At 35.2% G+C, this 72,089-nt stretch overlaps 2 protein-coding genes and 2 long non-coding RNA genes across 14 annotated transcripts; 2 read left to right on the forward strand and 2 right to left on the reverse strand.

Annotated features, from left to right (window-relative positions):
• Positions 1-8,990: 8,990 nt before the first annotated feature.
• On the reverse strand, positions 8,991-12,132 carry LOC119072152 (regucalcin-like). 11 transcript variants are annotated; one of them, XM_037177296.1, is made up of 5 exons: positions 11,943-12,132; positions 11,268-11,444; positions 9,537-10,122; positions 9,337-9,475; positions 8,991-9,275 (listed from the first exon to the last, which is right to left on the reverse strand). In XM_037177296.1, exons 2-5 carry the CDS (start codon positions 11,382-11,384, stop codon positions 9,080-9,082), a joined length of 1,038 nt encoding a protein of 345 aa, XP_037033191.1. In that variant the 5' UTR covers positions 11,385-11,444; positions 11,943-12,132; the 3' UTR covers positions 8,991-9,079. The 11 variants fall into 11 exon arrangements, with proteins under 11 accessions (XP_037033191.1, XP_037033194.1, XP_037033192.1 ...); XM_037177299.1 differs by having other exon boundaries at positions 9,537-10,119; positions 11,663-12,131; XM_037177297.1 differs by having other exon boundaries at positions 11,268-11,387; positions 11,990-12,123.
• A 20,484-nt stretch (positions 12,133-32,616) lies between these two features.
• Positions 32,617-51,485, reverse strand: LOC119072150. Its single transcript, XR_005086796.1, has 3 exons — positions 51,322-51,485; positions 39,136-39,145; positions 32,617-32,627 (listed from the first exon to the last, which is right to left on the reverse strand). It is a non-coding gene; the product is annotated as an uncharacterized LOC119072150 (long non-coding RNA).
• LOC119072149 lies at positions 35,568-36,069 on the forward strand. The gene is made up of 3 exons (XR_005086795.1): positions 35,568-35,657; positions 35,715-35,950; positions 36,007-36,069. It is a non-coding gene; the product is annotated as an uncharacterized LOC119072149 (long non-coding RNA).
• Positions 51,486-54,300: 2,815 nt separating the features above from the next.
• Positions 54,301-55,294, forward strand: LOC119072155. Its single transcript, XM_037177307.1, has 3 exons — positions 54,301-54,451; positions 54,604-54,801; positions 54,858-55,294. The coding sequence occupies exons 1-3, from the start codon at positions 54,413-54,415 to the stop codon at positions 55,146-55,148; spliced, it is 528 nt and encodes a 175-aa protein (XP_037033202.1). The 5' UTR covers positions 54,301-54,412; the 3' UTR covers positions 55,149-55,294.
• Positions 55,295-72,089: the final 16,795 nt, after the last annotated feature.

Genomic DNA, 72,089 nt, shown 5'->3' on the forward strand with positions numbered 1-72,089 from the left:
AAATTTAACTGGTCTTGAGAGCAATACAGTGTAAAAAGAGTGTGAAAGAGAGAAAAATGACCAGTTGCTCAACTGGTTGCGATGAGTGATACATCAAAATTTGTATGTAAAAGTCCAATTAACTAGGAAACCAGTTAATTTAACTGAGCTCGATGGGTGAACACTCTTTTTGACATTCTCTTTTAACACTATACTGTTATGATTAGAGCGAGTATTATTATCCAAGACCAGTTAAGTATATCTTGCTTTGGGATGTTTGTCATTGACTATTTCCATATAAATTTTTGTCATATTCCCCAAAGCAATTAAAAATAACTGATCCGAATTATATTTCCATTTCTCTCATCATAAAAGTCTATGTTTTTCTTCTGTCATTTTGACCCTAGAGGCCAGTTAGATTTAACTGAGTCGCAATCTCTCTCTCTATCTGTTAACACAGTATAGGTTATAATCGTGAGCTAACTGGCTAGGATTGTTGATGAGGCCACCACTAATATGAATTTAATTATCAACATTCTCTGCGAAACGAATATGAAAGTTGTAGCACGTAATCAAATCAGACTTACTTTCGGATACAAGGTGTATACATAAAGGTTTTATTTGGATTTAATATGAAAATGGTGTCTTTCCTTCAAAAATTTAAACTCTTCATGTTCAATCCAACCATTTCCAACCAATACTAAACATAAAGTTGTCCCCACTCCTCTGCCACTGTATTCATATACGGTTGTGTGTCTCAAAAGTTTACCAATTAAAATTCCTTAAGCGTTTTCTAATTCTCTGGCACCCGAGACTTTCGTTTCGTATAACTAAAAAGTTTACAATTTTCATTTTGGCTTAGATTAATGGATGGGGGGCTCTCTATCTCACCCGACGACGACGGGTTCTAATTGACATAAAGGTGAAAGTGTAGCAATGACTTTTGATTGTGAAATCTATCGATATTTCACTGATTCGAAACGTTTGGTAATAATTTGCGAGATAATTTCATTAGTTTGTCGTGTTGGAAAAGGAAATGAGAATTGGTGTACCACAAGACTGGTGGGTGGCACAAGTAGTTAAGAAGATTTCTCTCCGAAGCGGTGACAGGCATATCTTGATATCACTGTGATGAAGTGCAGCTACAAAGAAAATTGGTTTATGAATAATGAGTTAACCGAGAATCGTTGTGCAAATGACGTGATTGATAGAGTTAGATTGCATTTTTCTATGATCTAAACGTTCCATGGATATATTTGTCGTTGGGGGGTCAAGTATTATACAAAACGTCTACGAACTGCACTTCAATTCAATTCACATCTGCTGGAACGTATATATGTATGAACTGAACCATCTTCCAACATTTCTGACAATTGCTATCCAATGGCGTAAGTAATACGTATATTTATCTATGTTTGCCTCGTCCCCCCACTCTCCGTTTTCTAGTTTTCTGAAGATGTGTATGAGCTGAAAAGAAATATTGCTTTTGGTTTCCTTTTCGGTGATCATAAAAATCTTTCAAAATGTGGAAAGGAATTTTTTTCCCTTCCACTTCTGGCAAAAGCTGTGAAAAAATGCTTTTATTATTGCTTTTCGGGATATTGAGGGAAAACTCCTCGTTATTGTAAGGCATTCGTGAATGAAAACAAACACCCAGAGAGTCATTCTTTTGGAGTGTTTATAGCTACACGAATGGTTGAAGGAATATTGTAGCTAGTTTTGTATTTTACATAGAATTGTGTTACATAAACGCGCGGCAATATTACTATTTATATGTACATTGTAGACATACGGACGTACGTACACAAAAGATGATAGTAAACTGTAGTTCTGATCCTGTTCTCATAACATCAAAAATGTAATTTCGTCTAACTGATACATGCGCTGCTTGTAGAACGATGATTCGGTATGATTGTATGATGGACGGGGCTTCGTGTTCGGTATCTTTTTCAGTAATAAAATTTCCCAAATGGATCATAATAGTTTCGGAAAACAATATTGCATTTGGCTTTCCATACGCATTTTCCGGAAATTATAGTGACAGACCGTTTTTGTGATGGTCATTGAACCTCTGCTAGTAACCTTTTTCTGATGTTTTGCATAAAATGATAAAATTTATGTAGCAGAAGTTAGAGCGACAATTTAAATCACTCAAACGCACTCATTTTCATATTATTTTGACATAAATGATGAATTGGATAATTGGCCATACCTTTTCTGCAATTTCATTGCACAACATGGATTATCACATCAGGGAGGTTGCGATTTTTACTTACAAGCTGACGTAAAAATTGGAAATTTGATGTTATACGTCAAATGGTTTCATGTCATGCGTGACCAGTTATAAAGTTAGCCATTTACCAGGTATGAGCCACAGTTAAACTAAGTAAATAACTACACTTTACATGTTGTATTCTTGATTTGTTATACTTATGTGAAACGTCATTATACGATTACAAGACCTCCTGCCTTCACTTATGGTATGTAAGCTGCTATGAGAATAGAAAAAAAATTGAAATGACAACGGTGAGAGACACTAATGATAATGAAGTATGGTTTCCGTGTGAGAGATGTGAGAGAGTAAGCTGTCAAATAAACAAGGCAAAAATTGAAAAAATTCAATTTTGTCTCTTACACGAAGGCCATATTTTTTTGGTAAGAAATCAAGCATTAAGATGGCTACAAAGTCATCCGTTTTGCCTTCGTTTTCACTCCGTTTTGTCCACATGACAGTTGATCTGTTTATTGTTAGAAATGTCAACTGTCACGTGTACACGGAGGCGAAATGGATGACTGTGAATTTAGACTTATTCAGTTCTTCAGTTATTTTCGGTTCAGATTCATGAGCTTAGTCACACTGAGAAAAACTTTGACAGTTCTGTCCCCAGGTAATGTAATTTTTCATATAAAAATCACATTGCCTGTAATTACCAGGTAATGCTGTTTTTGTATGAGAAATTACATTACCTGGGGATAGATTATTTGCCACAGGTAATAATCTGAAAACGTTTTTGTCAGTGCATGTCGTGACGACATTTTTGTCCCTTTTCTCTAGTAGCGACATCTAAGCATTTCCATAGCTGAATTTAGGATCAACATACAACTAATCTCCTTATCTAGTGGCGCCACTCAAGCTTTCATAGCTGAATATGGATCAACATAAAATTAGCGGCATGCCCCCATAGAATCTTACAGCAGCCAGAAGACAAAATGTGTTCTTTTAGGACCAATTTTGTACGCGAATCTGTGACACTTTGGGAATCGTACTGGCTACGAAATAACTGAAATCAAATCACTCATTTCATCCAATACATAACAAAAAAAATCTGATTGAACATCGTATGTTGCTAATGAAACCGAGTGAATCATACTCAGCACATCCCATTTTCCTAACAATAAAAAACGTTCTGCAAAAAAAACGTTATTGGAAAAACTTGATAACAACGTTGAAAAAACACATTTTACTGTTAAACATCCCTTATGTCATTTATCACAGTGCCGCTATATAGTACTCTCTCAGCACATCACTAAAATCAATTTCCAATATAATACGTATACACAGTGCCATCGAACGCGATATAGAACATAAATAGAAAAATATATCTTGCAATCATCACACAGACAAAGTAGAAATTCAATTTATTACATGCATTATGTGCAACCCTCAATCCCAGTGACGCTTCAATGAATCTCTATAAAAATGCAATTTGAAGTAGGAAAATATTTTTATTGAATGACTAACGGAGAAGAACATTTTAATATGGAGATTTTTTCTGATATATTTTTTGATGCATCCTCTCGTCTTGTGTGTGTGTTTTTAGTCAGTGAAATTTAACATCTTTGCTTGTGCTGCAAAGCACAACAGTACGAAAAAGCACATCTTGCAGTTATAATGGGGTTTCACATCGAACCGGATTTGTTATGGTTATTTTAATTGAAAATCTTTCACAAATAAGTTACTTGAAATTTCGATTAAAATAAATTTGGTTAAACTGAAGAGGTTGCATCATATTTTCTGGACGTTATAATGTAGCCGAGAAGCTTTACGTACGCTTTTAAGATAATTTATTGCTACGTATGTATCCAAAACTAATGCAAATTTCGCCCGTTCAAAACATTTCAATCAGAAACTTTTCCTTTGCGAAATTCAGCTACTGTCAGCTGCAAATTATTAAATCTTTTCGAACTGACATTCGCAAGATTTTGCTTTAAATTATGTGAGGAAATTTAAAAAGAAGATCGTAACATTTGTCCATTTAATTTTAAGGCAGATGCGAAAACACACCTCGTTTTGGCCTATTTTATACGCCCGTTTGGGGAAAATTCGTTCTCTTCCAAAATATAAATATACTTCGCATCCGATTCATTTCCTTGGCCACCGATTAATATCCTTCACAACTGATTAATTTCATTCACGACTGACTAATATCCTTATCAATCGATTCATTTCCTTCACGATCTCGTTCACCACAGATTCATTTCTTTTACAGCCGTTTCATTTCTTTCAAACACGACTTATTTTCTTCACATCTGATTAGTTTTACTCACGACCAATTAATTCCATTCACAACCGATTCATTGCCTTCACAAGCGTTTCAAACCTGATTATAGTCCTTCACAACCGATTCATTTCTTTCACAATCGATTCATTTCCTTCAAACCCGATTTACTTCCTTCATAACTGATTAATTCCATTCACAACCGATTCATTGCTATCACAACCGTTTCAATTCCTTCAAAATCAATAAATTAAAGTCAATGACAGAAGAAATTTTAAGTGCAACAATCCACATCATACATAATCACATTTATAATTAATTTCAAACTAAAACTCTAAATTCAACATATTGTTAGTAATTATAATATCTTTTGATCGATCGATATGCTGTGTAGTAAAGCAACCTAATTTAATTGGGCAGCACATTTATTGTTAAAATAAATTATTCTACATCACAATCGATTCACCTCGTTCACTACCAATTCATTTTCTTCACAACCGATTCATTCCTTTCACAACCGATTCATTCCTTTCACAACCGATTCATTCCTTTTACAACCGTTACATTTCCTTCAAACCGTATTTACTTTCATTACAACTGATTAATTTCACTCAAACCAATTCCAATTTCACAACCAATTCATTGCTTTCACAACAGTTTTATTTCCTTCGCAACCAATTAATAGGCTTCACAACCGATTCATTGCTTCACCGATTCACAATAGATTTATTTCCTTCAAGACCGATTCACTTCCTTTACGACCTTATTCACGACCGATTCATCATGCCCGCACGTTAGTAAGCGGGCGTGACGCAATTCCACTACTAAAAATGTTTTAACAAACATTTTTGAGAACGGCGGAGCATATTTACAGCAACTTTTTGACTTCTCCCCCTTAACTCCGATGAAGGGTATCTGAAATCTAGGAATCCATAGGAGTTCAACAAGCTATCACACGTTAATGCAGCTTCAAAATTGACCGAGATATTGAACTTCGAAATATTGATGTTTGTATGAAAATAAGCAAATAACTGAAATCGCCTACGTTAGTTAGTTAGTTAGTAAGTTCCTATGGAAAAGTGGATCCAGCAACTCCTAGACGTTTCCATAGATTTTCCTTTTGGTTATAGGCTAATAATGGCCCAAAAATAAGAATGGAATTTTCAAAAGTTGGAAAAAACCCATATCTTGGGAGTTGGAGCTCCCAAAAGTCTCCATACAAATGCCATATAAAAGCCAATTTGTATGTGTGTGAGTGAGTTGTATGTGTGTGAGTGAGTTGTATGTGTGTGAGTGAGTTGTATGTTTTGTTGCATGATATGGATGGTAATGTGGTGAATGGTGTGTGTTGGTTTGGGATGAATTTCTTGTAGGGAATTGTTGGGATCATTAATAAAACTTTTGTAACTAAGATAAAGGACTTGCGTCACATTTATGTTTTAAGGGTTTTTTGACTGATTTCCTTCACTACTGATTCACTCCCCCACAACCGATTCATTTTCTTCACAACGAATTAACGGCCTTGACTGATTAATTCGCAACCGATTTTCCGTCCTAACCGATTGACCTGTCACATACGAATATTCATCTTTTATCGATAACTACGACAAAAATAATGACAAGCTATGGATGATATGATCCTTTTTATAGCAAAATGCATGTTAAAAAAAGTGAAGTACAAGATTGAAAATCAACCGATTAAGAATACTGTAGTGATGGAAGTAATAGATCCGATAATAATGCTGGTCATATGCTTACCGTCTGTAACAGGTTAATAATCTTCACAGCTGATTCTGACTGTCATTGCATACCATTGAAATAGTGACACAAAAATTTATTGGAGTTGGAATGAGTCAACCGCAGTATTTGTTTCTATTGTAAGATGCCAGCGAGACAATGCTTAAAATGCTCTAAATGGATATAGAAGACCACTTAGACCATTACGAGTGGATTTGTTGGTAAAAAGTCTCGCAGTTCAATTTTCCGATGCATTTGAAGGGTAATTCAAATCCTCACTCAATACTACGCCTATTCGAAAATTTGGAATCGAAATGAGCTTTTGCAATGAATCACTTTTTTTTTGCAAACCTCATCCTGTGGCATTAAAAACGATAATTTTTTCTCCCCCCCCCCCACAGAAGCAATGGAGTATTGAATTATTTTGTAAATCTGCTTTCATTCTCACTTTGTTCGCCATATAAATATTACAAATCCAGCACAATGTTTAATCCTGCTGACAAATGATGTTCATCGTTATGAATTGATTCAATATTGGCTTAGTTCAACATATTTTTGATATTTGAAAAGGATTACAGTCAATCGATATGTGTTTTTGGTGCTAATACAGCGAGGATAATAGCCAGATATCACTGCTGGAATGTAAACTGAATTCGTAAATCGGGCAAACAGCATAAAGCAGAATACAAAACGTTTTATTGTTTGAATACTCCGGGAGTATGACGCAAGTAGTGAAACACACATAAGATTCGCATTAATTCATGAATAGCTAGCACGCTTAATGTAATTGTAATCTTATCTCACTGCTAAGAACATTCATTCGTTCAATAACCGACCAGCATTCATTTCGCCGACACATTTCAAGCATGAGTGGTACTCTAAATGGAGTGGTAAAACTGGAGAGGGATTACGGCATGGCATCAGTTCTCTTTTCTCAATTTTATCTCAACTCTACCGATAGAGTACGATTCACTATTTCACTAATGATATAGCTAGAGTTGACGCTTTCAGCTTCGTTACGCAAAAATTTTATTTTACACCCAATTAGTTCAAACAAGCTGGCTTAGTTTTCCTCATCATCTGCTAAATAATTTTTACCGAAAGAAATTTGACTGAAAACAAAGGAAATTTCTACCAAAAAAATCTGCGTTGCTGTCGCATGTGGCAGATAAATTTTCTTGTAGGTCTGTTCCTGAACATCTGCCACTTTGACGAAATTCGAAAACTTGGTGAAAGAAACATACCCCGAAAGTGACCAAATTTTTCTAGCTGTCTAACATACCCCGAAAGTGACTAAATTTTTGCAACTACAAGCCATATGAAAACCATAATATTTAAAAACTTTGAATTGTGATATTTCGACCAAATTACAACCAACTTCACAACAATCATGCCAACAGCACTATTATCACAAAATGGATGTTTCCTGGGATAATGATGAATGAATCTTTAGTTCTAATAGCCTGACTGAGGTTCCGGCAAAGTTTCATGGTGATTGACTGACTACTTTCCGAGATAGCCCGTCGATAGATAGATAGAAACATAAAATTGAAAGATTTTGATTGTTTGAAAAAAGTCAATTTTGTGTATTTAGTAAGAAAAGTGACCAATTTCAAAACGATGTATCTCCGGTAATTTTAAACCTACATAGTCGAGTGATAGCTCGTTTTGTTCGTACTTAAAGCGAGAATATGATAAAATAGGTTTTGTGGTGTGGTGACAAATACCAAAGGGTAGAAACTGAAATGTTCGGCTGTACATAGTTGACGGGCGCCGCGTCATTCACAATAATTGAAAAAATGACACATTCTGTATAAGGAAAATGTCACTTTGTGGGTTATTGTGAATGACGCGGCGCGAAATTCCTCAACACCAGTTGTTGCGTCTCAAAAAACTTTCTTCGTTCTTTTTTTGGGGATTAGACTGCGTCAAGTCCTCCGCTATAGCTCCGGACATGATTCTCTCTCAAAAAAACCAGCTGTCATCCGACATATTCCCTCTATTCGTCGAAACGACGTCACAGTCGTCATATTAGCTTCTCTCAGATTTTTTGTTTCGACGCGTGGGCAGTAATGTACTATTTCAAATCCTTATCGCCAAGCCTAAAATCCATAGTGCACTATTTTGCATTATGCTGTGGCATTTTTTGTTGAGGCGTGTGGGAAGGTTGTATTTCGATTACACGTTAGGAATTCTTAAAGACTGCTCGAAAATCTACGCCCTGCGGTCATCTACAATACGATGTGTAGATCCAAGAAAATCCCAACATTTACGTGAACGACGAAGAAACAAAACCCACAATCTACAATACGATGGCATTTAATTTGACTGAAATCCGTCGAGTGAAAAATTAATTATTTTTCTGTTTACATTGGTTTTGTTGCAGCGACATCTTTCAGTGAAATAGTGGATCGTTCTCTATCAGTAGAGTTAACATAGAATAGAGGAAAGAGAATTGATGCCGTAATCCCTCTACTGTGACAGGTAATTTGTCTCCAGGTCACTTTATTTTGCATGTCACCTGCAGCAAGCAACGTATTTTTATATGAGAAGAAAGGTTACTTGCACAAGTTACCTGCCCTGCCACAGGTAATTTTAAATCTGATTTGTCAGTGAAGGGAACTTCCGTTGTTTTTGTTGAGAAAATCTTGTGAAGAAAAAGAAAAAGGGAAGCATGATATGTGGGCTCTATCAGACGAAGTAAAGTATTTGGCATTTTCAGCGGACTTAATTTGTGAATAGCCTATTGTTTCGACAAAAATGAAGCAGTTCGTTGTCTTGACGTACCTAACATGTATTTAATGCCTTTCTCGTACAGACATTTACATTCCAATTTTCTGGTTTGCTTAAATCTTCAAATTAAATCATATAATAACTTTTACGCCTGGAAAGCCCTTGGTACCCAAACCAGTAATGCGGTACAAACAACCGGACGATTCCGTTTTTTCGTCCTCAATCGATGCTGTTACCACATACAGAATATCCAAATTTGGTCCACCAAATGCTACGGCAGTAACCTGTTTAGCTGGAATGGGAATTTCTAGAAGAATCTTGCCATTCCTAAGAATGAATTAGCATGAGCATATAAGTATACTGGAGGTTAAAACCGGCTGAAACTTACCTTGGATCAATTTTATCCACTCTAGAACCGCCAAAAAAGGTCACGTACAAGTTGCCATCGGTATCGATTGTCAGGCCGTCAGGAGCGAACCCAGGATGCTTACCGTTCTTGCTGTAGTCAATGATGACTTTTTCATTAGCTTGAAATTAAATTAAACATTTGAACAGATTCATAGAGAGAACATTAAAGAGTTCACCTACAAATATTTCCATTGCTTGGATTATAGTCATATCCTTTGACGTCAAATCTGCCCGTATCGATATAATAAAATTGGTTCAACTTTTCATCCCACGCCATGCCATTCGAAATGAAAATATTATCCAAAACCTTGGTGACACCTTCGCCTTTAACATATCTAAAAACTTTCCCCGAAGCTTTGTTAAAACCGTCATCTGAGTCCATAGTTCCTCCGTAGAATCGACCGGCTGGATCAGCTTTGGCTGCATTGAAGCGATTTCCCGGTTTGTCACTGTCCACTTCGAACACAATTCCCTTGAGAGTAGCCTTCGGTGATTTGCCATCCCATTGAACACGACCGACCCGACGACCAAGCCCAACTGCAAATTCATTGGTAGCGTCCGCGATCGGAATCACAAATGGAGTCACATTTTCGCCAGCAATTCCAGCCGCATAAACTTTGTCTTCCTTGTAATCATAACGTAGAATGGCCGAATCGTTGCCATTAACATCGCAGTAGTACAAACTTTGCGAAGCTACATCCCAATGACACCGCGTACCAACTCGGGTTCTTGGTGAAGGTATTAATTCCACTGCAAATTGCATCTGCTGGTACAAGGAAAAAAAGGAATCAATCAGAGCCTATTGTTGAGAATTATTTCACTAAAAAATGTTGTTGTAATTTGGTGAAATTGAGTGCGATTTAGTAAATATATAGACGAGTGATCGTGAATTGATATAGTACTTTACCACCAAGAGAACGGATCCAGCTTTTGCTCTGACCCAGGCGGATAGAAGACAAACAGTTTCTGACCCAGGCGACTTTTGTTTTAAAATTTTTTTTCTTTGTAAAAATCTTCTTCTGACTCCCGGCGACCGCCTCGACCGCACATAGGTGGATCCGCGCCTGACCACCAACCGCAGAGTTCACGAGATGTTCAAGTTTCCGAGCTTGGAGTTAAATATTTGTGCACATCGCGTACAAACTACCTACGGTGTGTGGTGAGGTAATTTAGCTTGCAAATTCATAATATCACTATCTGCAGTCATGAACCACTATCAATCTTTATTATTTATTAATCTTTATTATTCCACGTTATTCCGTTGCTGTTCGACTCACAAGATATGAATGTGTGGAACAAAATGTACTAATAAAAATTAGAGATTTCCATTGGGGAGGTGCGGGAAATGTAAGATTTTCAGAAATTTTTGTTATATTTAAAAATCCTTAAAAAGGTAGTACGATGTAATGTCAACAGTCAAAACATACTGCCATAGGTCTCAATCAACAGTTCTTTACTTACATTGAAAAATAAGATCCGCTCAAATTTACCCGAATTTATCCATTTCTAGAGATTCGGAGGTGGTCACATTTGTCAAGGTTCCGAAAGAACACGTTAAATGCACCCACACATAAGTATTGTGTGAAAAATCAGATTAAAGAAATTTATTTTATTTTAAGTTGATATCGTCATACAGACTTTCTCAAACCTTATTTACGCCACAGAGCGTAACCACCTCCTTTCAGAACCTTGACCTTTCTCATATGTGTTTGTATAGGTCTCTATTCTATGCCAACAGACACCTGAGACGTGAAACAAATGTATACCGTTTTACAGGTTTTCCCGCAATATTTCTATTTCCCGCACCTCTCAGCACTTTTGGGGATTGTAGGACTTTTCTTTGCTTTAGCGATGCATATGTACAGACTACGTAAGGCGATAAAAATAACTATTAAAATTACGTATACTTACTCCGCCGCCAGTCAATAGCGTAAAGACAATGTAAATTACAACTACACCGATAATAGCCGCACATATCAAACCCAATACACGGGCACGTCGAGACGAGCATAGTTGTTGCAGTCCCATATTCTGAGAGGAATTTCAATACTTTCACAATTAAAATTCTAACCTTGAAATGCTAATTGTCTAAGATTTGTAAGAAAGCACAAGAAAACTCGATAAATTTACGGTTTTTGGAATAGAGCGTTCCATTAGCAGCACTCATAGAGTTTTCAAAAATTTTAGGCTGCGGTTGGAAAAAAAGCCAGACAAACGAATGTCGAATATAACAATTTCTGACTCTCTCTTCTTTCTATACATCCCATCCCATTCCCATATATTTAACTAAAATTTTACTATTTTACCTTCTTTCCAATTATTTTCGATGCGAATTGTATCCACAGACAGACTCACTGTTTTACTCTAATGGAACACTCTAGTTCAAAAACTAGAGTTTTAATTTCACTGCAGCTGTTAAAGTGAATGAGCTTCTTATAAGTTATTCAAATGAAATGAAAAGCGCAGAATCTTTACGTCAGTCCATGGCAAACAGTCAGTTGTGCCAGAACAATGTATTTTTCCCTTGATAGTTGCAAGTGCAATGATAAACAGATAAGAAAAACGTTAATTGCTTTACACACACACTTGAAATAATCTTCCATAAACACTCGGAAAACAGATTTCAACTTAACGTTTCTTGTGTTAATTGGAAACTGGAAGTTTTATTTCAGCACTCGGGAATTGGGTTTTGTAGAATTTATTCACATTCCACAAGATTAGATCTATTGTTAGTTATCGAGCAGACAAATTACTACTGTCCCACATAAATCGACTTTCTACTTTCTCATAATTCTATAAATAACGATTGCTGTTCGTTCGCTATACACTGACTGTTAATAGTTTCTCGATAATGTCTCATTAATCAAAATGATTCTCATAGTGTTGGTGTCTTTAAAAATAGTTGACATTGCAAATTCGCATGCAATATGGCAATCAGAAATGATTTAATCAAACATTACGTTGATACGAATGTGAGTATACTAATTAACGTGATTATAATAATGGACGAACACAACCAACGTCGTTATTCGCTAGCTATGCAAAAATGCATAGTGTTGAAAAGATCGTGTTGCTCGAGCGTATGTCGCAGTCATTTTGAGTATCCATTTTATACAAAGTATTTTTCATGCACGCATTGTGTTTTGCTTTATGTTCTCCCCTCAATAGGATATGAGAAAATTGTGTTTCTTGACGATTGGTCGAATGACATTTCTAGTGAGAAAGTGCAGCACTTTCTCTCCCTTGGGAAGAGAATAGAACTTTTCTCATTCGAACTGTCACTTTGTTTATGTTTTTGATAAATTCCAACTCGAGCGAAATTGCGGAAATTGAAAGAATTAAAAGTCAAATATCTACTACCGAATGTGACAACTTTCTCCGAAAATTCCTTTCTTTTTCCATGAAAGCAACATTTCGTGGAACAACTTCTTTTCATGTGAAACAAAATCGCGTCAATAGCGAAAAGTATCCCGGTCAATTCGAAACCGATTTTAGAATTGCATCATAGTCACAAACCTAGCTCAGGTTGTTCTGGTAGTCCTGCAACACCCACATCTGAATCGTCATTATAAACCCTAATTTTGCACTAAAATACTTTCAATTCGATGCCTCAATCCAAGAAATGTTTTAAATGGTGATAAGTAATTACTTTCACATAAGGCAACACAAACTGTGTATTGTACCACAGCACTGCTTCTAGCATTCTTATTGGATCAATTGACCCGAAGTTTGAGGCCCGAATTCTTTAAACGTGATCTTGTAGCTTTACAAAAATTATTGGCACTTGAGGTGCAAGCTGGCAACATCATTTAACAAAGATCACGATATGTCAAAAATATATGAAACAAGGCATCAGAACAGTCGGAGCGTTTGCTGCGACTTAGCCCCGTACGACCCGTAATCCTATTTCGTCCGTAACCATAATACGTCCGTAGCCGTAATACGCCCGGAACCCTAATACGTCTACAACCCTCTAATGCGTCTGTTACCAAAATGCAAGTCAAGTTGGGCAGGGCATGGTCAAATTTACTGAAAGTGTTCATTTGTAAAATTGCGCATAGCGCAATTACGAAAGCCCGTACGAAGTACCTCTCAAATAATACCAACAATTTACGATATTATTTTAGAAACCCAAAATTTTTTGCCAACTTTCTATTGGGTATTCAATTATCTCTCAAATGAAACAAAATCTAGCAAAATCGGATGAGATTTACTCGATTTATGAGCAAAAAACACTTAGGGCCGAGTACCGGCCTTAGTCCAAGGTCCCAAATTTGAAACTTTTTTCGCCACGTTATTTTCGGTATTCAATTACCTTCCATAAAAAACTAAATCTAGCAAAATCGGATGAGATTTACTCGATTTATGTGCAAAAAACACTTAGGGCCGAGTAACGACCTTTGAGCCCTCCCAACAAGCCCACGTTGCATCTTACCCAAAAACAATGTTCAGCAGCTTTGTTCTACTCGTCAATACCTTTCATGAAGACTGAAAAACACCTATAGGGCCCTAGCTCTGGAAGGGCCGACCCTACCATGCCCATTTTTGAACTTGACCTTACTTTTGTCGATACCAATCGGGGAAAAAAAGAATTTTGAAAAAAGGTTGTGATTTGCTCAAGCTAGAGGGGTCACAGACGGACGGACGGACATTTTTTTTATTGCGGATTCGTCATCTATTAACATAACCAAATGCTTTGCCCTTACTGTCTGCTTCCAATTCGACGTGTTACAAACGGCATATTAATCTTATAGGCCCCCAGTACTTCGTACGGGGCTAAAAATGAGAAACATGACATCTCGTGATCTTTGCACATGCTCATTTTTCATATGAAAATCACCGCCCCCACATAGCGTCTCTTAGTAAGAATACCTGTTAAAATCAAAAATTCATTTTTTGGTAAACACGGCTTAGATAACAATCAATGTTACAAAAACCAAGGTAAAGTTATAAATCCAGTTGACTCCTTGTGGGTCCAGTGATCGCAATCAAGAAAAGAATGGAAATAAAAACCCAACTTAGCTGTTTAGTTGTGTTGTAGTGCTTTGAGGAGCTTTTTTCGGTCACATTAACTCAAATTTATTTTTGCATTTATTGAAGCATAAAGGTAATTTTGTGTGAATATTTTGTTTGTGTCTCTGGGGATAAATTTTCCTGATTGAATACCATTGTGACAAACATAAATAAAGCATAGAAAGACAGAGATAGAGAGAGTAAACCCATATGTGGTGAATGGGAATTTCTGAATTTTCTTTTTATTTTCCACAAAATTACTTCTCACCTTTGTGAAATCTTTGTGGAACAAAAAAATTGGAAATATTGTCGTACCAATTTTGTGATACCTCCCGTAACATTCTGCCGAACATGATCGTAAAAGAATGTTCAAAATGCCAAGCTTGTCTGTTTGAATGCCAATTTATCAATTGCAAATCCACAATACCGTTGTATACTGATATTTCGTCTGCGAAATTGAGTTAAGCAACAAAATCAAGTAGAACAAGTGCAGGAAACAGTCGAGCGCATTCACTTCTCGTATATATACGTGGGTAGGGTATACGTAAACGTAAATTGTAAAATTTTTATATTACCTATCAAACCTTAATATTAAGGAAAATCTCGTGGGAAATTGAAATTTTCAATAATGTGAGCGTGCGAAAAGTCTGTCATATGTTTCATGTATGGAACATATCAAACTCAAACCAACTTTATAACCACATTTTGTAGAGCATACTTACAAAGAATGTTGAATAGATTTCGGTACGAATGCAAAATACCGAAATGTTGATAAACTGAAAAGGAATTCATAAATAGTTGCAAATATCTAAGCCATCGTGGCGTATATGCGATACACTTTTTGGGGGTTGACTATATAAGATGACATGTGACAAGTGCAATATTACGATGACTGAGAGTGCTATATTTTCTTAAATTTAAATGTCAGCCTTTCAAATAAAATTTCGCGCTTCAAATTGTTCAGAGAGCAAACGTATTTTTGTTTCTTAAAACAAACATTTTCGTAGTGTGAATCGGATGCAATTTCACGCTCTCTTATTCGCAGTGACATAATACGTCAAAAAGTGTCATGTTCTTAATACATTCTACAATTTGACCCAATTAATTCACGATTTAAGTGCGCCAGAAATTCTGTTGAAACATCCTATCTTTATAGACGTTCTCCCATCTACATTGACGATACCACGCTGCTCGAACCGTGGTTCTCGGAATGGTGTGGGTATTAATGCGACGAAAATTGCACATTACGCATCTTTGTTAATATTTGCTTTGTCTTTGTAGCGGAGGCATTCTTAAAAGTAACAGATTGCTTTCAATTTGACCATCATATAAAATCCAACTCACTGCTGTGTAGGAGCCAACCATGTACCACCTCAATAACCCCAATAGCCCAAGATTACTCTGGGAATATGTTGGGCCATGTGAAGTGTAAAATTAGGAACCAACTCATTACCACTATGAGCATCTGGACTGTGGAGTGATGGATTTGTTGTAACAGACCCACTACCACCTCAACAATCCTAATCCCAAAAGTCCAGAAAGGACCATAGTAAACCTGAACTCCATAAAAATCCTGAAGTTCTAGAACTGGAAAGACTGTGAACCATGTGGAGTGATGAAATTAGGAACCAGCTCAGTACCACTTCAATAAACCCTAAAGAACTCATAGAAATGATTTCTAAGAAAAATCATCTTAAAAAACGTTGGTTCTAGAACTTTGGAGATGGTGAAGGATGTGACTGTGAAGTGATAGATTTTTAAGAACAGACCTACTACTACCTCAACAATCCCAAAAGGCAAGAAAAGATACAAAAGAAAACTGGAATAGATCTTCAAAATCCTGAAGTTCTAGAACTGGAAAGATAATTGACCATGCAGAACGATGGAATTGAACGAACCATCCAATTACCACCTCAATAATCCCAAAAGTCCAGAAACGTACTCGAAAAAGGCTGAAAAATTCATCAAAATTCGGAAGTTCTAGAACTAAGAAGGTCTTGACAACGTGAACTGATGGAATTATAGGTACCAACTGTCAAAATTCTAGAATTACTCAAGTGTGAGCGGTTCTGGTAGACAAAGTTTTTCCACCATTGTACTTCATGTGAACTAAGAAATGCACATAAAGCCTGTACGACAGAGAATCTCGCAAAGAACATACTCGAACATACATCAGTTACGCTTCGCATTCCTATTTATGGAAATTTATTAAAGCAAAATCCGTATAATTGAACTGCTAGGACTCGATTTCTTTTCGATTTGCTCGTTGACTGCTCTAGGCTAAAATTAAATTTCTCGTACCATACCATATCTACCTTCTGCTCAAATTTGAATTCGAATACGATGACATTATCTTCCCTTCGATTTTATTTTATCATCGCCTTTGCTATAATCATAATGACAAAACGTACATGGCTGATGGAACCATTCAAAGCACGCCCAATAATAGTCATGAAACGCTGAATTGCAGCTTTTCCGAAAATGATTATTTTACGAGATGGCTAAGCGATATCGAATATAAATTCATTTCTCAAAGAGGATAAATTGACAGAACAGGATCATTGGTGATAAATGAAAATCGTATACAAAATGAGTATTACAAGCTATAATATTTCCGGATGTATAAAAGGGAAATAGTTATTTATCGTATAGTTTGTGTCGGTGGGTAGTAGCAGTAGGTATACACGCAAACGAAGCTCAATGCTCAATGCTGTACTTAAATTTTATTACATACAAGAGTGATAAATTGAAGATCTATATCGTGCTGAACTGTTATACCAGTTACCGCGCTGTTCATTTACGTATTGGATTTTGTTTTTCTGTGCGATGCTAACATAAAAATGTAACGATTCGTTCGACAGTTCAGGCAGTATTGAAATGAGAATACAGAACGTTGTTCAAATATACACGTCTCGTATTAATTCTGATATCGGAATCATGAAGCTTCAAAGAGTATACTTATCTGCAAAAAACCAATTATGTACCAGATATGGCCTACTCTTCGAAAACGGACGATTTATCTTGAACGTATTCATTCATCACGTCAAAACAATATGAAAATGAGTTCGTTTCAATCCGTTTTTTAAAGTCGTTATGTCCTCCGCGGTAATATTAGACCATACCTGGTAGTTTATATTCGTTGCAAAAAACAATTAGTGCGCTATAGTCCAACAATAGCTATTTACTAACTAATTAGTAAACGGTGGAGCGAAGCGAGTTTGCTAACACATCGTACCGAATTCCACTTGTGTCATCTTAATAGCACGCAGTACGTCGTATTTCGTTGGAGTTCTTCCATTACGAACTAAACGATAAAACTAAACAAAAGAAGTAACAGATTCTAGATGACGCTAGAATTGCTTTAATCGTTGAAGGGAACATAAGTCCATTCTACACGCGTTTTATAGTAATTTTGTATTAATGCTATCTTTTGGAACGTTTGTAACGTTTGTAGAATAGAATGATGCTTACTTTACAGAGTGCGTGTAGAAGAGAGGCATGCTTCTTGAGTCTAGTAATAAAAAGTCCGAATAGTCAAACAATCTAACCGCACAAAGTACCAATAGTGAAATAAAGACAATTCGTGGAGACGTACTAGCCTTCCACCAAAACGACCCGACCTCGAATCCCGTGTCAGACAATTCCACATGGAATTTTTCTAGCGATCACATCGTTGTGTTTGGTGGCTGCAACGATCCCACTGAATGACTCGTATGGAGTAACCCAAGTAACCCCAATAAGATGAATTTGTGTCCATAGTGTGTAGCCTACGTTTAGACGATATATCAATAAAGCTCCTAACTTTCCTCACAGAGTATTTGCATACTTCGAGGCGTGCTTCGGAAGGTACGTTAAGAGCTATGGACCCCTGAAAATTTGTAGCCTACATTTTTCTGAAACAAAATCTTTTTTTTTGAGAAGTAAACCCATTAAAGTACGCAAAATGTGTTACTTTTAATGGATAAATTGGTTTGTGAGTCATAACTTAACCCACTTGGAAAAACCTGTGCTGATTACAAAATTTACACAATCGGCAAAGGTTTCTCCAAGAGGGATAAGTTATTACCCTCAAACCAATTTTTCCTTTAAAAATTACGCATTTTTGGATGTTTTAATGGTTTTCCTTTTATAAAATTTTTTTTTGGTTCAGTGAAATCATGAAAAAACGAATATTTTCCCGCCTAAATGTAGGTTACAAATTTGAAAAGGGTCCACTGCTCTTAAGTCGATGGTCCAGATCCAGACTGCCCTTGTGAAAAGGCTGTTGGTGAGGTTTGAAATTAGAATAAAAGAATGTTTCAACGTCCTTTGATCAGTCAAGGAGCCTCGCCCACCCATAACGTGGGACCTAGTTATTTGTAGAAATGTTACCTAAATTTAAATATATAACAAACAGAAGTTGTACGGACCTAGCCTGTCAGCTTGAATTCATCAGTGGTTTTTCTTTATTGAACAATCAAACTCTGGCTCAAAAGTTATTATACTTTTGTGCAACTTGTGGTAAATTTTTAAAATGCTTTCGATATACACGGGAAATAGAGTCAAAAGTTTGCAAATTATAAAAGTTTTTTCTTCCCTTCTTTCCTTCAAATTTTATTTTATATTCAAATTGTTGCAATGTTATTCGTGTTACGAAAATGATACAGTGGCTCAATAAAAGGGGTTGAAGCCAGAACGAGATAAGATATGACATCGTTCCGCGGTTTCAGAACGAAATGGCATTATGTGATATTCATATTATACTGACTCCTGTCTCGGTAACGGTTTTTTTTTAAACTCTATTTCGTATGCTCTAATTCGAATCGGATTTTATTCAATGAAATGTTAATTTTCTTTCTTCATTTTTTCTCTTCGTTCGTTTCCTTTAAACAATAAAAATTCTTAGGAAATTAAATTATTTTCAATTTGAATAATAATTCTCTTGGCATATTGAAACATGAGATTGTTATAACAGAAAAAATATTTCTAAATCAATATTTACATTGAAGGGAAAAGTCAGAGGGAACGAAGGAGGATACATCATAACAGATTAATACAGCATCATAGAGATCAAACGAGGAATTTAATTTTGTTCAAAAATGTATTAAAAGTATTTCTTTACATCCAGCCACATATTGAGTGAGCAAAATCATTCCCTATACATCCATCCATATCATAAAAATATTTTGTTTTTTTTATTACAATAGACGGTTATTTCAAGCTTAATTTTTAATTTACATTATTGCAAACATTGCACATTAAATTTTCCGACTACAACACAACGTAATATTAAATTAATTTTCCATTGAAGAGGGGGCCCAGTTTAAACGTTTGCTTTAAGCGAATTTCATCAATGATTTAATAATGAAAGCTTTGAAATTGCATGATTTGACGAAACATCTATAGCCGTTATTAGTATATACATATTAAGTGTGTGTTTGTGTGTCTGTGTGTGTATGCGAACGGACATCATACATATGGCTATACACGCGTGTGAAAATCTATACAGCTTTTCAAACTTTGCCATGATTGAAGTGGATTGAAGTATACAGCGTACACACTCAATAAAATTATTAGATATTGACCACGTTATTAACGTTGTAATTGAATTTAGTGAAGTATAACGAAATTGATAAAATATGATCGGATTAGTTCTTTCGAAAAAGAAAAAGTTCTAAATTCAATTTAGCATTAGAGGACTTTCATATCATGCACTCATGCAGTGTATCACATTAATGTGCTCGCAAATATGGAGAAGTTTGGAATTATAACATTTTTCTCGATTGTAGGTCAGGACGTGGAATGTGGGTATAATTAACAGAATTTTGAATTGACACAAGAACATACCTCATTCGGCACGAACTCGAAGAAGATTGGTGCATATTTTGTCGTCAACGAAATATATAGGGACTATATGTTGAGCTGACACAAAGCCCCTAACAGGGTAATAGAAACAAATAAAGTTGTAGATTGCTCTAGACATGGGTAAATTGTTGCCTACATTTGGGTGCAAAATTGTTATTGTTTTGATGATAATTTTGGACTCGCATCCTGAAAAAGTACAAACATCGTTTGGCGTTAAAATGTGTTGGCTTTCAGAAAAAAATTGAAACGTTAATGAAAAAGATGCGAGTTTAACATTATCATCAAAATAGTAATAACTTTTCGCCCAAATATAGGCAACAATTTAGCCATGTGTAGATTGCTCTTAATCTAAGTATGCCAATATTTCCATACCTTTGTTTTAATGTCATTGCAAAAGTACCATTGAGGTTGCTAATGGTATTAGTGGTATCAAAATACTGCTCTTTTTGACGTGGTAAAACCTCTGGTACCCTGATAGGCGCTTTGGCTGACACAAAATTGATATGTTGTAAGTGAATATCCCCTAGTTTCACGCATAAAATATTAATGAAGAGACATTTTGACATTAAAAATTCTCGAAATTCTTGAAAATTCTCAACAAAATACCTGCAAATTCTCGAAGAAAATCATTTCAGATTTCAAATTTCAGCATTTGCTTGAGCTTCAGCTGATCTACAGATCCACTCAGAACTGGTTATACGGTTTAAGCTGCTACACGCACGCAAAACAGTTTTTAAATGCTTATGCACGGTAAAGTGCACGTTACATCACTGTTTGTGACAGGGCAAATGCACTTACCGTCAAACAACATACCGACAAATGTGTAAAATGGGTTACGTCACTGTTTGTAAATGCTTGTTTAGGCACGTGTGATTACTCCACTCGCCTTCGGCTCGTTCCGCCAACCTCTCACACTTGCCTAAACAAATATTTACAAACAGTGACGTAACATACTATGATTGTTTGTGTAGATCAGCTGAAAAACATCTGAAGCAAATTCATGCTGAAATTTCACTGTCCTCTAACTGTAAAATTCTAGAAAATTGAAAAAAAAAAAATCCGAAAAATTCCTAAAAAAGGTTCTGCTTGTCAGGCTAGACAGCTGTTCAAAGTATGATACTCATAGTCTTGAGTAAACTTAACAAAAAAATCTTTAACTCTGATGAAAACCTTCAGCTGTCATCTTACCAAATTATCTTATACTACAATAGCGCATATTCTTGAGTTGTTCTAGGGTAGGATGGGCAGGAAAGCACCTGTTGTGCATTACTCATATTTAGAGAGATTTTACATTTTTTAATTGAAAATCGTATGATTCATCTATTAGAACATAGACGTTGGTTGCTAATAATATACATTTTAGAATCACGACTTTATAAGAATTGTGTTCAGCATTTTTTCGTTATTTTTTTTTTTCCTTTTAGAGACCTTAGTTTACGATTAGGAGAAAAAACCGTGACATATAGGGCGTGAGTCCATATCACTCTACCGATTGAGCTACGTTTCAAATTTCATTTTAACTTGCTATGCGGCTTGCAGAATTGTATTACTAACTGCTCTACTACACAAGGCTGTATACTTTGTGGAGGTCACGCAGATGCAGATACGCGGGTTACACACCACGTTTCATACAAAAATTTCACCACGCCATACAAATTCAATTTTGGTGAATTTGTCTGTATGAAAAAGGTGTGTTCCCTCCCACGTAGCTAATAAAATGGCGATCTGCGTGACCTCCCCAAAGTATACAGCCTTGCTACTACATACTTTTATTTGCAGTTGATTGGGTTGGTTAGATTTGAATTGTTATTAAACAGACAAATGGACCAACAATTTCAAGCATAGTTCGAGTTCTTATGTTCAGTTTGAATATACATTTTCACAAAATGGAATTTCGTAGGAAACAGTAGAATGAAGTTTTTTATTCCGAAAAATATAAAATCAATAGACAAATCAAAACAACGCCTAAGGTCTTCTGAGCCCAAAACATAGAAAATGTCATTTGATTTTCACTTTTCCTACTTTGAGGTTATGTTTCTAGCCACAATTTCAAATCGATTCTTAGAAGACTTTCTAAGATGCTTCCACTATACTATTTCTAGTCCATAACCCACTGCTGAATCCGATGATATATGTGCCTGACCGGATTATGGTGGTCAATTTTGCATACCATCTTATTTTGTTCATATCCCTTTAACCGACATAGTTTCATCTACTTTATTGTTGCCAAAAACTAATGCAGGCCTGTCTCAGAAGACAAACATATCACCTTGATTGCTGTCGAATCTGTTACTTGATTTGATCTACAAGTAGTTTCGGACAGAATATTTTACTTCATTTGTCGCAGCATGAATTTAATGTGCTACATAAGAAGACATTCACTTGAGCTTTTTTTATATTCTTGCCGTAGTTGCCGTAGTTGCTTTAATTACATAGAAAATTTTCCGGCTAACAGAATAAGATTTGCCAACATGAGAACTTGTACTAGTATTACAACTGTAAAATTACTACAGATCCGTACGAAATCATAAATCTGCAACGTAAGATAACTTTACTAATGATAGTTCAATCAGATGTGTACTTTATAAACATTCCGCTCAGCAGAAATAGTTTCAAATCATAGAGTCAAACTACCCTCAATATACCAATACATTTTGCCCATCAGTCAGTCCGGTTTTAGGTTATTCCCTTCCGTTTTGATGAATATGCTGAAAGGTAGAATTTAAAAACGGCACTCACCGGTTAGCAATATTTGCGCTGTGCTACGCTATGTTATTCAATCAACTATACATGTAGGTAGCAGTAGTAAACTCTCCCATGAACAACAGTTATTGTTTACATTATTCTCGGTTGCTTTTGGCTAAAGTAATGCGAAGTGACCTGTAAAATATTTGTGTACATTGCAAAACAAACACTGTCTTGACTTCAACGAAAATATAGAAGTAGTAAAATAACTCGTGCAATGCTGATAATAGAATTGCTTGCCAGAAAAACGGAAACTTATTCGAAGGATGTATAGCGAGAGAGTGCTACGGTAATGGTGTAACGACGTATTGAAGATTTGTATGGATACCATACTCGCACGTCAGTTAGCGGGCGTGACGCAAGTACACTACTACAACGAGATTTCTAATTTTTGTTAGGGACAAAGGATCATGCCTGCACGTTAGTTAGCAGCGTGACTCAAGTCTACTACTACAAACAATTTTCAAAACATTTTCTTTGGGACTGAGAAACATATTTACAGCAACATTTTGACTCCCTCCTTGGCCCCAACGAGCTACGAAAGTATTAAGAATCTAGGTATCCGTACGAGTTCAAGGAGCTGTCACACAACAAAGTCAGATAAGATTTGGCTGAGATATTGAATTTCAAAGTTTTGAATTTTGTATGAAAATAACCAAAATTTCGTATTCTGAGATAACTCAAATCTCCCACATTAGTTAGTTCTTATGTAAATCGGTATTATCCTGAAATTTTGGCTGTAGTAGGTTAATCTCGGGCTCTAGATCAAAATAAGATTTTAAAAAATTATGGTTCACGATAGTGAGCGACGGAGTTGTCTGTAATTTTTTTGCCTATGGAGTTGGAGATGTCAACGTCCGTCGTATAGAGAGGCATTGGTTCGATTTTTTTTTTTTTTGATATGTTGTAGAGCAAGTTGTCGCGATCATTGTTTGTCCATGGTAGTGAGAGCCGCTGCCGTCATGGAAAGTTCTGACTTGCTGAAAAAAAAACTCTTGACATAACATATAAAGTACAGACTGCGGCTCAAAAACACTTATATCAAGAAATAGAATGTTAATAAGAATCAAAGTGACATCATTCAAAAAAGCACTTAATGGGTGAAGGTGACGCAAGTCCTTGTGTCGTTACTTACAAAACAAATTGTCAAAATTTTCTATATTAAATTTCACCTAAATTTTGAAGTAGAGTAGAGACTCAAGGACTTGCGTCACCTTCACCCTCTTCCGGTTTTCCTTTGGTCAGTATCTACAGAAAGAAAAATGTTGTATCAATTTTCAAATTCAAATCTGGTAAAAAGAATTTCAAAACCGATCCGTTCATTAGATGTTATAAAAAATCGCCTTACTGCCTCACGCATCTCATCATTAGCTACCATATTGAAAATTGAAGAAAAAAAAATTCTTGCGAAAATTTTCTTAAATTCAACAAACGAGTGCCATTAAACATTATGTCTGGAAACGGAGAATAACGAACCACCGTTCATCAATCTTGTTTCAAATAAAATTACTTAACGGGTGTAATAAGCACTAAACCATAATCGCTCTAATGCGAGAAGAAAGTCTGTATGCCGTAGCAACAGCCCAACCGATATGGTTAAATTATTTAGTATGATTGATTTTTCATTATGTTACAAGATGTTCAACAATTGATTGATGGATTACCATCGCCACAGAAATATTGTTATTAATATTTACCAGTGTGTGTTGGCCCTTCTTGTGTTTTATGTTTATTATTTTCGAGTCTCTTTTTTTCCGTCTAATTTTTCTTTTTCCCAAGGAAAATAAATTAGTTGCCATTGTGGCAGAGAAGCAACGAATATTTGGTGGAAAACGTTTTTTTGATCTATTGTGATAGATTCGTCAAGATTTTTCTTTTCTCGTATATCGCATGAATGTTCAATTCGGAATAATAATAAAGTTATTTTTGATTGGTTGCTGTAATTTCACCAGCCGGTATGAATATTTTGTGCTTCATTTGGGATATTATCGAAAATAAATCAAACATCGACATCATACATAATAAAAGACGTTCCGACGGCGGTATAGCGAAGGTGAGAAATATGAAAATCGGTTTCAGAACTTCCGGAGAAATGTCCATTTCGATTTCTGATACTAAAGACTGTACATCATAATTGACAAAATGTTGTTTCTGAGTCGCGCAACTTAATTGAACTTTACATGAAAGCTCATAGAAACATATGGTGACGCATAAAAACGCATAGTGACGTATAGAAACGCATAGTGACGCATAGAAACGCATAGTGACGCATACAAACGCATAGTGACGCATACAAGCGCATACAGTCTCGATTGCGTTGCGCGACTCAGAATAAATTATTTGTCAATTTGTCAATTACGATGTACAGTCTTTCGTATCAGCTATAGAAACGAAATCGAAATTATCCTTGTAAGAGACATTTTGTAGACCCCTTTTCATCTGCTATCTACAGCTAAGAAAAATTTAACGTTGATCTGTGAATGACGATCTGATTTATAGCAAAATGAATGTTAAAGCTAATGAAGTCATAGATTTTGTAGCAAAACTTAAATCTTAAGAAGTAAAAGATTAGACAACAATAAGGAAGGATGAGTTCACAGAGGCGATTTGGAAGCTCTGCTGTAGAATTTGTAGTGTTACTTGTATGTGGAACAGATCAAAGTTATTAAATGCATTTCACGAAGAATGAAAATTTGGACAATTATTAAAAAATGTCCATGTGTGGTAGCTGACTTGTTGCTTCAATAGACTATTCAGATATATTTATACAACTCAAATCAGAGGCGCCGACTTGTATTTGTGAGTACTGGTGTCCACGAGACACTGTTCATTCATTTTGCTCTAAAGGTACTAGTGCCCAGCACCAATCAAACTTCGAGTAGTAGTAGGTGCCCAAGGCTCGTATGTACTTAGAAGTCGGCGCCCCTGTTTCATATCAAACATCTTCTAATCAAGCGTTGTCATTGACACTCTCAATAATCGCTCATCTAACATTAGAAAATCGTACTTTAAATCATTTGAGAGACTTTAAAGTTTTCCTTGGTAATGTTGTATTTAGTTTACCTAAGTTTACCTAGTCTCCCCAAGGTGTATCAATGGTTTAATTTTTTGGTTGAAATAGATGAGGAGATAAGCTTAACAAAAAACTTCTTTTACAGCAAAGGAGGAAAGATCTCTGTGGGGTTGTGTAATTAATTATTTAGCAGGGTTAAGTGTTGATGTTTTCAATATGGTATTCACCCTTTCAACTTAGTTTCAAAGTAATTATGAAAGAAACCATTTCCTTATTCACATTGTATTCAGTTTGACTGGATCCCTATGTGGGTCTGGTAATTTTATTTAAACTGGTGAAGTGTCCCTTGACGAATTGCATTTTTTAGTCATACAAGTGGAACATTAGTCAAATGTAAGTATTTAAATATGCAGGAAGTTCCCGGAGGTAAGGGACCAGTCTAGAAATAGGATTTTGTCGAACGAACGAAAGAAAAGACAATCAGAGGGCTTGTATTACATCAGGTTCAAGTATTTGATAGGTTTACTCTATATCTCACTTCATGTAAAGTTTAAAAGGTGACGATTCGTGAAGAGAGTACAATAGTATCTTTTTGAAAGGACCAAATACATAGATAATTGATGGGCGCTTAGATGAAACAGGCAGTATTACATCCTAGTAGCTTATTTTCTGTTACGTGTTTAGAAACGGCAAGTCTATAACGTAAATGGGATGGGATTGTTTTGTGCGTTAGGTGTGAGATTGCCGATAAGAGCAAAGCGATTTCTGCCTGCAATATATCATATGGGCAAAACTTCCATTTACTGAAGTGTTAGCAACAAGACTCTATCTACCTTAATGTCAAAATCACCACAAATTACCACAATTTTAGTCAAGAGACTCATTAATCCATAGACTCAACAAAACAGTCAACAAAACAGTTTTTTACTTGCCACCCGATTGGTCGATTACAATTACAAAGAACAAATTCTGTCAAGTTTTGGTGAATCTGGAACGGAGCTGAACCACGCGTAGGGAAATCAAGTTTCTAACTCTCGAATAAGTGTTCCCTATGTGTTTATGACAAAAAGAAAATATATTCATAGACCATAACACGGGTAGCAAGTAAAAGACGAGGTATTCAAATTAGATAACACCACCACTGGAATTAGTATGTTTTCCAGGTAAAATAAAGTTTTGTACCATTGGTCGATTACAGCGGGACGAAACGGTGCCTTTAGGTACTTTAGGAATGACGTGACTTTGACAATTGTGTAATTTTTACGTTGATTTTTGAAAAAAAGAGATTTCGCATTTTCTTCGTTTTTGACCTTGACTTAAGGCCCGCCGTCATTGGGAAATGACAGGACAGTTTCCCGAAAATGTATGGAAAATTTTATCACAAAAATTCACCGAAAAAATTCAAAGAATCTAACCTCTTATGCTTTCCATTGTATTCGGGCATAGTCTCTTTAGGTCGCCAAGGCATATTTGAACACTAAACACTTTTTACTCGATGCAAAAACAAAAAGTTTTTTTTTGTTTTGTCGCAACAAAAACACAGAAAATATTTCGACACAACTGTGACACTCCGCTACTATAAGTACTGGAATGAATGTTTGCTGCGTTCACTTCGGCGGTAAAATATCTTCATTCAAAGAAGTGTCCGACCCTTGCGACCTAAAGAGACTATGTCCGAATACAATGGAAAGCATAAGAGGTGAGTTTCTTTGAATTTTTTCGGTGAATATTTGTGATAAAATTTTCCATACATTTTCGGGAAACTGTCCTGTCATTTCCCAATGACGGGCCTTTAAGATCGGTATCTTGTTGTCTCCTTTTTTTGCCGTGTCCTTTGCTGTGACAACTTTGTGCTGTTTGGAGTTTACAAGAACTCTGCGAAGTGTGAAGTTCGAGTGGTTACAACAGGATGCGAATTCGAGTTTCGCATTTAAGTGTTCTCGTAACCTTCGGGTGGCAAGTAAAAAACTGTTTTGTTGAGTGTAACTATGCATTATTCTCATGCACTGATATGTGAAGCATCCACTACAATATGCAGCATCTACTATAACGGATCCGTCAGTTGGTAAATTTCCTCGATTTAGAGACTGAACCAATTATGAATATTTTTACATTGATAAAATCTTTTACTTCATTTATTGAAACGGAATTTTTTCTATCGTAAGAAGACCTGGGATCCTCATTCTAGATGTTGTTGGCAACCGATTACAAGGCGATTTGAAAACCTTGATAATTAATCAGAAATTCTTCACTTTATTCTACATCCGTCCGAAATAATCGTTCGAAATATTCTTAAAACAACGAAACGAGTAAGTTTTAAGATGAATATTTAATGATCTTTAGCAGATATACCTTCGATTCGTTCAAACAAAAGGAAATTATCGCTTCAAAGCTATTGTTCTGCTCTGCGCTATAAATATGTACTGACTGTTTTCGGTATGATTATTTTCAACAGATTTAAATAAAACGATAAAGAAATTTGAATCCATGTTTTACAAAAAAAATAAGTACAAAGCGATTTCCTTTTCCCTTTTAACATCTTCTGTTTTCTCTCAATAATTCCCTTTGAAAATCGCAAATTTTCGTATACGAAACACAACCAAAAAAAAAAAGAAACGAAACGAAAACCTTTTTCGGTATAATGTAATCAAAATAAGATGTTGTATACCTTCTAAGTCAAAACGGTTTACAGAGAAATATCTTTTTCGTCGAGAAATAAGAATGGAAAATAAATATCTTTGGTCTCAAATACATAGGTTTTTACATTACTTACAGACATCTCGAGATTTTTTTTGTGTGTAAAACTCAAATCCATTAAAATGATTTACATATATTCGCAAGCAAGGTAACGTCACATTGAATGAATATGTATTGTTAAAGCTTCGCTCCACATCTACTATACATAGTGTAAAAGGGTAAAAGAGCATCCCTATGTGCATTATGAAAAGTTACGTCTGAAGAATAACAGGATTACGTACGTACATTATTCGTGCTGAAGTGTTGAACATCCATTAAATTTAAGGTGCAAATCTCATACCAAAGTTCTTCAAAAGGTGAGAGAAGAAAAAACAACACGAAAGGACAGTAAAAAAAAAGAATTTCCAAAGACAATTTGGAATTTAATCCAGCGAGTGAGTGTGTGCGAGCGAGTGTTCCAAGACTGCTGGTAGACATATTATTCACGATTGATTCTCAGTGTTTGCTGAACCGAAAACTAAACACAATAAGGAGTGGATTTCTCTTCAGAGTTTAGAGTTAATAAATTAAAATGAATATTACAACCACAGTAGATTTAAGCATCATCACAAAGTATAATGACGAAATTAAAGCGAAATTCGATGTCTGAACATCCTGTTTTCTGATTAAATCGTTGCTCTAATTGCAGTATAATCTTAACAACGCATACACGCTTCAACTAACTCTCGAGAGAGATATATATACGTACATGTATGGATAGATGGATGGATGGATGAATAAAATACCATAAGCATTTATGCATGTCGATAAATACACATCTACACAGTCGTTGATCGTGTGTGTATAAATTATACGAAAACACAATTGCGGAATATCTGTCTAAATGAAAATGTTTGAAATTTACCAGATTGCAATATTAGAGGTAAACGACAATAATTTAAATATTCCTTTTGAATACAGCCCGTCATTGATGTATACACACCAAATGATTCAACCATATCAAAGCTTTAATAATTACGAAATGACTTTTCCAGTAGCTGGGTGGGTGGTGTACTTAATAATGAATATATTGAACCATATATGGTTGTGTAGCGGTTTCTCGTGCTCATTAAGTTTGTAATATTAGTTGCATGGACACATGTCCTTATTAACAATGTACCAGGTATGGCCGATTTTCCAAAATCAGCTGATTTATCTTGAACGTGTTCATTATTTATGTCAAAATAATATGAAAATGAGTGCGTTTGAATCCGTTTTTAAACTCTTTATGTCCGCTTGAAAAGTCTATTCGTTCGTTCCCCGTTCTAGTCTGTGGCAACTCAGGATGATGAGAAAAAAAAATCGGCAATTGGTTTCTAGTCGAAATCACTCCTGCCCCACCAACTATCCATGCTCCGAACCTTCATTTTGACTGTGCTCATTTTTCTCATTTCGTTAAGGGTGCTGAATGTACAACATTGAACATTCCTTTCTATCAATCTTTCCTACTTTTTTCGAGGTCGACACAAAGTTTTTCACAGCGAAGCTTATGAAGTTTCAGCTGAGGTAAGAAAATGAGTGTTTTCTCACCTGCGTTCTGTAAAATCATTGTGTTCACATCGGGGAGAAAATAGGAAATTCCACCTTGAGAGAATTACTTTCGCTCTTGGTGAAATTTCCTATTTTCTCCCCTAGAACCTAGGTTAACAAATAACTATTTTTCACGCAATATTTACATTTATCTCGATATTGAATAAAATAATGAAAAACCAAAATTAAAAACGTGTTTGCCATAGCCATTATGTTAATATGGTCAATTTAACATCGAAACTATAAATTGATCGCATTTCAAAGTCGATGCTTTGTGTTAATTTGAATAGTGCGTTGTGCGATTCGGCATGAAAATGGTCACGGCGAAACTTTTAATTTTAACCTTTATTTTGGTTACGGTTCTGAACGTGTTGATACTAGGCGAAGAAGGGGTATCAATTAACATAACAAAAAACACCAAAATTTTAATCTGCCTCCCCATTTAAGATATCACTTCATCTGAAGGGGAACCGTTGCGATAAATTCAATAAAAAATTTGTAGCCAAATCTACGTGTCGCGTTCGTGCTGTAAACCGTACCACCCAAATTATGTCCTACGATATGATTCTTCATCCAAATGTTAGCTTAGACGATTACAGAGTAAGTTTAATTGGATCTCTGTTTCGAAGACAGTATTGAGTAATTTGGACCGAATAATTTGTAGATTGATATAACGAGCTATCGAAAATTCGGAACTGCATACAGACCAAGTTTGGTAAAACTAACGGAAAATTGGTGTGCTGCAATGAGTGGATCGTATTCACATTATATCACAGTTATGTCGAAATCGTTTCGCAAATACGGCAATCTTATAAAACCGTGTCCAGTTACAGTACGTCTCATGAAATTCATTTACATGCTACATGCGTCGAAGCCGTCATCATGTAAAATCCACTCGGGAGAAAAATGAAAAGTTTCGTTTTATTGTGTTTATTGACATCGGCTTCGCCTCGCATCAACAAATTCACATAAAAACTCTACTTTCATCTTTTTATCCTTAGTTATGTCATAAAACTATTACATATATAGGGAGGAAAAGTAAAAGTCAAGGATTACGTTAAAGGTTTTGTTGATCCGAGGCGAAGCCGAGGTCAATAATCACACTTAAAATGGACTTTTCACTGTTCTTCCGACACTAACGCAGTCGAAAGTTCATGGATTTTCATGTAACAAATGATTTTCGACTCACACACATTTAATAGTACAATTGCTAAATGTTTCCTTGTGCAGAATATCACCAGCTGGTGAACAAACAAAAACACTGTGTATTGTAACCAATTCAAAGACAACCTACACACAGTGCATTTATACGTTAACGTCATCTATGCGCGCACATAACACGTATGAATGAAGTAAACACATTGTGAAGAATGTGTTTTGATTGTTTATCATACAATAAGTGTGTATTAGTAGATCCAGCTGGTGATATTCAGCTGGTGCTCATTCTGCACATAGGAAACATTTAACAATTGTAGATGACTTTACGAGTGAGATAAAGGGTTTTCACCCGTAAGGTGACCGCCTCATTCCTTCACTAGTAAAGTAATAGTATGTTGTGTTACAAGTATTGTAATGTTGATTTTTTCAGCACCAGACCCAAGTTTTCCTTACGAGCGGATCTCATTACAATACGTGTAACACATCATGCTTTGTACCAACCGAGAATTGAAATAGACAAGAGCACAAAAAATCATAATTTTCATTGTAAACAATCACTCTTCAAATTTGATCGATCACATTGCTTTGCATTTTCTCAAACGAATGCTGTAACAACTCATACAAATTCCATATCAACACTGCTTTGAGTGTTGTAATATCACATCAAACGAGTGCTGAAATAAGTCACTTTACAACACTAAAATGAGTGCTGAAAAGAGTCGTATTTCAATTCTCGGTGGCACAAAACATTTTACGCAATAGCTATGGATTCATGATGGTAAATTGTATATTGTGCTCTGCCTGTACCATTTTCCCGACGGGTATTCAATGTATACTATCTTAGATCCAGAAAAGCAATGCAAGAATAATTAAAACAAATACTTCAAGTTTACTATTTGCTTTTAGGGACGAATGTACGTAAAGGACATGATCGTAGACACATCGAATTTTCCGAAGTTTGCTCCGATTGGAGAGTATCGCTTAGATTATCACTACTACACAATAATCAATGGAAAACGAGAATTTATAAAGCTACTGCAGGATTATTGGGATGTTAAGCCACTAGGTGCAGCGCAGTTTTAATTTTATCACTAATACAAAAAAAGTCGTTTAAACGTCTGTAATAGTTATTTATGCAGCTGAGTGTGGATTACACACTGTGGTATTTGGAAAATGAAATATATTTTTACCAAATAACATTTTCTGAGCTAAATTTTAAAATTGTATGTAGTCTAATAACGAGCAACGTAACTAGGTGACTTTAGTATACATCTACCAAAAAACCTTAGAAGAGCGCTGGCTGCTCCGTCAGGTTGTCTGAACTAAATGAATAATAACTATGCGATGGATGCTTTTCTTCACCTTTTCAACCTTCACCACCCCTCTGGCCTTTGTAGGGAAAATAAAGTGGTAGTAAAACTGTTGAACAAGCTGCTTTCAGATCTGGTTTCAGCACAAATGACCATTTGCAGGTGATGAGAACTGAACGCTTATTGAGAAGTGTCGTGAATACAACATCGACATAGTCTTGCTATTCATAGACTTCGAAAAAGCTTTCGATTCAGTGGAAACATGGTCGATATTGGACGCATTAGACGAATGTAGAGTAGACTAAAGGTACTCCAACACAATTCGATATGTGTACAAAAATGCTACTTCATGTATAAAACTTCATAAGAGCACGGAGAAATTCAGAATTGGCCGAGGTGTAAGGCAGGGTGACACCATTTCACCGAAATTATTCACGGCGATTCTGCAGAGTATTTTTAAGAAGTTAAACTGGAGTAAAATGGGAATAAAGATAAATGGAGAGTACCTGAGCAATCTCCGCTTCGCTGATGACATTGTACAGATAGCAGCGAATCTATGTCAGGCTCAGCTTATGCTACAACAGTTAAGTGAAGAGGCAAGCAAAGTTGGCCTGGCCCGTCATTGGGAAATGACAGGACAGTTTACCGAAAATGTATGGAAAATTTTATCACAAAAATTCACCGAAAAAATTCAAAGAAACTCATCTCTTATGCTTTCCATTGTATTCGGGCATAGTCTCTCTAGGTCGCCAAGGCATATTTGAACACTAAAACACTTTTTACTCGATGCAAAAACAAAGTTTTTTTTGTTTTGTCGCGACAAAAACACAGAATATATTTCGACACAACTGTGACACTCCGCTACTATAAGTACTAGAATCAATGTTTGCTGTGTTCACTTCGGCGGTAAAATATTTTCATTCAAAAAAGTGTCGGACATTTAAAAACAATCATCAAACAGTTGACAAAGGGTAGCGTATACATTTAATAATGTTCATCGACCATTTTTTAAAGCTTTACGAGAGCTCAGCGGACATTCTCTCAACGATGGGAGAGCATTTATTAAAAATTTAGCCTCTCGTAAGACTGCGCTGAGCGTAAATAAATGTTTGTTCCTCTTTAGTAAGCTAAGAAGACTTCGCGAAGTCTAATTATGCCACCTCTTTGAATAAAAATATCGGCTGAGTTCTAATAATTCTCCGCTGAGCTCTTATAATTCTTAGCTGAGCTTTAACAAACCTCCGCAGAGCTCTAATAATTCTCCGCTAGGCTTCAGGAAGTGTCTGTGAGGCCTAAGCAAGTTGCAGGAAGGCTTAATGGAGCGAATCGGACACTCAGCGGAGATCTGCCAAAGCTAAGTGGAGTCTTATTAAATCATAGCAACAATTATTAGGTACTAGCACTGTTACCCGGCCTTCGGCCGGGTCGTTCTGCACTGTTTACCGTTCTGTGTCATTAAATCATAGTAATCATAGTAATATCAATAAACAGTTCAGAAATTTTCAATATTTTTTTTTCAATAACAAAATGTCTAAAAAATCTGCAAAGAAAAACATTGTAAAATCCGCAATTTCCGAAATGAATTCATCAGAAAAACAAAATGATTTGGAACAATCTGCAGTTTCAAAATTAGAAAATGATTCCGATTTTGACCAAGTTGCAACTACTCAAGAGGATTTATTCACAAAAGAAAATTCTGAACACTCCACTATCGTATCTAAAAGGAAAGTACAAGCTAATCAACCCAGCACCTCACAAGGTCAAGCCACAAAAGAAGAAAATGAACCAGTTTCGAAAAAAATTTGCATGGAATATAATTTCTGGGAAGAACATCAAGACATTGCGACAAATGTTTTGAACGAAGCAGATGAATTCCTTAAAATAAATGAATTACAAACTGGAAATTAGTAAGTAAAAGAACGGGTATCTGATGACCTAAGAAATTTGTTTATGAAAATTGAGAAAAACTTGCAACACAATTCTGATTGTTTACGCGAAATTATCATTATACAAATTCTCTAAAACACATTTTGGCGTTAGGGCATAATTTTTTAAATATTTGTTCTCAGCGAATATCCTATGGAGATTATAATTGAGGCGGGAGCGTAATTTGGACAATAACTTTTAATCTCTGTGATTTATCAATTTTAAAAAAATACAGATTACAATCCACACGTTTAGTACATGGCATTGCGTAAAAAGTGGTCCAATTCAATATTTCAAATTTAAGGGTTGACATCTCCGTGTTTCTCAAAGAATAACATCAATTTCTGTTAGGTTTGCGTATATTATTGAATTTTATCGATTCTCATACTCATTCTTTTGCTACAATTTAACACATATGAGTATGGCAATTGATAAAATTCAATAAATTATGCAAACCTTGGTAATATCGACCGCGTTTTATGCAGCGCTATGTACCATACCACTAAACGAGTGTATTTTTACTGCCAACTTATTATGCCTTACATAAAATAATTGTTTGTTTACAACTTGTATTTGCTATATCAGTAATAATTCAATTTCTATCTATAGTTGTAAAAAACAATTGAACGTACGTATTACGTACATAAGTTCAATTAGAACTACCTCAGTTGGTAATGTTTTAAATTTCCATGGAATGGACAATTCAGGAGAAATATGTATGACTGCTTTCGGGAAAAATACTTCAAATATTGCTAAATTTTTAAAGGTTAATTAATATCACAAAGTTATTAAAATTTCTTCTGTAAAGTAAAATCTTTTAGATAAATTGTCTATTTTCAATACGAAATTTTTACGTCAAAGAAGAAGATTCGAATTATCAGAGTGGTACTGGAAATGCTTTACAAATCCATATACGTTCGAATACAGAAGTTGAAGCTTTAGATGACAATGATGATTTTCCACGAATTTTTTTCAACTTTACTCCTTTGGAAAATGTACAAACTTTGAATAAAAATCAAAAAATTGGTAAAGATCTCAAAATATTATAATAGGATTAAATATAGAGACTTTAAAAATCATTAGATACTTTGGGGATTTTGGTTAAAAATAATGGATTGGACAAAAACTACAAAGGTACCATAATGCGCGATCTTTCATTAACTGATACTACAAAAACTATGGTTACCGTTACTTTATGGACCGAAAATGCGAAAAATTTTGCTATTCCAAATTTTTCTGTAATTGTTATTCGAAAAGGAAGTATTACTGAGCATGAAAGACGCAAAAAAATTAATTGTATCAATGGAACATTATTATGGGTATAATTGTGATCTTCAAACATTAATTTAAAAATTAATTTTAATTTGTTTGATAGGGTGACTCTAATTTACCAGAAGCAATTAAACTAAAAGAGGAATTTCTGAAAATGATTAAGAAGACTGAATGAGTAAATTATCATGAAATAAATTTTATTGTCACAGTCACAGAACAAGTCTTTAATTTCAAAGTAGTCGTAGAAGTTCATGTCAAAATAATTACTCAAAATGTTTGGAGAAATCACGAAAAATTGTAATTTTTGTTTTAAACATTTTATCATAATATTCAATTACTATAATCGTAGATATTCATTGTTATGATTGTGGTAAGGATTTTAAATTCAGAACCGGTGGCTTCAAGAAACATGTTTATTTGTATGGATGCAAACCGTATAAATGTTACAAATGTTCAAGATTGTTCACGAGAAAACGAAAAATGAATGCTCATTTGATTGTGTGTAAAATTTATGACAAATAATTTATTTACAATGTAAATTTTACATTATTTCTTCAGATAGTACATCTTTGTACACTATATTTCGTATAAATTTTGTTGAGCTTAAAACGTGTTGGTTTTCTGGATTTCCAATTCTAGACAACGCCACATACAATTGTCCATGTGAAAAAACATTTTCCCGTAGATCTACTCCACTAACACTCAATGTTTGACCTTGACATTTGTTGAAAGTGATTCCGTAACACAATTTAATTGGAAACTGAAGTCTTTTATACTTGAATGGAACGTCAGTTGGTATTGTTGGTATCCTTGGGATTATAATTGACTGCCCACACCCTAATATTACAAGACATAACTTAAAGACATGTTTTGTTCAATATTAAATGAAATTGGCATACCTTGGCCTGTTAGAATAGTGGCTTCAATTGTGTATTTATGCATTGCGTTAATTAGCAATTTTGTCCCGTTACATAAATGAGGTGGATTTAAATTTCTCATAAGCATTACTAATGCTCCAACTTTTAAGTGTAATATGTGATCTGGAATTCCTGAATGTTTTAGAGAATTCAGGAATTCAGTTGGGTACGTAGTACTTTCATATTCTTCACAGGGTGTGTCAATGGATCGATAAGTTTTAATTTCACCAGGGATTTTTTGTAATATGATTGCATTGATTTCGTCAACAGATTCATATCTCAATGTTAAAATTGAACGTTCCGATATCCAAATTTGATCTCTGTAGTTAGTTTCTATGTTTGGGAAAATTGTGTCAATTAAACTTTCCAAGTTTTCCGAACGGGTACATAGAGTTTCACTCAATTCAATCTCTTCATTTTCGTTTTGAATGCATGTACCATTACCAATTTTCAACAGTTCCTTTTCGTAAGTATTGTTAGTGTTGTCTGTGTATAGTCTAATTCTCATATTTTTGGTTAATTTCATCAATTCAATATTTCTCCACAAAAATGAACTTTTAAGGCAAGCCTAAATTTGAGATTTTTTTAAATATTAATTTAGGAATAATAAGGTCTTTACAATTTTACAAAATTTAAATGTACTCTACGCATAGTCAGTGCTGAACTGACTCAATTCAACTATTTTGAACAACTTTGCTATAACTATTAATTAATATAATGCTAAAGCGGTTCAGTAATTTGTGGTTCTTAAGTACTCCACAATGATTTTGCATTCTTATCTTTTATCAACATTAAATTTTTGTTATGTTTGAACCTAAATTTTCAAAAGGTAATATTGGACCAAAACACCTTTCAAACAAATCTACACTATTCAAACGTAGTAAAATGTGAAATTAATACTAAAAAATTACTCTCGTTGAGTTACGATAGAAGCTATTTGTGCGTTATGAAGTTTGTAAATCAAGCAAACTATATAACAAAAACTTTGGTAATAGTACCTTCATCTCGTCGTATTTAGTCCCTCCTTTCACAATTGGTAAAATTTGTCTGAAATCACCAGCTAAAATCGTCAATATTCCCCCCATTGGAAATTGATTGTTTCGAATATCTTTTAGTGTTCTGTCCAAAGCTTCAAAACCATTTTTGTTCATCATTGGAGCTTCGTCCCATATGATTAGAGAAGTTTCTTTTAATAATTTTCCAATGTCAGAATTTGGAGTAATATTGCATGCTGCATTCTCTAATTCATTTAAATTCAAAGGCAAATTAAATGTTCTGTGAGCCGTTTTACCATTTCTTAGCAGAGTGGCAGCTATGCCTATGATAAAGCAAGTTTTAGGAATACTTTTACATTAAATATTAAGTTATATAACCTGAGGATGCAACAGCAATAGCGATTTTCCCTTCACTTCTTGCCTTCGACAATATAAGATTTAATAAATACGTTTTCCCAGTACCTCCTGGTGCATCAATAAATATGATTCCATTTTCATGTTTGGAGAATTTTTCATTTACTCTTGAGTAAATATAGTTTTGTTCTGAGTTTAAGCACTTTTCATTCGCTTCGACATAATGTTTTTCGTTAACAATATTATAAGACTGTTCTTCATTTAATATTGATAGTGTTTCAAAATTAAAATGGATTATTAGTGGATTAATTAAAAAGTTTGTTAAATTTCTACCACAATTGTTAAATATTATTTTGTTCACTGCGTTATATGTGAGTGAATAAATTATATCTTTTTCATTATCATTTCGAAAAGAATTTGTGCCGTTTCTCTTGTAAGTAAAATCTTCTGCCATAGATTCCCAAAATTCATTCCACAATTCTTTTGGATCCGATATTTCACAAGATGATAAAATGATTGAAAATAATTGTCGCATTTTATGAGGTGAATCGCATAATTGTGATTCTTGCATCGCATATTTCCATTCTTGATCATTACCGATTAATTGTAATTTTAAACACGCTTCTTGATAAGATTTACATACAACACCGTGAACAGTTCTAAGGTGTTCAAATGACGTTGGACCGATAACATTGATTAGCAATAGTCTTAGAAAATAACATTCACGATCTTTAGGATTCACTGTATAAATACGTGATAAATTATATTGTTGCATATATCGAGGAGATCCGGTAAATGATGATGGAAGAACTACTAATTTCCCGATACTATTGGTTGGAATTTCTGAATGTATTGCATCTTTCAAATGGATATAGTTTTCCACCCTCAATTTCGTTTGATTTTGTTTGATCTAAATGAATTTTGATAAATATTTTGTGAATGAAAAGAAATATTATTATTTCTCACATATAATAGCCTTTCACTTTCAATTTTGGCATACATATCGACTAAATATTGATTTAGTAGATTTCCAAATTTCAATAAATAGTTCTCCTCATCCCGTATCATAAGTCTGTAACAATAGAACTGTTTGCAGCTTACAGTCTTCAGAGTTTTATTTCCCCTCTCGTTGACTTGATGTATATCAATGGAATATCCATTTTCCCCGAATGGGTGCATTAATGGATATTGAAGCGCATCATATGATCTGTGTGTTTCTGTGATTCGGCATAATTCATCGTTCTTTTTCGAAATTACTATGTCTCTAGTGTACCCCTCAAAATTATACACAATAGCGGCAACTTCATTTCGTATCGGATTTGTTAATGTTTTCGGATGATAAAGATCAGAACCAATATTAGCATTGATAACGATCTATATGAAGCAAAATTTACATTTTTTTTTTTTAATAACAATTTGCAAGGTAAACATACTTTCATTGAATCCGAATTTAGTTTTTTCATAGCGTATTTGAGACTCTTTGCGTAACTATTATATTTTTGCATAATTTTTTCCAGTTCCGTGATTATTTCAGATTTTAAAGTATCATCAAAGGACATTCTCAACTGTAATTTATCTTCATTGCTTCCGATAAAATATATCTGTGCAAATTTTGCCTGATCTGCAGTTTCGGGTGGTAGGAGAGAGCCAATTAAGTGATAAACTTTTCCTTGAATTTTAAAGACCGGTTGAAAACCAGAAACTGTTGGTCTTTTAACCTATATTATGAATAGTTCCACATAATTTTCACAGGAAAAAGAATTTAAATTTTACCGAAGTTCCAAATGATGTGAAGCTGAATGCGTTATTATAAGTCCTTATATTTGATAGGAAATGTTTTGAAAACGCATGATTGCCATCCAATAAGTTTTTCAAATAATTCGGTGGGTTTCGGAATGGCTCTAACTTAACTTTCCCATTTGCACAACAAATGCCTGGACGTTCTCTTTTAAATCTCATAGCTCCACAAAAGGTACACTTATTATCCATTTCTCCAATATTTACTAATGAAATATTACGAAAAGACATTGTGGAATCGTAATGAAAAGCCAGACCATTAAAGAAAGACCAATTTTTCACTTCTCGATTTGTATTTTGTATGGAATTCGCAGAATTGTTTCTTTTTGCCAAGTATAATCGATTTCGTAATACTTCATTTTCATAAGATTTTAATCTTTTTTGTTTGGCCTCATATTCCCATTGACTATCAGCGTTCCTCTTCATTATTTGATAAAATTTAAAAACAAAAAAAGGATACAAATAAACAATGAAACTGAAACTACTAAAGTATCAAAAGCTGCTTAGTTTCAATTTACAATTACAATTTTTAATAGTTTTCACGACATAATACATAAGGTACGCAAATCACTCTCTGAATATAATTTATAGATCCCTCTGTGAATTCATTCTTTGGGTCGGTCGTCTATTCAAATTCACTCGATAAATTTTCGAATTTTCGATACAATACAACTTGAAAAGTCCTCTTTTTTGCCTTTCGATAACCACAGTGTTTTCCATTGTAATTTCAATTCTGCTATGTTGTTGAGAGTTATGATTGATATCTCGATCATTTTGAACATTTCCTTCGTCTATATTCGACATTTTTTATATTTTGATAAGAACAAAAAAAATAATTGACTGAAGAAGATCTGATTACTTTGTATTGAAATACAATTTTGTAGGTATGCTTTGATGTTAATGTTATGAAACAAAAATTTGAAAAATGAGTAGGACCCATGAACGATGCGCAAATTCAAGACTATTTTCAGTAAAATGTGCTAGAATTACAAAACCTGATCCGTCGGAGGTCGATTTTGAAAATCGGCCTCGGAGGTCTGACCGGCCGATCCGTTGGAGGCCTAGTTTGAAAAACGGTCTCGTAGGGTTCACCAACTGGTCCGTCGGAGGCCGATTTCGAAAATCGGCCTCGGAGGTCTGACCGGCTGATCCGTTGAAGGCCGAGTTTGAAAAACGGTCTCGTGGGGCTCACCCGCTGGTCCGTCGGAGGCCGATTTCTAAAAATGGCCTCGGACGGCTAGCCGGCTGACCCCTAGGAGGCCCTTTGGTGCTCCAAGGTGCTCCGAGGTGCTCCGTGGTGCTCCGAGGTGCACCGAGGGGCGTCGTAGTGCACCGACGTTGGGTTTTATATGTATAGATCCGCTGATGCTTATTGAGTGTTCGCTTAGCTTCATTGCCTTACTACAACGTGCTAAGGTCTGACGGACTCTTACTGAAGCCTAGCGGAGAATTATTAGAACTAATTAGAGGTTTGTCAAAGCTCAGCGGAGAATTATTCGAATTATTTAAGCGAACACTCAATAAGCATCAGCGGATACCTAGTAAGTGTTCGCTATGATTTAATAAAACTCCATTTAGCTGTGGTAGATCTCCGCTGTTAATTGAGTGTCCGATTAGCTACACTAAGCCTTACTAAAACTTGCTTCTACCTAACGAACACTTCCCAAAGCCAAGCGGAGAATTATTAGACCTCAGCGAAGGTTTGTGAAGACTCAGCGAAGAATTATTAGAGCTCAGCGGAGAATTTTTAAAGCTCAGCGGAGAATTATTCGAACTCAGCCGATATTTTTACTCAAAGAGATGGTATAATTAGACTTAGCGAAGTCTTCTTAGCTTACTAAATAATGTGAAATCTGAACGAACATTTATTTACGCTCAGCGCAGTCTTATAAGAGGTTAAAATTTTATTAAAATGATCTCCTGTCGTTGAACGAGCTCTCGAAAAGCTTTGAAAAATGGTCGGTGAGCATTATTAAATGTATACACTACCTTTTGTCAACTGTTTGACGATTTTTATAAAATGTCCGACACTTTTTTGAATGAAGATATTTCACCGCCGAAGTGAACACAGCAAACATTCATTCTAGTACTTATAATAGCGGAGTGTCACAGTTGAGTCGAAATATTTTCTGTGCTTTTGTCGCGACAAAACAAAAAAAAAGTTTTTGTTTTTGCATCGTGTAAAAAGTGTTTAGTGTTCAAATATGCCTTGGCGACCTAAAGAGACTATGACCGAATGCAATGGAAAGTATAAGAGGTGAGTTTCTTTAAATTTTTTTGGCTAATTTTTGTGATAAAATTTGTCATACATTTTCGGGAAACTGTCCTGTCATTTCCCTATGACGGGCCTTAAGATGAACTTATCGAAAACAAAAGTCATGACCAACATCGGGGACGATAGAGAAATCAAAATTGGTGACACTGTCATTGAACGAGTCTAGGACATAAACTGAAGTTAGGTCTGGACAACCAAACTGCAGAAATAAGACGTAGGATTGGTCTTGCATGGGCAGCGTTCGGAAAACTCAGACTAATTTTCAAAAGCAAAATGAATAATAGTCTGAAACACAAAGTTTTCAACACTTGTGTCCTTCCAGTGCTCACTTATGGAGCGGAAACGTTAACTTTAACGAAAGCATCCGAAGATAAATTGAGAGTGACACAAAGAGCCATGGAATGGAGTATGCTTGGAATAACACTCAGAGACAGAATGACGAATCAATGGATTCGACAACAAACCAGGGTCGTTGATGTCATGGAAAGAATAGCATCTCTGAAATGGAGCTGGGCGGGTCATATTGCAAGAAGGACAGACGAACGTTGGACCAAAAAGATCATGAACTGGCGACCATATAAAAGACGAGCTATAGGTAGACCACCAGAGAGATGGACAAACGGAATTAAGAATATTGCAGGTACAAACTGGAAGCAAATGGCAATGGATCGTACGAAATGGAAAGAAGTTGGAGAGGCCTACTTCCAGCAGTGGATAGAAACAGGCTGAAAAAGAAGAAAAAGAAGAAATCTGACATTTTATTCAACACGGCCTGATGTACAAAAACATTTCCTGAGAATTTTTTTAAAGTTGGTTCAATGAACCAGGTTCATTCTAAAAAACACATTTGATAATTTTTAAGAGTTTTAAAAGTCATCGATGCATCCAGTCAATTAAGTGTTTCCAGGAAATAATTTTTGGCGCAAAATTTGAATAAGTCTTAGCGAATTCAAATTTCACGCAAAAATATTGTAGACGGTGAAGCACTTAGTTGACTGGGAACATCGATGACTTTCAAAACTCTGATAAATCTAAAATTGTGTTTTCTAAAGATGAACACACTTTATTTTCTGAATGGCGGAGAAAACGAATTTTTGATGCGCTTTCAAAATTATTCTTTTTGATTTTATGCAACCAATCGCAAAATGTCTGAAGGATGTTTCAAGTCATGAAAATTTTGATTGTGACGACTGACGCCTTCACAAATAGGATAAATTAAAACAATGGACAAGTCATCTAAACAATAGAAACGTCACATAAACGGAAAGCTAAACGGAGGCAAAACGGACGCCTGTGAATTCAACCATAACGTAGCAAATATATTTATGATTGAAAGGTGTGACGCAGCGCGATCACATTCAAAATTTCGCAAAATAATTATTTTCACGCAATATTTACATTTATCTCGATATTGAATAAAATAATGAAAAACCAAAATTAAAAACGTATTTGCCATAGCCATTCTGTTAACATGGTCAATTTAACATCGAAACTATAAATTGATCGCATTTCAAAGTCGATGCTTTGTGTTATTTTGAATAGTGCGTTGTGCGATTCGGCATGAAAATGGTCACGGCGAAACTTTTAATTTTAACCTTTATTTTGGTTACGGTTCTGAACGTGTTGATACTAGGCGAAGAAGGGGTATCAATTAACATCACAAAAAACACCAAAATTTTAATCTGCCTCCCCATTTAAGATATCACTTCACCTGAAGGGAAACCGTTGCGATAAATTCAATAAAAAATTTGTAGCCAAATCTACGTGTCGCGTTCGTGCTGTAAACCGTACCACCCAAATTATGTCCTACGAAATGATTCTTCATCCAAATGTTAGCTTAGACGATTACAGAGTAAGTTTAATTGGAGCTCTGTTTCGAAGACAGTATTGAGTAATTCGAACCGAATAACTTGTAGATTGACATAACGAGCTATCGAAAATTCGGAACTGCATACAGACCAAGTTTGGTAAAACTAACGGAAAATTGGTGTGCTGCAATGAGTGGATCTTATTCACATTATATCACAGTTATGTCGAAATCGTTTCGTAAATACGGCAACGTTATAAAACCGTGTCCAATTAAAGTGCGTAGTTCTATAAGTCATTTACATAACAGGAAAGAAAAATGAAAAGTTTCAAGAGTTGTTGATCCGAGGCGAAGCTGAGATCAATAATCACACTTAAATGTTACCTTTGACTTTTTCCTTTTTGCAAAACAACAAAATATCGTACTCTCTCGCTGTAAATATTTTTGTTGCGTTTCGACGTGCGGAATATATTCCTCGCCTTCGGCTCAAAATACAGCCTAAAACGCTTCTCAATAAAAAATGTCTCAGCGAGTGATGTACTATTACGCGATCCCTCTGGATTCATGGTAGTAAATCGGATGTATATTATCTTTGATCCAGAAAATCAATAGAAGAATTAACAGACAAATATTTGAAGTTTACTATTTGCTTGTAGGGACGATCGTACGTAAAGGACATGATTGTAGACACATCGAATTTTCCGAAATTTGCTCCGATTGGAGAGTATCGCTTAGATTACTACTTCTATACAATAATCAATGGAAAACGAGAATTTATAAAGCTACTGCAGGATTATTGGGACGTTAAGCCACTGGGTGCTGCGCAGTTTTAATTTTATCACATTTCGAAAGCATCTAATTAGCAATTTTTATAAGTTTGACTGAAAGTTGTCGCGATGGTTATTTATGTGACGGAGTGTGTAAGACAAGTGAAATCCTTCATACCTTTTTCACAGATAATATCTTTTGAGCTAAAATAAATCTGAAAAACTTGAATTGTATGCAATCTAATTACGGGCAACGTAATTGACTTTAGTATTTACTTACACAAATTACTGGTGCACCACTCCACATGATCCATCATCTTCCCAGTTCTGGAACTGTATGATTTCTGAGGGTTTTTCTTCTCTTCTGGACTTTTGGTATCATTGAGATTGAGGTAGTATGTTGGCTCCCAAAATTCTACCATTCCACATTGTCCAATATCTTCCCAGTTCTAGAATTGAAGGAATTTGAAGGATTTCTGTGTTTTTTTTGTGTTATCTTCTGGACTTTGAGGATGATACAAATGACAATGTGTTGTTCTTAGTTCCCAAAATTCCAGTACCCCTATGGTCCACGTAAAAAAAAATTGTGAAGTTTTTTGGGATGCCTCCTCTACTTTGGGATTATTAAGGTGGTAATAGACTGGTTCCTAAGATTCCTTCATAAAATGATGGCCGTAAGCGGTCAGCTCCTCAAATATTTCAGCCTTGATTTCGGCTACTCAAAATTGCTCGTGTGTTTTCCTCCCAAAATTCACTCGTCATAATTTATCAATATTCTCCAAAAATTCACTGAATTTCGTATTTTCACTGTAAGTGATGAAGTTATGGCTCTGTGGCTCGGTGTGGCTAAAACACAATCTAACTTTTTATTCGAATGGACGGTAGAACAAAAAAGAAATGGGAGATGCCATTTGCGGATAGCATAACAATAATCTGAAAACTGAAAATTGTCACAAGCAAATAATAGCAATGCACAAACATCAATTTATAGCTTTCGGATAGTTTTTCGCAAGTCTGTGAAACCATCATGGCACTGTATTATAAAATGTAAACGCGAAAACTCAGAAATTCCGTAATCAAAATAACAAAAGCCACAAACTTTATTCTCCCATACTCGAAATACATTACACAATTGTGTGCACTGGTGTAGTTCGTCTCTCTCTCTGGGTGGCTTACATTTTGTGTGTTGTTCCTTGTTTTTATATCAATCTAACAAACACCATATCGCACACATAATATAGACATATAAGCGAAACAATTGCACAATTTTACTGGTAATAATTTTGTTTCCGTTTCTGTTTGTTTATCATTAATGCTGAACAAACCGAAGGAAAATTGTAATGTTTATTTAGGTAACATTTGATTATTTCGGTTATGTTGTAAAATATTCTTTCAAGGGGTTTTCTTCGACCATAATAAGAGAGACTTGAAATTTTGCTTGTCGGGGCATAATATTCATATGGAATAACATTTTTCATGCTTGCGGTATGATCAACCATATTTTCTCCACTCAAATGCGGTGAGAAGATGGCGTTTTGTTGACGCTCTCACTGATGACAGGTCAGGTGATTTTTTTTTCAATTCTTGTTTTTCCTATGGGGTGAACTGTTGGAATATGCACTTGATATAATTCTATCTAGTGATAGACAAGTAGTCCAAATGGATCACAAGGTGTAAGTGGCGCTAGGAGCAAAATGTTGTTAGTAACTTTTCAATAAACAGCTGAAAGGCAAAGTCGTGTTTTACTGGATGTCCGGATAAAGGTCTTATCCGAAATATCCTGCAGCCAGTCCTCCACTTCCAACATGAACAAGAGTTTTTTCTCTTTACAATTGTCACTTTGTTTTGGTTTCGAAAAATAGTGAAACAAATTGTAGTGTCTATTCCTTGGATAATTCGCTCTTGCTGGAATTTCCTATTTCTCTCCTAATTGAACACATACTTTTTCTGCGCGCGTTTTGTTTTGCCTTATTTTCCATAAACGGGCCATGAGGAAATTGCGTTTTCGTGACGACTGGTCGAATGACATTTCTAGTGGGAAAAGTACAGCATTTTCTCTACCATAATAGAACTTTTCTCGTTTGAGCTGTCACTTCGATTATATTTTCGAAAATGGTTTGACGACTCGATGTTTTTGTTTCGTGGAGAAAAACGGCAAAACATAACATGCATGCATCAAAAACGTTTTGTTCACCTCTTGAAGAAAATAGGACATACCAATTTGAGCGAAATTACGAATCTCGCTTCATTCTGGCCGAAAACATCACTCTTGTTGGAATTTCATATTTTCTCCCTAGGTAAATAAATAACTATTTCATCCGTACCTGGCGTGAATAATCATTTTTATCTTCGAAACAAACACATCAATTTGCTTTACCAATTTTTAAAACCAAAACAAAGTGACAATTGCAAAGAGAAAATCTCTTGATCGCCGGTAGAAATAATAGATGGGAAAATTTTAAAAAAATCTCCCGAACTGTCATCGGAGAGCGGTAACAAAATGCCATCTTCTCACCGCATTTGAGGATAGAAAATAAGTCTATTGACCTCACACGGATGAAAACCTTATTTTATTCCATCAATAGGCCATTGAGTTTGGTTGACGACTCTCTCCATTTATTCATTCTCTCTCTAATATACATCTACCTTCCCGCATAATTCACTTTTCCATCCCGAGATGTTTTCGTTTCGTGGAGAAAAGCGGTTTATCACACAATACACTTATGAAAAACTATGTGATCACCTCTGGTAGGAATCACCTCTGGTAGGAATAAGAAATTGCGACCCTCGATTCGCTCTAGCACAAAACATCGATCTGGAAGAAAACATCGCTCTTATTGGAATTTCCTATTCTCTCCTCTCGGTAAGTAAATAACTATTATTTACTTGTCAGACATGAACCAAATCTTACTCAATATTTACATTTAATCTATGGGAAACTATAATGCCACCCGAACTTAAATTTGATGTTAAATCGACAAAGGTATTAAGGGAATAACGTTTTTATGGGTGTTTGAAGAAAAAAAAAGTAGCTGCGAAATGCAAGTTAAATTACAAAATTATCGCGCGAACAACCATTACCGTTACATAATGTCCTTAACACTTTTTTCATGCTCTCTTTAAGCTACTTTTCTTTGCCATTTCATAAATATTTATTGCACATTTTTCGTGTGAATATTTGCAATATGTCTTATCATATTATACCTTAGCGAAAATTTCATACTCTGCAGCGCATTACAATTTAATAAATATCTCTACTTGGTTGGCGCTCAAGTAAAAGGTTAATATCGCTTTGCTGGAAGGAAGTTTCCCACATTAAGTATTTACAAAATAAAGAAATTAATGGACGAAATGGAATACGTATACTAGGTTGATGGTATGTAGGTAAAGTATATGGAGGGATATGAGCATAACGGGAAGTAAAATGGAAACTAATTACTTTTTTCGTAATTAAATACAGCGCTGATATTATTTCGCAGAAATCATATCCGTAAACATTATTATTTTGTCGACCTAAAAATGCTCATAATATTATTAACAAAATCGCTCTTCCGTTCTATGAAATGTTGGGAAGACATGGCTTACAGTCATTTCATTAAATTTGTTCTATTTATTTATTCAGATTTAAATTAAAATATGGAAAATGTGTATGACTTTTTGATAACGGAAATAGGACGATCTTCGACATATGCTGACCGTAAAGTCTAGTCTTACTTCTTTCTAATGTGTAATAGTTATTTACGTATATGTCTTGGACAATTAATTCTATGCAATTTGGCTTGTAGCCCGAACAATTTTTCATGCAACGGGACAAAAACTGGAGAAAGAATTCCAGAAAGCGTTCCGAAGCATGAAATAGTCATTTTCATGCCATTGGCCGAAAACTGCCACGCTGCCAAAGAACAAAAATCAAATTTTTCGAGTTTTCTGTTTGTATGGCGGCTCACAGTTTTCAGTGAATTTTGTCTGAATATCAAGTCATGGGCTTACCAACAAAAAAAGAGACCATTTTACGATTTACTTTTTGTCTGGCACGCCTCAGAAGAATCGTAAAACATTATTTGTCGTTCACATATATAGGCACCCTTTAGTATCCAAGAGAATTTAATGACCATATGAGGGACTCAAAGGACCATAGGCTTCAGGTCTATTAGAGACATGAGCTTCAGAAAGTAAGATTTCGTCAAGTGCACGGTCACCCTAGAAAGACTTGTATTTTGATATGATTTGTTTAGAGACCTCACTAACATCCTTTTACAGACGATATCAAGTGCAGTCTGGACAGTCTTAACATGACTTCTGAACCACGCCTCAAAGTAGACTAATGCCCGGATCATTTAGGAGGAAGATTTAGGACGATATTGCCTCTCATGTATCGATATCCAATTTTATCAGACGAACGAAAACGAGACAACAATTGTTGCACTTGTCAATAATTTCCTATTTATCATTCTAGATAAATAATAGTGACGTCACAATATGGCGCGAGTGTGATTTAGTTATTTTTTTCACTAGTGTTAAAATATCGCGACTTCGTCGCTTAGGAAAAACGTTGTTCCTAACTTATGCTAGAATGCTTTCTTAGCGAATTCGATTCCAGCACTCGCCTCCGGCTCGAGCTGGAAATCTCTTATTCGCTAAAAAAGCATTTTAGCATGCGTTAGGAAAATAACTATGGATTTTACATACTGAAGGCGTCAAAGGGAGTGCTTGAAACATGAAAAGTACGGTTTTCGATGCATGTAGCATGTAAAAATCAGCCTCGCCTCGGATCAACAAAATTCACACGAAAAGTAGAGTTTTCGTGTGGATTTTGTTGATCCGAGGCGTAGCCGAAGTCAACAAACACATGAAAACGAGACTTTTCATTTTTATCCCGAGTTATGTAATGGATTTTGTATGCTGAGGGCGTCGAAAGTAGTTCTTTAAACATGAAAAGTACGGTTTTAGACGCATGTAGCAATGTAGCATGTAAAATATTATGAAATTCGTTACTTAGTGTCACAATCAACTCATTTTTCAATTATTTATTGATGAATTCATTTAGAGTAGCAGTGCTAGGAGGATACAGTTACTTATACCGTTTGTATGGCTGTGTAAAAAATCATAATTTAAATATATTGTTCTCACCTCTTCCATGCAGAACCCGCTTCGGGAGTCATCTACTCACACCCCTCAACTTGTTTCGTTCAGTCACAGATAAGTTCTGGTTCTATACATTTATTTTCAACAAACTACTTCTGGGTTGGTTGTTTGTCTTTGAGCTGACACTTAAAGGTTAGTAAAATTTCATAACTAATTAAATTGAATCGTGTGTTGTACTCCTTTCGGGTTCGAATGTGCACACAGACGGGCAAATAGGAACATTAAATATTCATATGCTTGACGGAACTTTTCACAAACCGAATTAAATCAAAGGCACCTACGGCAAAGATTTCACATAACTTACAGTTACGGAGTCATTGATAAAAATGTACGGTTTCGTCTTTCACATAAAACTTAGCCTTCCTTTGCCATTATATTTTATGATGTTATAAGATTCTCGTTGTGAATCTGTAATTTTCAAAGTTGTTTCCACGATATATTAATATGAAACATGACCTCAGTTTAACAAGAAAATGCGGATAACCTGTGCTTAATTTCTAACATTTGCACCATACAAAGCGAAAATTAATTTTCCACGTTTAACCATACATTATTTCGGTAGACTAGAAATTTACAGCCATAAGTAAACCTCTCTCTTCCATTGCAAGAGTAAGGAAGAACGAACTGAAATGGTAAGGAAACACTGTTGGCAAATAATTTTACCACTGATTGTTTTAGCCGATTACAGCTTAGTTAAGTCTTTACGTTATATTATTTTCTCGTAATATGATATAGTATATAGGCGATGGGAAGGGCGAATAAGACTAGACGATTATCATTAGGGATGGTTTTATTGTGTGAGCTTTGCTATATACATTATACAGAAAGTGGGGGAGAGTGTACGTTCTTTAAATGGCTTTTAAGGGTTTTCATATTAAAATATTTTAATCGAAAGACTGCACAGCTAAAGCAATTAAGTCGTTCAACATAATATTACCGAAGCACCAAGGCACAAGACGTTTTTGTTATAGCATTTCTGTTGAGACATTATTTGATTTTACACAGAGCACGTTCATTAACAATTGGCCAGCTCGACGGTGTACTCTTTAACACTGTCAAGGAATGCCATTTGTTTTCCAAAAGGGAAGTTATTTATACTGCAAAAGGACCGGGGATTTATTTTCATGGTTTTTATCGACGAGAAACTTATTGAGATATGGAAACATTTTCCAGACAGAGAGTGTTCGCGAAATACGAATCACAAATTACTGTTTCAAGTTTAGTCGAATTTATTTATTTATTTTTTGCATTTAAGTCAGGGCCTATTTATTGGAGGTGATTCCATGAAGTTAAATTAAATTAAAAGAAATTTTACATTTTTTTCGGTTTAGATAAAATAATTTATTCAATTGCACGAACACAATGCTCTCTCTAGCAAATAAACTTCGTTTTGACGCTGTCAAAATACCATCCTATTTCTTTGTTTGTAGAATCATGCATTGTTGACTAATTTCTAATTTTACATGTACCTATCCACGTAGCATTTTTATCACCTTAATGAATGTAGTTAGTTTGCTAGAGAGCGTATTGACAAACGTGTTATATTAACAACGAACCAATTCAGAATGATCTGTGCTTCTCTCTTGTCGTTACAATTGTATTGTCTACATACTGACAGAATAGATATGTTTACTTTACCGATTACGTCTGAAACTAGTCCGTCAGTGACTTGTAATTTACGACAGGTAGATCAGCTTCGATTTTCTCTCTTGCCGCACCACTTTGAAATAAATTCCTTGCATCCAAACACTTTTGCCTCTCGTTCCATCCATCTGTGATCGTTACCCTTACAGTTTTCTATACATTCGTTGACCAGCAAACGTTTCCAATTTGCAATCTGCACCAGTAAAATGACGCTCTATTATGTTTTCTTACGACTTGCTAAGTAGGATTTTTTCATAAACTGGTCTGCTTATTGTTCTAACAAATTTCTGGAACGGTGTGCTCGTCAACTGCTTTTAATTCTCGTATTTCTCGATGTTCGAACTTCACCGTTTTCTTGTAGACGTGGTTATTAGCCCAATAGTTCGTAACGTAGCATCTTCACAACACTTTTGGATAAATCATAATTCGTAGCTGTTTTGTTGGCGTAAACTTCGATTTACCCGAACTGAAGAAAATTTTATTTTTCAGGATCGCAAACTATTTACTCTATCGGTTGAGCCCCCATGTAGTTGCATGAGATGTTCAGCTCAATAAAACATCCGACCTTTCGAAAAGAATTTTTAAGAATTAAATTCCTGAAAATAGGCTCTGATTTAAGTTCGCATCAAGTGTACGCTTTTCCAGTCGTGTAATCATCCTTTTACATTTGATAATAAATGGCGATTTTCTGCTACGTTCTTCTTCATCGCACGAAAAAAAACAGCAGCAAAACGTAAAATAATTTATCATTACCGCAATCAATCAATTGTCAAGATATCAAATTTTTTTCTTTTTTTATGTATTTAGAATGTTAAAATATCCTAATTTACAATTCAAACCAGCAGCCCAGCGTTAGATATATAACCAGATGAATGATACGAAATTTTTCGAACGTTTCCATCTCAAGTTTGTGCTTGTTTCGACACAGGCAATGTGCATTAGAAAAACACTTGTTTTACTGCGCTATACTTAATCAATCAAATTAGACAATATCATTTGCCCGATGTTACTAAATAATTCTCATATTAGTGCGAGTAGAGGTCGCAACAAAAATAGGTGACACCCTTGGGACTAGGTCCCACCTGTTGGGTGGGTCAGAACCCTTGACTGTTTGTCTGAGCTTCTCAATAGTATTTTTATGGGCAATGATTTATTGATTTATTTCAATGAAATGTAATTATGTATGTTGATGGCCACAAAAACGCATTTAGAAGAAAAACTACTAGAACGGTCTAATAAAACTCTCATTGATGATTTAATTCTGTTTAGTTTCACTGAAAACGCCCCGGTAAAAATTGACGTATGTTTTCAATAAAATTTAAACTTCAAACTCATTAATTTTGGTTCTGTTTATTCGGTTTAGTTTACAAGGCAAAATCAAATAACAAGACTCCAGATCGTTTTAACAAAGAGTAGAAAAGGCTTCGTTTGAGAACTACTACCAGATGGTTGAACCGATACCACCCACTTTCGCAAGGTTGTGAAAGAACAGGTTAAGATACTTCTGAGATGATCACTAAGGCGGTGACACGCAGGTGCTTTTTGTTGAACAGACTCATTACAGATTGTTGGAAATGTCAACCTATAACAAAAAACTTTTTTTTTTCTTCAAGTTGACATTTCAAACAAAGTGTAATGAATGTGTTCAACAAAATGGATATATTTGTCGAAATGACACATGTTTTCAATGAAACTTAAACTCGTGTGATTTGCGGCCCTCGCTTCGCTCTGGCCGCAAACTTCACACTCGTTAATTTTTGTTCTATTTATTCGGTTTTGTTACGTCACATAACAAGAAAAATACTATTGAAATAGATATAAAAATTATGTTAGCAACATCAGCTTGTTCGTTAGACCAACATAATCTATCTTAGAACCTAAACTCAGGAACCCGTATGTTACACGAATGATTTTAATAAAATGTTAAAAAAAAAAAATATAAAAACTCAGGAATTAATTCCATCAAACAATTTTTTTTTAAATCGGTTGAACTTTGCTCCAGTTATTGTGTTCTCAAAGAGCAGAAAATTCTTCTTTTGAGAACTACTAGCAGATGGTTGAACCGATACCGCCCATTTTCGAACTTGACCTGGGGATTTCAATACTTCGTCAAATAAAAAAAGTTTTTGAAAATCTGTAGAACTTTGCTCCAGTTATCGTTTTTTTTAAATTTATTTAATAATAACTTTATTATCATTCCGAGTGTTTGACACGTGTGGAACACTATTTATATTTTGTACTATCGTGTTAACAAAGAGCAGAAAAGGCTTCTTTCGAGAACTACTACCAGATGGTTGAACCGATACCGCCCATTTTCGAACTTGACCTGAGGATTTCAATACTTCGTCGATTAAAAAAAAGTTTTTTGAAAATCGGTTGAGATTTACTCAACAGGATGAAATTTAACATCAGTTAGGTTGCTTGATGCCCATGCATATTTCCTCCAAACTACCTATTTCCCGGTCAAATCATCACCCAATTTCGCTTCTATTTTCGCTACAATCTGTAAAGCAGACATCGTTTGTCAAACACCTCTCCCATAATTCCGAACATTTACTTTATAATTTCCGTCCACATTCCGATAGTAGTGTATGATTATCACGATTTCTCAGAACTAATTCAATTCAATATTTTCTCTTTATAGCTGCGATAACAGCGTCGACTACACCAATATCGATATGTATTCTAAGTTTAAGTATCGTTTATTGCATTACTGTAAGCAAGTGGAAATAGACGCAAAGTGTTGATTAACCGAAGTTTGAACTAGAGCACATATCTCTCGTTGTCAAATTATCACCAGAAGTGACAATGGCATCATCAATGTGCTGTTTTGTTCTTCTGATGCCAGTAAGTTTTTTTAACTTAACATTACAAGATCATACAAGACTAATACAGCTCCACTTCCCGTCTCCCTCCCTCTTATTGATTTAAATAGCAGTAGTGCTGTCTTATTCGTTGGTAGGACTCGCTCTTAATTAATTTATTTTTCCTGTCTTCAGCTTTCGAATATTTTCCTGATAGCGGCTTGCAGTAATTTACTAGTTGATGTGAAACCATTACAAAATTTACCAACAATTCATGGTGACCACTGGGTTGACAAACTGATAATTTCCAGCATTGTCGGAATATGCGTAGGTGCACTCCATATCATTTTCATGGTTGGCTTCTTCTGTTTTACAAGGAACACTACAGAAGAAGTAAGTCACTTGCAGTCTGTCGTCTCAACTTATGTGATCAATAATGTCTTCTCTAGAGCCTCAAACTGAGAAATGGCAGAATCGCTGTATGCTTAGTGGACATAGTTGCTGTTGCACTGGTTTTAACGGCCCTCATTGTACCAGGAATGGATCAGTGGCCGGATTCATATCGACAGACAGATATCGCGATGTACGCATCAATTCTTTTTATTGTTTTCAATAGTTTCATAGCATATTTGGCGGGTAGAGCTGCGTCTCAGTACGTAGCACCAGTGCAAAATCAGAATACTGTTGAGATTGAAGTAGTTCAAGTTCAATATTCAGGTTGGTCCATTGGAAGGTTTTAACGCAGAGACGTTAGTTTTAATGTCATTGTTTAACGTGTTGATTATTAGCCCATTTCGAGTCGTAAGATGTAGAATTTAATTGAGTTGCCGAGGTAAAAATTGGAAATAAACCGAAGTGATAAGGAATAAATGCAACGAGGAGAAAGTTAGTTTTAAATTTGTTTCGCAACAGATTAGATTACATTGGCACAAGATAGCACATCAAGGTGTGAAATATTGAAGCGTTCTAAAATCGACTTGATGAGTTATGTTGACTCATTCAGATTTGTATTGGGCCAATAGTATTGACAATGTGATGTGCACTTACTTATGGATTATTTTGTTCAACAAATGACGGACTAGATTTTCTGTTATTTGTGTTTTCTTTAATAATAAGCTTTGTTATTATTTGTTAAATTCAGTGCGCGGAAAATGATTTAAATAAAGATTGAAATTCTTCGAAAAACCACAAAAAAATCCTTTAAATTCGAGTCAAAGAAAATCCTTAAAAATCAAGGAAAAATCCTCTGAAATTAACCCACAAAAAAATCCTCAGAAAATACTTTTGCACTCAAAATCAGGGTTTGAGCTGCTGCCTTAACGTGGATAAGATAACCGCTACTTCATTACTTATAAAGCTAAAATACCTACATAAAGCTAAGCTCAGATGCAGCACAGCACTGCTCCCAGCATGAACACTGAATTGACAAGTGTCAAACTTGGAGGCTTAAGTGATAAGAGCTATCATTCAGCATTGTTTGTATTGTACGTTTTAACTCACACAACGAAAATAAGTCAAGTCATATATCTTTACAAAAGAACTCAGTCCTTACTATGATTTGATCAGTCTTCGAATATTTTCAATATTTTCTATGCTAGAAGCAGTGCTGTGGATAAAGACAGGTCTGGGTCCATTGACTAACAAAACTCCAAACTTTAATAGCTCGAAATATGCTAGACTTTTCTTGTCATGGATTCGCCTGAATCCCGTGCACCACGAGCTTTGTTAGAAGAAAAATCACAAAGATTCCAAGCTATTTCAAATCGAAATTTTGTCATTCACGGGACAGATTACGGACTACGCCATATTTGAACCATCGAGGAACGTACAAAATGAATGTAAGATGAAGTAGAATGCAATCGTATATCAAATAATGTTTTAAGGGCTACCAGTGACATACAAGCCGAACTTATCAGTTAGACTTTGCTTTCCTAATCTGTTCAATATCAAATAACTTGTTTCACTACTTCATTACTTACAAAGCTAAAATAGCTATAGAAAGCTGAGCTCAGATAAAACACAGCATAAGAATCCCAGTAGGTGTTCTGCGATTGCTAGAAGTGGCTTAGGCCCCAGTTACCACACTGAGTAAATAAATGAAATAAGCAGTAATTGTTGGCTTATGTTCGGCTATATGTGAAACTCTATGTCGAAACGAGTGAAGTAAAAGATTTTAATGATTTGGTATTATTGTTAGTTTCCTGGCACACCGTCCAAGATACTTACATTATAAACAAATTCATTTCGTCTCAAGTTTTTGTTCATTTGCAGATCGTTGTCATTTACATTTCTCTTCATTTTTTTTGCTTCAACGACATAAAAAGTTTATTTCAGCAAAGGTGTAAAATTATTCTAGTTTCCACTTCAAAGCACTTTATAAGTATAAAGGAAACGAGCGCTGCATGCACTCACTCGTCTTTTTATAATTTCTTTTTTTTTTCATTTTCATCTAAGAGCTTTTTTGTGTGCATCGCCACCGTGAGATGGTGAGAAGTTTTTACCTTTCAAATATAATAATCGTTTTAGTTACATTTTTATGGAACACTCCGTTTAAAACGACACATTTTTTTTGTATCGTTTAAATCATAAATGGTTCAGGCAGACGAATTAATTTATTCCATTCAAAGTACTGGAGCATTCTTTTTGGAATATTGTTCGCATTCCGATGCGATGATACACTGGTTTTCAAAGACACAAAGAGTTAAAGGATATGATAAGAAGAAAAAATTTGCTAAGTATCAGCATCTGTTAATGCCATCAACAACAAAAATAAGCGTTGAGCGAGTAGACAATATTATGGTATTATATAGCAAATTGTTTGTCAAAATGAACGAAGTAGCAGATTTTGTGTCAATGTATAGAAAGACGTTGTAGATGCATAATTATCGAAATGGGCGACAGGAGCTACTTTAATTGGACTTTTTTCACTTATTCCAGATGTTGAGACAATTTTTAGACATATTAGAGGTAGTGGGTCCTCCTTACAGGTTTACTATAACGTTTGTATGTCATGGTTGGTTCATTGGTTCAGCCTGTGACGATTGTTTTTCGCTGCTCGAAATGGCTCACGAAGGGTGAATGGGACTCCGACGGGTCGACTGGGTACTCATCTCACTTTCGGATTCGTTGTCAATGTTTATATTGACGCGCTAGTCAACGTTTAAATGTTATATTAGCCGTGTAATGATGCCATTGCATTGACAAAGCCAGTTAGCAACAGCCGTTGGTAGGCATGGGCGATAATGAAAATGATTATCGATAATTATCAATTATCGATAATCGATAATTATCGACTTTTTTTATCGAAAATTATCAAAAAAATATCGATAATCGATAATTATTGATATTTTGATAATTAGCAAGATATCGATAATTCGATATATCGATATTTCGGTCCGAAAATCCGATATTTATCGATATATTCCGATATATCGGTATATTATCATGAATTTTCAGATAAATATCAAAATATCGATATTTTGATAATTATCGAATTTCGATATTTTGATAATTATCGATAATTATTAAATTATCGATAACGATATGATTAATCGATTATCGATAATTTCTTTCGATTGATATTATCGATAATTTTGAACGCCTCCCATCCCTAGCCGTTGGCCTTTAAGTAAATAAATATAATATTGTAACACGTCTGAATTCGAATTAGTGAGTAGAACCTTTTGTAGTTGTTCGTCTATTTGTTGCCACTATACCTTTGAGTGCAACCGATTTCGATTTTTTTTTCTCTGTTTGGTAATATCAAAAGGTCAAAGTGAATCGGTCGTGTATTTACCATAGATAAGGTCTGAAAAGTGATATTTTGAAGGGCTGGTACAAAGGTGGCGCTGTCATCATGTCTGGTTTCCAATATATTTTTGTGGTTTCCTTTGATCGACAGCGTCACCATGTCACCTCTCGAGTATAACTCTATGGGCTGGTCGAAGGTTTTTCGTATGTATCGTCGCAACAATACAACCAAAAGCATAGTTTTAAGCACATACAGTCACCAAATCTCAATTTTACACATTCATCTCTTTCGCTCTTTCAGCTGTGTCGGCACTGTAAAACAATTTGGACAAATTTGTATAGAAGACAGTACTTTGACAGCTGTCACTCGAAGCACTTTCGCTTGACTTGCGTTGTTATAACCCGAAATACTGTTTAATAATCGATCGAATCCAATACGGCTGAAAAGTTCCCAGCCCAAATTGCCATTGATTTGAATAATGTTTTATTAACTTATAAATTAGAAAACAAATTTAAATTTAAATCTAATTAGATTTGACATAAAATTCGGACCGGAATACATCGTGCGATTGCCATAAAAGTGAAATAAAAAAAGGGAAAAAAGTACACTCGCAATTCACGGTGTGTCATGAATAATAAAGACTTTCTTTCCACTAACATGCAACGAATTTGCGGTTAAATATTTGATTGCATAAAAAACAGATAGATATAAACACACAGCCAGCATAACCAGCAACCATAAACGTGACACGATTTACAAAATTTTATCCCATACAGTAAAACGTATAAATGGGTAAACAGACAATAAAATATACGGAGAATATTGCCTCCGTATAATGTGTGTCCCGTCCTAATTGTCATCAGTCACTCAAAAGAATGTCTCCATTATTTGCCGGTGGAAAGTAATTTTTGTTTTGTTCAGTCGCATTATGAACACTTCTCGTCTTGTAACATTTAAGTGTAACTCTGGGAACGACATAATATTGTTTGGGACAATGGAATTGATATGACACGACAAACGAGGCGAGTAAACTTGAACACAGAAATTATTCATCAATATCCAAGTTGGTGTAACTTTAGTGCCCAGGTACATTTTTAATGAACTTGAACAATGAAATGGGTTTGAAATTAACAAACAGAGATTACAGAACTTCTTCGCAGTTTCAAGTTCATTCAAAATTACCTTGCAACCGCCGTTCAATTAATCTATAACAACAGACGTTAACCTGTCACAGGCGGCAAGCATATTTTAACAGTTTTAATGTGTAGGCATCCTGTACGCTGTAATTACATTGTCTGCGATGAGAATGTAAATGAAATTTACATGTTAGGTTTTTCGATGATTTACATGCTATGCGCGATCATTTACATGCTCGGTCGGAAATTTTTCGATGATTTTGTTTATGTTTTCACTTCTCACAAATCGCGATATAAATTGGAATTTACTCAGGCAAAACTATTTTTTCTTCCTGTAGTACCAAAACCGTCACATTCACTCACCAAATTTAGTACCGAAAGAGCAACATTCTCCCCTACTATTTTCTCTCAATTTTCATTCCCGCTTATGTCATTTTCGATCCTATCTTTATTCTTTCCCAAATGTGTCAAGTTGTTGTATGTACGCGAATGTAATGTTTTTAGTGTTTTGTGACAATGCATTCATAAGGATTGCTTTCAGCATTCATACGGACTGCTTTCGGCATTCATTCGGATGTCTTTCGGCATTCCTACAGATTGCTTATTTTTCGACATTTGTGGGAATACATGCACACGGAACGGACTTCTTTAGGCATTCATACGGATTACTTTCGGCATTAATATGGAATGCTTTTGCACCGGTATGTTGTTCAGTTTTGTTGTTATGTTTTGTTCGGAATGTGACTTTGGTACTCCAGGAAGAAAAATACAAACCACGGATCAAAAAGGTCCTTGGTATGGAACATACTATTTGGTACACGTGCCATCGATACAATTAAAAAAACACTAAAATCACAACTGAATTTGTAATTTGAAACAACAAAATAAAAAAAAATTCACTGAAACTGAGAATGACAACAATAAAGAAGTCAAATAAATATCGCCGAAATGGCAGGCACGACCGATGCCTACTAAATGAAAATGAAATTTTAGTGCAAAATGTTTAGAAGTGGAAAGCTTTCGAAATGCTTCTTTTATGCAAAATTGTTTCGTAGTTTTCATCTTAGACAATGTAAATACAACGCACAGGATGCCTACACATTAAAGAACAGTACAGAAGAGCCTATGTGAATGAGTAATACATGTGTGCGATGTTTGAGGCGTGTGAGCCTCATTTACATAGGCTCTGCTGTAATCTACTATTACTATCTGATCTATTACTTCATTCGATCGAAGATTTTCAAAGATAGCTTTCAGAGATCTTTTACTTCATTTGTTTCGAACATGCTTTTTGCTATATAAGAACTCTTTAGTCAGACCTTGTCGTTTATTATTACTTTCGTTGTCGATAACAGATGACAGCCGTCTGTAACAGGTTAAACTCCGAACTCATTCGTCATAAAGTATAGTTTCCACTTAAAAAGAGCACTCCGTTTAGCCTCCGTCTACATGACAGTTGTAAAATAGAACAAAAGAACTGTCACGCAAACGGAGTGGAAATTGAATTTATTTCAATTTTTTACTCCGTTTACGTGACAGTTCTTTTGTTATGTTTTACAACTGTCATGTAAACGGAGGCTAAACGGAGTGCTCTTTTTACGTGGAAACTATACTTAAGAGCTGAGTTGAGAAACCAAGTACATAAACACCTGAGAGACAATATAAATCCAAGTTTCGGCTGAATTCGATTGCAGAGCAAGTTCACTTCATTGTACCACTTACGATTTTAATACACCTTCAACAGAGAGAGACCAATTAAATTTAAGCATTGTTTCCACTTAACGAAAGGTACTCCGTGTGAGAGGAATTGTGAAGTAAACAAAGCAAAAATTCAATTTTGTTTATCACACTGAGTACTTTTTTGGAAAGTGGAAATCTAGCCTAATTGAGCTGCACTGTAGAGTGTAGGAGCGTCACTTTTATATGAAAAAAAAGAGCATGAGCATGATCACTAGTTGTCATGTCTATCACTTTTCCATATATTTTTGACGTTTCGTGATCTTTGCTAAATGGTGTTGCCAGCTTGCACCTTAAGGGCCAATAGAGTATTTGCTAAAATATTTTTCCAACATTAGTGGAGTCATATTCACCACATTCCATTATTTCTAAATTGAAAGAACTGGGCAATCAATTTCAACTGCAAATTGGGCTCAGTATTTTTTGTGATACGCTGAACGTTTGCATTACCTTCTGCGTTTATATACCTTGGCTTGGTGAGAAATAATGGAAATATCGTAAATGGCAACTTAATCAAAAATTCTGAAACTAAGCCATCTTCAATTTTTTTTAGATAATATTGAAGATGAAGCACGTTTAATTAAGATAATTTCTATAGAAGTACAGGGGACGTCAGTGAAAAACAGACATGAATTTTCTTCAGCTGTTTTTCAGCTGGTCCAAGACGAAACAGCTCTTACGTGTTGATATAGGCGGCCGTCTTAATTCTTCTCGTTGAGCATTGAGATAAGAAAAAACTTACATTCAATATACTGATCGACGGGTAAAGACTACCACACTGAAATACCACAATAAATATCAAATTTGAACAATTTGCGAGCAACAAAACCAAATGCAAATAAATTGCGGAGCCAATTATTTGATCCGTACCTTAATTGTGGGTGATAAAAAAGTGTCGTCGTTGTCTTTTATCCGTCGTTCAGTAAAAGTTCCACATAACTTTCCATCATTGTGCACGAAATCAAAAATAATGAGCAACCTCCTGCTAGGCAATTTAATGTCCGCTGCGAGAAAAGATGGATTCGACAATATTGTTCGCAGGGAAAAAGAATGCCGTCGGTTCACTCGTTTATTTTAATTAACTTTGCTTGCTTAAAAATGTTCGTTGTACTGTGTTAAATAATGCAAGACTTTGCTGCGCGTTTTTTTCTTCTTCTTTCGCATTCCGAAATTTGTTGAATTTTCATATCAAAAAGGTTCAAATTTATTCACCTTTGTTGATAAAGAGGTAATTAATGTTTACAGATTGTCATTAATTCGTCTTGTTTATGTTTAATTTTGGCTGGGTGGGTTTTTAGTGAGTGGGTTAGAGGGATATTTTGATCTTGGTGCTCGCATACATTATACTTCACTATACATACACACCTTTCTTATGTGCATATAATAAGGTGCTGATGGTGTTGGTTGTGTACAAATGCGTAATTAAATAGCAACAGCAGCACGTGAATAGACATAAAAAACCGTTTTGTGTAAAGTAAAACTTTTCCAATTTAATTTAATTGCCGCTAATGAAGTTTATCATAATAATTATGAGGCAGAAGGATATTAAAAATGTTGTTACCTTGTTGTGTGTTCACTTTAATTGAAATAAATTTGAAAAGAAAAATGTTTTTTATTCAGTGTGTGATTATATCAAGGATTATGTACGTGACCCACAAACTGGATGAAATATTTACATTTGCAAGACGTTAAATGGATCATCTAATCAGGTCTGTTTTAGATTTTGCTTAACTAACGTTTTAATATGGCTTAGAGAAGTGATGAAAAAATCAATGATTCCAAGAGCTTGAATGCAAACATTTGTTTGTGTACTCTGGAAAGAAGGGAATAGAATAACTGCTGTTCGACTGTACTGACTCTACCTTAGTATTTGGAACACATATAAAACGAGCCGTCAGAACAGTCGGAGCGTTCGCTGCGACTGAGCCCCGTACGAACCCGTACATCTATTGCGTACGCGACCCTAGTTCGTCGGTCGCCCTACTCTTACCCTAAACCTACTAACCTAAAATTCTTATGAAATGTGCACGTCTTAAAAATTGCGCATAGCGCAATTACGAAGCCCCGTACGACGTTCCTTTCAACTGTAACCCAAACTTAAAAATTTTTGCAACAATTTATATTACCCTATATTTACCTATAAATAAACAATTTACGAATAAATATGCTAGTATATAGCTCAAAAGAACTATCTACACCGTTATATAGCTCAATATAGCTGTATATATTTATAAATAGATATCCATATTTGGGATGCTTGAAACACCCCACACACATAACCAATCACTTCCCACTGATCAGTAGCTTTGTAAGTATCATTTTCACCGATTTCTATTGTTTTTACAAAAATCCAAAATGGCGGCCGACGGCCATTTTGTTAGGAGGTAGAAAGTAGTACGGCTGCTTTACATTCGATAATACCTTTCAAACAAAAAAAAATTCATGAAATTCGGTCAAAGTTTACTCGAGATATTAACAAAAAACACCACGTTCACTGTACGGCCGAGTAGCCACATATAAGCTCACTCCAAGAGACCTAGCTCACGCTCCGGTAAACCGAATTCCATGAAATTTTTTTCCCCTTATTGGTACGGTCAATACCTATCTAATAAAGCAAAATCCATCTAAATCCGTTCAAATTTGCCCAACCTACAAGCAAAAACGGCTTGCCGCCCTGTATCTAGTTCACACCAAGCGGTCTAACTAACGAGTCGATCATCCGATTTCCATAAACTTTTTTTTTGTCGATCGGTATTGTAAATACCTTTTATTTGACGTATCACTTACATGTGTAGCCTTTGAATGGCCGCAGATATCTTCGGAAAACGTTAAATCACTTATGGTGCCCCAGCTCGGGAGGGGTCGACCCAAAATCGCCCATCTTCGAACTTAGCCTCACTATTTCGACTATCTTTCAGGGATTTTTTTTTTGAAATCGGATTTGATTTACTCAAGATATCGACGTGACAGACGGACGGACGGCCCAAATTTTTATTGCGGATTCGTCATCTATGAACATAGGCAAACACTTTGCCCTTACCGTCTGCTTCGAATTCCATCAATTACACACGGCATCGTAATCCTATTAGCCCCTTGTACTTCGTACGGGGCTAAAAATCTTTTCCTTCGTTTGTTTTGATTTGATTTGTTAAAGCTTAGCGTGATTTCCGAACCACCGCTCAAAGTATGCAAATACTCTCTGAAATAAGTTAGGTGTTTAATTGATATTTAGCCTAAATGTAGGCTAGACAGATGCGCACAAATTCATCGTATGTGGTTTATATCATATGAGTCATTCAGTTATGAAGATTAATTATGAAGATTGAGTGAACTTTGGGTCGTTACAAATGCGATAATCGCTAGTTTAAATCCATGTGGAATTGTCTGACACGGAACTCGAGCCCGTATCATTTTGGTACAAGGCTAGTACATAACCACGGAGCCATCAAGTCTAAAGACTACATCAATTTTGTTATAGAGGATCGCATCAGCCAGAACAGATGACGTATGGAAAAGGTACAACACCATTAATAAGTCCCGGGGCGATCTGAGGGTAGATTAATTTTGCGGTGACATAAATTATGGAAGTTGTTCGTGTCCGTTAACAAATGGATGGCCACAGATTTTGAGTGGATGTTGATGTTGATTTTTGTTTTTTAAACGTTGTCACCAACTGCTTGCGAAGATTGCTTGGTAAAAGAGAACTTCACCTAGCCCAAATTAAAGGCCTTTGACAAGTTTTTATACGTGACATTGCAATATGTGCAACAGCAACATACATTAATCACTAAAGATCGGAACAGATCGTTTTTATCTGATCTGAATCTGAAAAAAGACGATCTGAAATTTTCAGATTCAGATCAGATAAATTTGAAAATTATCTGATTTGAATCTGAAATTTTCAGATCAATCTGAATTTAATCTGAAATCTGAAAATCTGTATTTTTCCAATCTGAAGTCTTCAGATCAGTTTCAGATTCAGATTATCTGAATTTTTTTTGAAATTTTCATACAAAATTTTCAGATAAACAGATCAGATCAGATAAAAACTGATCTGAATCTGAAATTGGGCTATCTGAAATTTTCAGATTCAGATCAGATAGAAATTAATAGTAATCTGATCTGAATCTGAAATTTTCAGATCGAATTTTTGTTCCGAGCCCTATTAATCACGTACGGTTTCACATGCATAGAATACTAATACACAACTCACTATCAGGACAATGGCTCAATGGCACGCTCAGAAAGTGGTCCCTCGTCGAGGTTAAACCATAAAGAGTTGCTCGAGAAAAAAGAGTTGCAAATTCAGTACGGTCCCCCTCTGCAGTTATATTTTTTTTTTTTTCAAAAACACCTTTATTGGTATGAATAGTACAATCTTAACTATTTGTTAATTTATTACTAGGGTTGAGTTGTACTATCTTCCTTTTACTTGCGTAATTAGAAGAAAGTAAGACTTGTGTGGGTTCCAGGAATGCTGCCGGGCAGTACTCCTTTTTTTCGAATGCACTCTCAATTTTAGTAGTGAGTCTATGAATTTGTTCAATTGTTGAATGGTTGTTTCTAAAACTGAATTGAAAATCGGGGATTTTCACCAAAGGTTTTAGTCGTTTTATCAGCAACTTCTCGAATATTTTTGAGATTGTGGGTAGCAGTGAGATCGGCCTGTACGAGGTTACTTTTTCTGGCGGTTTATCTGGTTTTCTTAGCATAATTACTTGCGCAATTTTGAAGCTTTTTGGTACATATTTGAATTTAAGGCATGCATTGAACAGATATGTAATCATGTACACCGCATGTGCTGGCAGTTCTTTCAATACTCCTGGTGCTAATTCATCTATACCTGGAGCCTTTTTCTTGTTTAGTTTATCTATTTCTGTTGCAATTTCATATGGAGTGAATTTTTTGAACTTTTTGTCAGGTCGGTAGGTTGGTGTTGTGTCTACATTTGATTGTATGTCATTGTGAGGTTGAAAGACTTCTGCAAGATGTTTTGCAAAGAATTCCGTTTTTTCAGTATCCTTTCGTAACCAAATACCTCTGGAGTCTTTTATGGGAGGGATTTGGACGCATGGGCGTTTGAATCGTCTCGTCGCTTTCCATAGAGAGTAGTCTCTATCTTTACTCGAACTTAAATTGCTTAGGTAGTTTTCAAAACTTTCTTGTCTATACTGCTTTGTAACTTTATTAACTCTGTTACTAATATTGTTGAAGATTCTTTTGTCACTTTGGTTTCTGCTCCTATGCCAAAGTCTTCTCGCTTTTCTCCTTTCCTTGATAAGCTCTCTTATTTCGGCTGGATAATTGATTTCGTGAATAAGTTTTTCTTTTGGTTCCGGAGTTGCTGTTCTTGCCGCAATTTGCAGAAGATTGATAAAATTTTCCGTTTGTAGATCAAGCTCCTGTTTTGATTTCAGGCTAGCGTTGAGGTTGATTGACTCTTCAACTAAATTTCTGAAGAGTTCCCAGTCGGTGCATTTGTTAGTTAGATTTTCTTTTTTCTTTTTTAGTATGACTGTAGCATTGAGATTAAGAATCACTGGTGTATGATCTGATGTCAGGTCCACCATGTTTACTACTTCCATGTTGTTGTGTGATATTCCTCTTGAAATGAAGAAATCCAATAGATCTGGTACCTTTTTCTGGTCTGTAGGCCAGTACGTTGGCTTACGGCCGGAGTGGTAACTACAGTTTTCTTTTTTGATTGCGTTTAGAAGACCGTTGCCTTTAACCGGAGTTATCAGCCTCGCTCCCCATGCTGTGTGTTTCGTGTTGAAGTCACCTCCAATGATGAACCTTTGGCCCAATATTCCGAAGATTTCCATCCATTCTGAATATATTGGAGTAGATTTTGGTGGGCAATATGCGGCAGCTATATTTACATCTTGATTGTTGAACTGAATTGTAATTACAGTCGCTTGTATAAACTCTTTCTGTATGCTGTTTTGTGTATGATATTTTATATTTTTTTTAATGATTATCGCTGAGCCTCCCCTGGCTCTTTCGTTCGGATGATTTGTCCAGTGGACTTCAAAACCTTTAATTGTTATGTGACTTTTTTCGGTGAAATGTGTTTCAGATATAAAAGCAATATCTATGTTGTTTATTCGTAGGAAAATTTCCAACTCTTGAGCCCTAGCGTTGAGCCCATTTGCGTTCCAGTTCATGATGCGCAGGAACTTGCTTATCATTTTTTGTTTTTGTTGACTTTAGTTTTTTGGGCAGTCGGTTTGTTTTCCAACTTTGCCAATCGGTTTGACAAAAGTCCAATACTTAGGTCAATATTGGTTTTTAGTTGTGTGAGCAATGACAGTATATCTGCGTTTGACGGCTCGTTCGTTTCAGAGTTTTCAATTTTGTTTGATATTTTATTTTCTTTATTTTCCAAATTTTTTGTGACTTGCGCGAAAGTTAGTCCTTTTTTGACTTCCTTGTATTTTGTTGTAACTTCTAAGTTTTTTTCACTGAGCCGGTTTACTACCGACTTGGTTTGGTTTTGATTTTTGATTTTTTTCTGATATGTTGGGCAACCTTTATAATTTGCTGTGTGTCCTTCATTTTGGCAAAGGGCACATTTCGGAGTTACGTTTGGTCTCTTCGTACAGGCGCTTGTAGCATGTTTTCCGGCACATTTGACGCAAACTGGATTTCTCGTACAAAAATTTTTTGTATGTCCTAGTTGCTGGCAGTTTATGCACTGAGGGATGGATTTTATTTGTTTGGGAGATTCTACTGTTATCTTACAGTGTAGAATGTTTTTAACAGCAAAAATCTCTTTATTGTTTTCTTTTTGTTTCAATTCAATTAGGAATAGAGGAAATTTTTTTTCCTCTGTAGTTCCGTCTTTGCCTTTGGTTTTTTTAACTATGTTTGTGATTTTAGTAGGCTCGTGGCCTAACTCAATTAAATCATCTGTTATTTCTTTTACATCACACGATGGATGTAATCCTCTAATGACTGCACGAAAGCTTTTTTCACTTTTTAACTGGTATGTATAATATTCAATACCTTTGAATTCACTTTCTTCGGAACTTTGATTCTCAATGAATTTTTTGACTTTCCTGTAGTCTTCTTCGTTTTGCAGAGTGACTTTTACGTCATTGCTGGCGACTGATTGAACTGTGCTGTTGTAGCCATTTCCAAAATTTTTTTGCTGAATTTGTTAAAATCGGTTACATTGCTTACATTAAAAGGTGGCGGCAATGGCGGGTTTGGATTTTTCTGGTTTGATTCCGTTAATTTCGGTGATTTTTCTTTGGTGGATGAATTTTTTTGGTTGTTGTTTTTACGTCTTCTTTTAACTGATTGAGTTTTAAATGGATCAATTTCTTTTTCCAAATCACTTTCATCTGTGGTATAGACGATTTGTTTTCCGTCATCTCCAGATTTTAAATGATCCGTTATAGCTTTTTGTAGTGAATTTTCTAGCTCAGCTATCTTTTTCTTTAGCTCGTCATTTTCAGCACAAAGTTTTTGAGCTAAATTATTGTTTTGTATTAGCAGATCATATTCTGATTGCTTAATTTTAACACTGGGTTCATTTTTTGGCGATGAGCCAAACATTTTAATTTAATTATTTATGATTCACAATGTTATTGACACTAAACTATGTTGCATATGAACACTATTTATTGCGCAGTTAATATGAATCATTTCTTTATTCTATACAGATAATTGATTGTTTTTATTTTAAATGTTTCTTTTTTCACTAAATTGTCACTTTTACTCGTATTACAATTGAATCACAAGTATGCAACGTAGTACAAGGAAATGTCAATGACTTGGTTAGTCATAATTAAATAGGTTGTCACTCTTACTCATATTACACGTGAATCACAATGAAATATATGTAATTAATGAAGTGTTGATGACTTGATTAGTCATTCATTAGTAAGAAATCATTACTGAATTTATTTATTTTTTAATTTCTGTTTGAACTGTTTATATTTTTATTAAGAGCAAAATAAAAATACGTCTGTTCACTCGAACGGTCGAATGAAGAATGCAGTTATATACAAAGTAACTTAAACTTTTGATGCCAAAATTGTATATTGATTCGATGAACGAAGAGTCACTGAACTTTAGGTAAAAGTAAAGTAAAGTAAAGAGACTCAGTAGATAGACGCTTCTAGTTCCTCGTTTTACTCTCTTTCCTTTTTTTTAATATAATTTTCACTAATGGGAAAGTTCAGAATGAGAATTTTCTTTTCATACACACAATCGCAATGCCAATACTCGGATGTAAATCGATTTCCTGTTGAATTGATGTGAAAGCAACAAGTGCGAACCCAAAATCTTTCTTGATTCCTTTGAGTCGTAACATCAAAGAGTATTTACTTATTCAATAAAATTTCAGTTAAAATCATTTCATTTGGAAAATTTGTGGATTATCTGTTACCTGTTACCGTTTCCTAACGAACACATCATTGGTTTGCGGTTTTATTATTCTTTCCCGTTCGGTTTTTGCTGTGGGATATGATGCCTTGTTTTTGTCTGACTATTTTATATATTTAGTTAAACGGATAGATTAAGGCAAGGGATGTAGTAACATGCCTTAGAATTTCTACCATGGATCACATTTCCCTAATTATTCATGTTTCTATGTATAGGTTGAACGTTTTTCGTTCAATTAGTAATAGGCATCAGAAGTTAGAGTTGCCGCCAAATTAATTGATAGACAATACGAGTGCGAGTGAGTAGCAACGGCAAAATCCCTATGATATGGTTGCCTCAAACACTCCTAACATCATTCTCTTTCCTCCGCAAATTTGTAAGTATCATTTTTACCGAGTTATATAGTTCTTACTAAAATCCAATATGGCGTCTGGCGGCCATTTTATTATGCAACTAAAAACATTTCCCTGCTTAAATGCTTTATTAACTGTCAAACGAAAAAAAAACATGAAAAATTATAAAAGTTTACTCGAGATATGGTCAAACACTCTCTTCCCTGTGCTGCCGAGAAGCTCACTCCAAGGGATCTAACTGAAGACCGAATTTCATCGGAATCATCGACAAATCTCCAATAAAGCAAATTTAGTCGAAATCTGTTCAAATTCGACCTGCATGACCTAAGCGCTTAGCGTCAAGAACTTGGCTTACACCAAATGGTCTAACTGACATGACGAGTGGTCATACGATTTCTGAAAACGTTTTTTTGCGTAATGGCATTGCGTTTCATTTGAGGGATTTACAAGTGTAACGTTTAAACATTCGGAGATATCTTCGAAAAATCCTCTCAGCTTGTGATGGAATCCCCAAAATCGCCATTTTCGAACTTAGAAAAAAAGGATTTTCAGTACAAGAATCATTTCAAAAGGTTTCTCCTTACTCAGGTATTCCAACTCAACGTGTTAAAAACGTACGAGTAAAGATATAAGACCCCGTTCTTTGCATGGCACTTCCCTAAGAAGTAACAGATTTAACAATCACCGGATCCGTTTGTAATAGGATGAAAACTATAGAAACGTAACTCGAATTACTTTAAACTCCATGTTTGCCCAGAACATAACTTTTCATTGAAAAGTTTTTAATATGTCAAATCTAGTACTTCAAAATATAAGAACCACACACAGCAGTGGATTAAAATGGAGTTTACAAAAAAAGGAAACAGTTCCAGTCTTCCTTTCCACAACTGTACTGAATTACCTAAATGTGAAAATTCTTTAAATTTATAATGTTCATTGTGCGATAATCTCAAATCAACTACATTATTACTCAGACCGCCGACAGATCTGTGGTTGTCGGTGAAAATCAATCATTGAATTTTGAATTTTATTTACAATTACACGAAGTTACAAACGAAATCCATTTTCGAATTGGTGGAGAATTATTTCATCTTGAGAATCCATTAGGTTAGCTCATGCAAAACTTTAGCAAACTCAGTTAAGTTGCATCGAAATGACAACTATAATACTCGACACACCAGATAGGTTGGATGTATAAATGTGTGTGTGTTGTTCCTTCAATTTTGATGTCTAGGCAATTAATGTCATCTGATAATTTGCATATCGTAATGGAGTTATATGTTCAGTATGGAGATGCGCAAGGAGATGCATTTATATATATACTCAACGGTATGCTTTGTAAAGCTTGTGCAATGATTAACTCTTTCGCTTCCCGAAGAAATTAAATTTGCATAAAGGAGAAACTTTGGAAACAAGTTTAAAACATTTTAATGTTAATTTGCTGAATGTATGCACGAAAATGAAAATGTAGTGTACGATTCTGCATTCACCCTAAGCTATAATATGTTTGAAGGAAACGGGATATGGTTTTGTAATATTAAACATAACATTTTCGTTAAATTTATTATTATTCAGTTTAAATTGCAAATTAATAAATTTGTATTTTACGCCGAAGTGTGTGAGAAAATCAGCAATGTCACATTGAAGTGAGTGTTCGATAATCTTAAAACGCAACAAATCTGTGACATCTGATAAAAACATGAGGATGACAGGAAAATATGGTTCTACTTCATGTTGAATACGTATTCTAAATATAGAGCACGTAAAATCTTATTCTGGAAAAAATGAGTTCTGGAGCCACAACCTGACCAATGGCAGAATTAAGTCATGGGAGTCACAACCTGACCAAAATATATGAAGAATGGCAGAAATGAGTTCTGGAGTAACAATCTGACCAAAATATATGAAGAATGGCAGAAATGAGTTCTGGAGTAACAATCTGACCAAAATAAATGGGGAATGGCAGAATTAAGTCATGGAGTCACAACCTGACGAAAATATATGGAGAATGGCAGAATTAAGTCATGGAGTCACAACCTGACCAAAATATATGGAGAATGGCAGAATTGAGTTCTGAAGTAACAACCAAACCAAAATATATGGAGAATGGCAGAATGGCATCTATTTTTTTGTCAGCAAATTTATTCTTTTAGTAGCAAAATTATTTATTTCATCAGCAAATTTATTCTTTTTTTCTGCAAATTTATTTTTTTAGCAGCAAATTTAATCTTTTTTATCAGCAAATTTAGTGTTTTGTATCAGCAAAATTAGTCTTATTTTCAGCAAACTTATTAGTACTCGAACAGCATC

This window comes from Bradysia coprophila (genome assembly GCF_014529535.1).
Source record: "Bradysia coprophila strain Holo2 chromosome IV unlocalized genomic scaffold, BU_Bcop_v1 contig_81, whole genome shotgun sequence".
Classification (NCBI taxonomy): domain Eukaryota; kingdom Metazoa; phylum Arthropoda; class Insecta; order Diptera; family Sciaridae; genus Bradysia; species Bradysia coprophila.

What these genes read in the sequence shown, in the direction of transcription:
- LOC119072152 (XM_037177296.1), bottom strand. Translation starts at nt 11,384, where the DNA reads ATGGGACTGCAACAACTATGCTCGTCTCGACGTGCCCGTGTATTGGGT. An exon ending in CGCTATTGACTGGCGGCGGA is followed by an intron (nt 10,123 to 11,267) that starts GTAAGTATACGT and finishes TCCTTGTACCAG; the next exon opens with CAGATGCAATTTGCAGTGGA. An exon ending in GTGGATAAAATTGATCCAAG is followed by an intron (nt 9,276 to 9,336) that starts GTAAGTTTCAGC and finishes ATTCATTCTTAG; the next exon opens with GAATGGCAAGATTCTTCTAG.
- LOC119072155 (XM_037177307.1), top strand. Translation starts at nt 54,413, where the DNA reads ATGGCATCATCAATGTGCTGTTTTGTTCTTCTGATGCCA. An exon ending in GTTTTGTTCTTCTGATGCCA is followed by an intron (nt 54,452 to 54,603) that starts GTAAGTTTTTTT and finishes TCCTGTCTTCAG; the next exon opens with CTTTCGAATATTTTCCTGAT. An exon ending in CAAGGAACACTACAGAAGAA is followed by an intron (nt 54,802 to 54,857) that starts GTAAGTCACTTG and finishes TGTCTTCTCTAG; the next exon opens with AGCCTCAAACTGAGAAATGG.